At 38.8% G+C, this 72,089-nt stretch overlaps 1 protein-coding gene and 1 pseudogene across 1 annotated transcript; one reads left to right on the top strand and one right to left on the bottom strand.

Annotated features, from left to right (window-relative positions):
- Positions 1–48,414: 48,414 nt before the first annotated feature.
- LOC137814423 (uncharacterized) lies at positions 48,415–50,382 on the bottom strand. The gene is made up of 2 exons (XM_068617163.1): positions 49,660–50,382; positions 48,415–49,377 (listed from the first exon to the last, which is right to left on the bottom strand). Exons 1-2 carry the CDS (start codon positions 50,380–50,382, stop codon positions 48,415–48,417), a joined length of 1,686 nt encoding a protein of 561 aa, XP_068473264.1.
- LOC137819907 (small nucleolar RNA R71) lies at positions 49,895–50,001 on the top strand (annotated as a pseudogene).
- Positions 50,383–72,089: the final 21,707 nt, after the last annotated feature.

Raw genomic sequence — 72,089 nt, 5'->3', positions numbered from 1 at the left:
TTAGATATGCGTGATACATTCTTAGGTAGTCATACTTTTAATATCAGTGATCTAACTCCTTTTTCTGTAGGTCTCCAGAATTCGTGGTCGAATTCTCTCCAACTCGGGGAGTATGATGGAGATCAAGCTCAAGTGGACATGGAGGCCAATCATCAAGAGCAAGAAGAGGTTGAGGCTCAAATGGAGGACACTCATGGAGTTCAAAGCCCACCTCAAAGGCTTACAAGGAGCATGTTCAAAGCTTTAGGAGCTAATGGACGTTTATTTTCTCTTTTTGTAATTTCTTTGTTTGAAGGTGCTTAGAGGGAAACATTAGAAACCTCTTTTGTTAAAGCATCTTTAGGTCTTTAGTTAGGAGTCTTAGGGGGCGGTGCGTTAGTAGAGAGGTGTAGGAGTAATAGGGAGGTGCCAAAGTGAGAGAGGAGGTCACACCTTCCTCGTGCTTGGCGCCACTTTCTTGAATTTGGGGGGAATTTTGAATTTAATTTGCCTTGCATTTCAGCACCTCTAGGCTATAAATTAAGGTGCTGCCTTTGTATTTTTCAGATCTGAATTTTGATTAGAGAAACTATACTCACTTTGTACCCTCCCCCGCCCGACCGAAGGAGACACCAAGAAGGAACGACCGACCGAAGGAGAAGAAGATCGACACGTCAGCAATTATACTACGTCAACCGACCGTGCCTGAGCCCCATCTCTCCACTCGGGTACAAGAAGTATTTCATTTTGATAAAAATAAATTCAGCAGTCCGGAGTTGAACCAGAATTTCAACATAAGAAATTAACCAGGTTTGAAACTCCGAAAGCCATGATAGGGTACCCTAAATTATTAATAGAATTACGGAATCATTTATATATCGTTTATAGATAAAAATACTAAAACTCGTTATTAAGACTAAACAATTTCTTTCAAATTTTATTATCACAAAACAATAATAAAAAGGTATTTAATTTTGATAAAAATAAATTCTGCGTTGGGAGTTGATCCCAAATTTCAACATAAGAAATTAAGTAGTGGTGCTACTGCGGAAGCAATGGTAGTGTACCCTAAATTTGTTAATAGAATTAGGGAATTATTTATATATTGTTTTAGATAAAATAAAAAAACTCGCTATTATGACTAAACAATTTATTTAAAATTTTATTATCACAAAACAATAATAAAAAGTTTTTTTTTTTATAATTCTTTCATTTATTTTGTCCTTTTATAAATATATTACAATAATTAATAGAAAAAAAAGTTTTATATTTCCATTGAATAAATAGAAGTATTTAATTTTTATAAAAATAAATTCCTTTTCGCAGTCGGGATTTGAACCCGAATTACAACAGAAGAAAATAACGAGGTGTGCTACTGCGGAAGCAATGATAGGGTACCCTAAATTATTAATAGAATTACGAAATCATTTATATATCGTTTATAGATAAAATACTAAATTTTCCAGTTGGGAGTTGAACCCAAATTTCAACATAAGAAATTAACCAGGTGTGCTATTGCGGAAGCAATGGTAGTGTATCCTAAATTTGTTAATAGAATTAGGGAATTATTTCTATATTTTTTGTAGATAAAATAAAAAAACTCGTTACTAGGACTAAACAATTTATTTAGAATTTTATTATCACAAAACAATAATAAAAAGTTTTTTTTTTATAATTCTTTCATTTATTTTTGTACTTTTATAAATATATTACAATAATTAATAAAAAAAAGTTTTATATTTCCGTTGAATAAAAAGAAGTATTTCATGTTGATAAAAATAAATTCCGCAGTCGGGAGTTGAACCCGATCTTCGATATAAGAAATTAACGAGATGTACTATTGCGAAAGCCATGATATGGTACCCTAAATTATTAATAGAATTACAGGGTCATTTAGATATCGTTTATAGATAAAATACAAAAACTCGCTATTAAGACTAAACAATTTATTTTAAATTTTATTATCAAAAAACAACAATAATAAAAACGTATTTAATTTTGATAAAAATAAATTCCGTAGTTGGGAGTTGAACCCAAATTTCAACATAAGAAATTAACCAGGTGTGCTACTGCGAAAGCAATGATAGTTTATATATTGTTTAAAGATAAAATAAAAAAAACTCATTATTCTGACTAAACAATTTATTTAAAATTTTATTATCACCAAACAATAAGAAAAGGTTATTTATTTATTTTATAATTCTTTCATTTATTTTGTACTTTTATAAATATATTACAATAATTAATAAAAAAAGGTTTTAAATTTCCACTGAATAAAAAGAAGTATTTAATTTTTATAAAACTAAATTTCACAGTTGGTACTTGAACCCAAATTTCAACATATGAAATTAAGCAGGTGTGCTACTACGGAAGTAATGATAGGGTATCCTAAATTTGTAAATAGAATTACGGAATCATTAATATATCGTTTATAGATAAAATACAAAAACTCACTATTAAGACTAAACAATTATTTCAAATTTTATTATCACAAAACAATAATAAAAAGGTATTTAATTTTGATAAAAATAAATTCCGCAGTCGAGAGATGAACCTGAATTTCAACATAAGAAATTAACCAGGTGTGGTACTCCGAAAGCTATGATAGGGTACCCTAAATTATTAATAGAATTACGGAATCATTTATATATCGTTTATAGATAAAATACGAAAACTCGCTATTAAGACTAAACAATTTATTTCAAAATTTATTATCACAAAACAATAATAAAAAGGGATTTAATTTTGATAAAAGTAATTTCTGCAATTGGGATTTGAACCCAAATTTCAGCATAAGAAATTAACCAGGTGTGCTACTGTGGAAGCAATGGTAGTGTAACCTAAATTTGTTAATAGAATTAGGGAATTATTTATATATTGTTTTAGATAAAATAAAAAAACTCGATATTATGACTAAACAATTTATTTAAAATTTTATTATCACAAAACAATAAGAAAACCTTATTTATGTTTTTTATAATTCTTTCATTTATTTTTTACTTTTATAAATATATTGCAATAATTAATAAAAAAAAGTTTTATATTTCCATTAAATAAATAGAAGTATTTAATTTTTATAAAAATAAATTCTGCAGTCGGGAGTTGAACCCGAATTTCAACATTTGAAATTAACCAGGTGTGCCATTGTAAAAGTAATTAAAGGGTATCCTAAATTTGTAAATAGAATTACAAAATCATATTAAGGCTAAACAATTTATTTCAAATTTTATTATCACAAAACAATAATAAAAAGGTATTTAATTTTGATAAAAATAAATTCCACAGTTGGGAGTTTAACCCAAAGTTCAACATAAGAAATTAACCAGGGGTGCTACTACGGAAGCAATGGTAGTGTACCATAAATTTGTTAATAGAATTACGGCATGATTTATATATTGTTTTAAATAAAATACAAAAAAAATCAATATTAATACTAAACAATGTATTTAAAATTTTATTATCACAAAACAATAAGAAAATTTATTTATTTATTTTATAATTCTTTCAATTATTTTGTACTTTTATAAATATATTACAATAATTAATAGAAAAAGATTTTATATTTCCAATGAATAAAAGAAGAATTTAATTTTTATAAAACTAAATTCCACAGTCGCGAATTGAACCAGAAATTCAACATATGAAATTAACCAGGTGTGCTACTACGGAAGTAATGATAAGGTACCTTAAATTTGTAAATAGAATTACGAAATCATTTATATATCGTTTATAGATAAAAATACAAAAACTCGCTATTAAGACTAAACAATTTATTTCAAATTTTATTATCACAAAACAATAATAAAAAGGTATTTAATTTTGATAAAAATAAATTCCGCAGTCGGGAGATGAACCAGAATTTCAACATAAGAAATTAACCAGGTGTGGTACTCCGAAAGCCATGATAGGGTACCCTAAATTTGGATAATAGAATTAGGGAACTATTTATATATTTTTTTGTAGATAAAATAAAAAAACTCGTTATTAGCACTAAACAATTTATTTAAAATTTTATTATCACAAAACAATAATAAAAAGTTATTTTTTTTTATAATTCTTTCATTTATTTTTGTACTTTTATGAATATATTACAATAATTAATAAAAAAAAATTATATTTCCGTTGAATAAAAAGAAGTATTTCATTTTGATAAAAATAAATTCTGCAGTCGGAAGTTGAACCCGAACTTCAATATAAGAAATTAACCAGGTGTGCTATTGCGAAAGCCAAGAAAGGATACCCTAAATTATTAATAGAATTACGGAGTCATTTGTAAATCGTTTATAGATAAAATACTAAAACTCGCTATTAAGACTAAACAATTTATTTCAAATTTTATTATCACAAAACAATAATAAAAAGGTATTTAATTTTGATAAAAATAAATTCCGCAGTTGGGAGTTAAATCCAAATTTCAACATAAGAAATTAACCAGGTGTGCTACTGCGGAAGCAATGGTAGTGTGTCATAAATTTGTTAATAGAATTAGGGAATTATTTATATATTTTTTGTAGATAAAATAAAAAAACTCGTTATTAGCACTAAACAATTTATTTAGAATTTTATTATCACAAAACAATAATAAAAAGTTGTTTTTTTTTTATAATTCTTTCATTTATTTTTGTACTTTTAAAATATATTACAATAATTAATAAAAAAAAAATTATATGTCCGTTGAATAAAAAGAAGTATTTCATTTTGATAAAAATAAATTCCGCTTCGGGAGTTGAACCCGAACTTCAATATAAGAAATTAACCCGGTGTGCTATAGCAGAAGCCAAGAAAGGATACCCTAAATTATTAATAGAATTACAGAGTCATTTAAAAATCGTTTATAGATAAAATACTAAAACTCGCTATTAAGACTAAACAATTTATTTCTAATTTTATTATCACAAAACAATAATAAAAAGGTATTTAATTTTGATAATAATAAATTCCACAGTTGGGAGTGGAAACCCAAATTTCAACATAAGAAATTAACCAGGTGTGCTACTGCGGAAGCAATGGTAGTGTGTCATAAATTTGTTAATAGAATTAGGGAATTATTTATATATTTTTTGTAGATAAAATAAAAAAACTCGTTATTAGCACTAAACAATTTATTTAAAATTTTATTATCACAAAACAATAATTAATAAAAAAAATTATATTTCCGTTGAATAAAAAGAAGTATTTAATTTTGATAAAAATAAATTCTGCAGTCGGAAGTTGAACCCGAACTTCAATATAAGAAATTAACCAGGTGTGCTATTGCGGAAGCCAAGAAAGGATACCCTAAATTATTAATAGAATTACGGAGTCATTTGTAAATCGTTTATAGATAAAATACTAAAACTCGCTATTAAGCCTAAACAATTTATTTCTAATTTTAAAATAAATTCCGCAGTTGGGAGTTGAACCCAAATTTCAACATAAGAAATTAACCAGTGTGCTACTCCGGAAGCAATGGTAGTGTGTCATAAATTTGTTAATAGAATTAGGGAATTATTTATATATTTTTTGTAGATAAAATAAAAAAACTCGTTATTAGCAATAAACAATTTATTTAGAATTTTATTATCACAAAACAATAATAAAAAGGTATTTATTTTTTTTTATAATTCTTTCATTTATTTTTGTTCTTTTATAAATATTTTACAATAATTAATAAAAAAAATTATATGTCCGTTGAATAAAAAGAAGTATTTCATTTTGATAAAAATAAATTCCGCTTCGGGAGTTGAACCCGAACTTCAATATAAGAAATTAATCAGGTGTGCTATAGCAGAAGCCAAGAAAGCATACCCTAAATTATTAATAGAATTACAGAGTCATTTATAAATCGTTTATAGATAAAATACTAAAACCCGCTATTAAGACTAAACAATTTATTTCTAATTTTATTATCACAAAACAATAATAAAAAGGTATTTAATTTTGATAATAATAAATTCGGCAGTTGGGAGTGAAACCCAAATTTCAACATAAGAAATTAACGAGGTGTGCTACTGCGGAAGCAATGGTATTGTGTCATAAATTTGTTAATAGAATTAGGGAATTATTTATATATTTTTTGTAGATAAAATAAAAAAACTCGTTATTAGCGCTAAACAATTTATTTAGAATTTTATTATCACAAAACAATAATAAAAAGTTTTTTTTTTATAATTCTTTCATTTATTTTTGTACTTTTATAAAAATATTACAATAATTAATAAAAAAAAATTATATTTCCGTTGAATAAAAAGAAGTATTTCATTTTGATCAAAATAAATTCCGCATTCGGGAGTTGAACCCGAATTTCAATACAAGAAATTAACCAGGTGTGCTATTGCGGAAGCCAAGGAAGGATACCCTAAATTATTAATAGAATTACTGAGTCATTTGTAAATCGTTTATAGATAAAATACTAAAACTCTAAGACTAAACAATTTATTTCTAATTTTATTATCACAAAAAAATAATAAAAAGGTATTTAATTTTGATAAAAATAAATTCCGCAGTTGGGAGTTGAACCCAAATTTCAACATAAGAAATTAACCAGGTGTGCTACTGCGGAAGCAATGGTAGTGTGTCATAAATTTGTTAATAGAATTAGGGAATTATTTATATATTTTTTGTAGATAAAATAAAAAAACTCGTTACTAGCACTAAACAATTTATTTAGAATTTTATTATCACAAAATAATAATAAAAAGTTATTTTTTTTATAATTCTTTCATTTATTTTTGTACTTTTATAAATATATTACAATAATTAATAAAAAAAAATTATATGTCCGTTGAATAAAAAGAAGTATTTCATTTTGATAAAAATAAATTCCACAGTCAGGAGTTGAACCCGAACCTCAATATAAGAAATTAACCAGGTGTGCTATTGCGGAAGCCAAGAAAGGAGACCCTAAATTATTGATAGAATTACAGAGTCATTTATAAATCGTTTATAGATAAAATACTAAAACTTGCTATTAAGACTAAACAATTTATTTCTAATTTTATTATCACAAAACAATAATAAAAAAGTATTTAATTTTGATAAAAATAAATTCCACAGTTGGGAGTTGAACCCAAAATTTCAAAATAAGAAATTAACCAGGTGTGCTACCGCGGAAGCAATAATAGTGTGTCTTAAATTTGTTAATAGAATTAGGGAATTATTTATATATTTTTTGTAGATAAAATAAAAAAACTCGTTATTAGTACTAAACAATTTATTTAAAATTTTATTATCACAAATCAATAATAAAAAGTTTTTTATTTTTGTTTATAATTCTTTCATTTATTTTTGTACTTTTATAAATATATTACAGTAATTAATAATTTTTTTTTAGATTTCCTTTGAATAAAAAGAAGTATTTCATTTTGATAAAAATATATTTCGCAATCGGGAGGTGAACCCGAACTTCAATATAAGAAATTAACCAGGTGTGCTATTGCGGAAGCTATGAAAGGATACCCTAAATTATTAATAGAATTACAGAGTCATTTATAAATCGTTTATAGATAAAATACTAAAACTCGCTATTAAGACTAAACAATATATGTTGGGAGTTGAACCCAAATTTCAACATAAGAAATTAACGAGGTGTGCTACTGCGGATACAATGGTAGTGTGTCATAAATTTGTTAATAGAATTACCGGATGATTTATATATTGTTTTAAATAAAATACAAAATATAATATTAATACGAAATAATGTATTTAAAATTTTATTATCACTTAAAAATAACAAATAGTATTTATTTTTTATTATAGTTATTTGATTTATTTTTGTATTTTATGAAATTAATACAACAATTAATAAAATAACCATTCATATTTGCATTCTATTAAAAAAAAGTATTTAATTTTAAGAACAGTAAAATCTACAATCGTGAGTTGAACCCGAATTTCAACATAAATAATTAACCAGATATGCTATTACATAAGCAGTGTACCATATATTTGTTAATAGAATTAGGAAATTATTTATATATTGTTTATAGATAAAATAAAAAAAACTCGCTATTATGACTAAACAATTTATTTAAAATTTTATTATCACAAAACAATAAGAAAAAGTTATTTATTTTTTTATAATTCTTTCATTTATTTTGTACTTTTATAAATATATTACAATAATTAATAAAAAAAGTTTTATATTTTCGTTGAATAAAAAGAAGTATTTAATTTTTATAAAAATGAATTCCACAATCGGGAGTTGAATGATCAAGTATAAGAAGAACGAAGAGTTATCCTTCAAGCTTATATTACACACTTGAAGCAATTCTTAATTTTTAGAGCTAAGGCATTATTTTGCTTGTTTGCATCCATGAGATCCTGATTCTACAAATCCTTCACGTGGAGACAAAGATTCTGCAAAAGAAAACCTGTCAAATCACAAGAGTTGATCCCTTAAAGTATTTGGGACCTTTCATGTTAGACTTATCTTTAGAACCATCAAAATTTCTTGGAATCCATTTAAAGATACTTTTAGGAACAAGAGATTTACGAATTCTACAGAATCTAACAGAATGACCTATCTTCGTACAGTAAAAGCATGTAACAACTGATTGTTTCGTTCTTTTAATCGGTTGATTTTTTAGTACTGTTGAAAAAGGTTTTGAAATTCCATTCTTTTTGCTCTGTGGATAAAATACTAAGTCTGTTTTTCCAAAGACACAATTTTGAGATGCAAGAACATTCTCAAAGTTGGATTTTCCAGTTGTAAGCCTATCCACAGTTTTCACAAGGTAGTGAACCTTCTTTTCAAGAGATTCACAGGTTTCACCAAAACTAGAGTCACACATGCAAGAAGAATTTTTGTAAATCAAATCCAAATTTTTAAAATCAACTTTAGATTTTTTCCAACTCTTCTTCCAGTGTTTTAACTATGTTTTCAAGCCAGTTGTTCAATCCTTTCAACCAGTTGTTCAAGAGAGCCAATCTATTAGCTTCTTCATGTGTTTCATTGAATGCTTCAAGTAGTTAATAGTAGTTTTTACCTTTGACTGATGAAGATGAGCTTACACTGCTTGATGTTGATGCCTTTAAGCATAAATTTGCTTCTTCATCTTCTGAAGAGCTAGAGGATGATACCTCATTGTCATCCTAAGCTATGTATGCTTTCTTGGTTTTTCCTCACCTTTCTCCTTTGAAATCAGCCTTCTCCTTGCTTTCATTGTTAGGGCACTCAGCCTTGATGTGTCCCTGTTCACCACAACTATAACAAGTATATTTGTTAGAATTAAAGTCATTCAGTTTCTTAAAATTGTACCTTTTTGAATATTGATCTAAGTCATGAAGGCCCTAAAACGTTGTTAAACTAAGCAAGCAAGGCAAAATCAGTTAAAAATGAAAAAGGGGCAAGTTAAGAATGAAGTAGATTTCATAAATAAAAGAGTATATATACACAAGTTACTAAAATTGTTAAGTTACAAACAAGGAGAGAGCAACTCTTGGGCGTTAACCAGCTGCCCATCAACAACTCTCTTGGTCAATCCAGTCTAAGATAGGTCCACCCTAGGATGCACGCAGGCAACCTGGGCCATGGCATCCTCAAATCCAGCACCGTAAGCCCCAGTAGAGTCGATGCCAAGCTCCTTCTTCATCTGACTGAAGAGTTCGTCCTTGCGGACTAGCTCTCCCTCCAGTTGGCCAAGTCGCACCTCCTGTTGGGTCGCCTTTCTTCCAACCTAGCCATCTTGGCCTGCGTCTCCTCGGGCTTCTCCTACAGCATGATAACCTCGTTTCGGAGAGGCAGAATCTTCGCATGAGCACTCAGGGCCTCCTGAGACTTCTCAAATAGGAGCCTCTTGGTCTCCTTGTCAGTTTGGCGAAGGTCTGCCAACTCTAGATGCAGTGCGGTTTCACGCTGAGTGAGCTTTTTGATTTAGAGCGCTTCTTGACTTGCTGCCTCCCTCAGCTTCAACATCTCAACCCTCAGCTAGATGCGATGAGGAAGGCCCAAGACCTTTGGCGGCATGCCCTCGCAGGGGGTCTTTGCCTTTGTTCTCCATTTCCCCGTCTTGGAAGGTTTAAAGAACCTCCTGGAGAAAGGCGGACAACTCAGCAGCGGGAGGCACGCCAAAATCACCTCCAGGGGCACTCTCCCCCGCCTTCGTGTACCACCAAGTCACGAGGAGAACAAGCACTTGGGGGGGTTCTCTCGGAAAGAGGAGGCGTAAACATCTGAAGCTGAGTGCGCTGGTACCGCGACGTCATCACCCCTTTTCCTCTTGAAGACGAGGCCAGAGCATGTGTCCTCGTCCTCAGAGGCAGTAGCCTCAACCACCCCCTTTTACAGGAATAGGCGTAGGAGGAGCATCAGCAGGGGCCGCAACCTTGGCATCAGTTGGGCCCGCACTAGGTTTGAGCTTGGAGGTTGCCTCAGCTAGCATCCTCTTCTTCTCCGCGTTTAGCACCACGTCTACACAGGAAACAATAACGCATAAGAAGTAAACTAACATAATATGCAAGTAAACAAGAAAGAGTAGAGTCAAACAAGATACCAATGTAGCCCTTGAGATGCTTGGGGTTGTACTCAAGCTTGATCAGTTCAGTAGTGTTAAACACCATTCCCAAGCATGAAAGGAGTTGGCACACCTCGCGATCGGGCGGGGCCAAGTCATCGAGACTCCTAAGCTTCTTAAGCCCCATTTTCTCCACCCAGTAGAGTGGGAACCCATCCAGCAAGGTCGGATCATGCTTGTTGCAGCATATCTTAAAAAACTTCCGTTTGAAGCCCTTGTAAGACTGCTGGAAAAGGGTTAGAAGGACTCTCCCTGCCACCCATTGAAGCTCATCCACAACTTTTTTCCAGGACTCTTCTCCTCGAAGAAGTAGAGGAAAACATCCACTCATGGCGTATGGCCAAGGTGGTTGCAGAGAAAGGCAAAGGTCCGCACAAAGGCCCAGATGTTGGGGTCCAGCTAGGAAGGGGCCACGTTGATTTCAGTCAAAAGAGTGCGCTCAAACCTTGTGAATGGGAGGCGAAGTTTGAGCCGCTTGAAGACAATTGCATACATAAAGAAGAAAGGTTCCTTAGGGCTTGCGTGGTCATCAACGCACACGAGCTCACCATCCTTGCAAGGCAGAACCTTCACGTATATGTCGAGCTCCCTCCCGAATACGTGGAACTTATCATCAGCCTCACCCTCCTTGTACGTTCTTCTATCCTCAAAGGAGGTGATTTTGGAGGTCTCGGCTAAGAGGCTGTCAGGAGCCCAACGGTACAAGGATTGGTAGGCAATGGAAGGAGGTGGGTTCAGGGTGGTTTCCATTCGAGGCATCTGAAGAGAGGAAGCTAGAAAAGAAAAAGAGAAAAAGAAAAAGATAAAAAAATGAAGGTTTAAAGGAGGAAGATGGTATGCCTCAGAAACCCAGAAAACAGAGAGTCCGCGAAAGCGAAAGAGCAAAGAACATAAAATGCAAAAATATAAACAGTCCCAGAATAGTTATAGCATGTTATGAGCATCGAAATCATAAAGTAGGGGCAATCGGGAGTAAAGATCACACCTTTGAATAAGTTAGGGTTCTAAGGTCGAAAGGTTCGAAGAGGAAGAGAGAGCATTTTGAGAGTAGGAAATGTTTGAGGAATGCTTAAGTGAAGTAATGAAGAAAGGCCATTCTGTCAAGTATTGCAGGTTTCGTAAATCTCTTGTACCTAAAGGCATCTATAAGTGGATTCCAAGATGTATTGTCAATACAAAAGATAAATCTAACACTGAAGGTCCCAAATTTTTCAAGGGATCAAATCTTAAGATTTAACAAAGTTCTATTTTGCAGATTTCTGATTTCTATTGAAAGGTTCAGCAAGGACCGGAGGTTCTGTACTTGTCAACATATCTGAATCTTGTGATGGTTTCCTTGAGCTTCTGTAATTAGAAAATCAGTGATCTAGGGATTAATCTCTTACTCCTTGTTAAGAACTATAAATGTACAAAATTTAATTCAATATACCTCTTTGTATTTCAATGAATGATTTCTACGTGCTCCATCTTCTCTGCATATGTTTTATAGCTTGCAATTATGTGAAAACCTAATAATTACATGGAACATGTGGTTTTGGTTTAAAACAATGTTTTTTTTTTTCATAACAAAAATTTAACCAATTGTTTCCTCGAAACAACCGATTATTTATGTCAGGTAAGCTCTGGATGAATCTGTTTTTTATTTTTAATTTTGGGTTTTGTGATTCTGTTAAACCTAATGACCTGTATGGTCAAACTTGCTTTAATTGATGTTTGAATACAGTTTAACTCTAGTACATTAGCTTTTAATAGATCAGATCTCTACTTATCTTAAAAATCAAATTTGTCTTAAATGCTTGGTCAAATATCACATGTGAATTTGTACTTTTTGATTTTACTGACCATGTCAGCTTTATTGCTCATATTTGATTCGTTTTTGTGTTGAATACGTTCATCTTTGACCAGGGGTTCTCTACTATAAAACCCAATGCATTTAGTTGCAGTTTTCACTCATAAATAACCGGTTAAATTAGAACTGTTATTCTCTCTTCAACAGTTTTTTTTTTTTTTGTAGAAACTTTCTCTAATTCAAGCAATGGCTGGTCAAACTTGCTTTAATTGATGTTTGAATACAGTTTAACTCTAGTACATTAGCTTTTAATAGATCAGATCTCTACTTATCTTAAAAATCAAATTTGTCTTAAATGCTTGGTCAAATATCACATGTGAATTTGTACTTTTTGATTTTACTGACCATGTCAGCTTTATTGCTCATATTTGATTCGTTTTTGTGTTGAATACGTTCATCTTTGACCAGGGGTTCTCTACTATAAAACCCAATGCATTTAGTTGCAGTTTTCACTCATAAATAACCGGTTAAATTAGAACTGTTATTCTCTCTTCAACAGTTTTTTTTTTTTTTTGTAGAAACTTTCTCTAATTCAAGCAATGGCTGGTCAAACTTGCTTTAATTGATGTTTGAATACAGTTTAACTCTAGTACATTAGCTTTTAATAGATCAGATCTCTACTTATCTTAAAAATCAAATTTGTCTTAAATGCTTGGTCAAATATCACATGTGAATTTGTACTTTTTGATTTTACTGACCATGTCAGCTTTATTGCTCAGATTTGATTCGTTTTTGTGTTGAATACGTTCATCTTTGACCAGGGGTTCTCTACTATAAAACCCAATGCATTTAGTTGCAGTTTTCACTCATAAATAACCGGTTAAATTAGAACTGTTATTCTCTCTTCAACAGTTTTTTTTTTTTTTTTTGCAGAAACTTTCTCTAATTCAAGCAATGGCTGGAACTTCTCCATCTGCAAAATGAATGAAGTCCAGGGGTGTCAAAAGTTCTGGAAAGCTTGAAGGTTGGTTTGCAGGGGATACCTGATGTGATTCCACTAGCCACATAGAACAAGATTCTTGACATTCTTAGGAATCACCTTGAGCTGGAAAATATAGAGGCACTTTTCTTAGAGTTGGATCATTGTTCTAAGACAAGAACTCAGCAAAAACTAGTACCAAATCCCAAACTCATTTGGATGAACCAAATATTGTCAAATTGAATCAACAAAGGGAATGAAAGCTGGAATGACCGAACAGAATTAAACAACAAATCATATGAACCAAACAGAATTAAGAACAAAACAGAACATAGTGCTGGAAAATAGAAAAACCGAAACTGAAAAACTCAAGAACACAAAGCAATATGAACAATTGAAGAAGAAGATAGGAAGGAGAAGAGAATGCTCATGAAGATGGAAGGAGGATGGATGATCTCGCCACTAGAAGTGTGGAATGCTCCTAGATGAGAGTGATGCCGCCACTTGAGGACTTCATTGATCCATCAAGATAAGACTAGAGAAGAAGGCTCCAAAAGCTCTCCAAAGGTCACTCAAAATTTGAGTAGAGTTTTCTTAGATTAATTCCAATCTGAATTTTACAAAGGAAGCACCTCTATTTATAGCCTAAGGTGCTGAAAAATAGGTGGGAAATTTCAAATAAACTCATTTGAAATTCCCACCAAAAACAAGTCACATGGGAGGTGTGACCTTTTTCTACTATGACACCTCCCAAAAACTACACCTACACCACTCTCCTAAGTCACATGGACAATGTGACTTTATTTTACATTTTCACACACCTTTATTTAATAACCACACCTCCTAAAACTATACAAGAGTATTTCAAAGCTTGGCCTTGCCCCTCATGGGATGGACTTGGGCTCTTTGGGCTTTGGCCTTCTTGGGCTTGGGCTTGGGCTTTGGGCTTGGGCCTCATCTTTATTTTATGTCTTCTTTTAATTTTGAGAAGACTAGAAGGAAGAACTTCAAATGTGAGGGTGGATGTCCTCTTCCTCCATTAATAAAAGCCTCCTTTATTTGATTCTCATCATACTCCTCGAGTTGGAGAGAATTCGTCCACGAATTCTGAATCCCTGCATATAACAAAGTCAGTTTAGTTTTACAATTAAAAGTGGAAGAAAAATGTAAACATGACTTAGCATTTGTAAATAATGGGATTTCAGAAAAGGAGGTTCTATAAATCGACCAAGTTGGAAAGATTTGTTTGGGAATGATGTGATGTTTTGGAAAAAGACCTCTTAAATGGTAGGAGGTATGAACAAATCATCCGTAACATTTTTTAACCAAGATGGTGGTGAAATAGGAACCTTGGGTAATGAAAAAGGTCAGGAAGGAAAACACCTTGGAGGTGAAAGGATAAGACCCATGTCAACTTGGCCTTCTTTGTCTTTTTCTTGTTTACTTGTGGTAAGTGGGTGAGTTAGGTCTTGTTTTACCTTGTTGATCTTTAAGATTTGCTTTTGTGGACAATGAGAACTATGTGGCCAAAACTTAAACATTTAAAACATTTGGTATTTGAAGTTTTGGTAGGCGACTTAGGAGTAGAAGGTTTTGTAGTAGAAACGTTTTTTGGAAATATGGTTTGTTTGGAAAAATTGGAAGGAGAATTTTGAGTAGACATTTTGTTGGCATCCTTCCTAAAAGAGTTGTAGAAATCATCATCATGAGTATTTTTGAAAGTTGTTTTCAAAAGATATGATTCCACCTTGATGGCTTGGCGAAACACTTTCTTTAAAGAAGAGTACTCATTTAATTCTACAATTTCTCTAATATCTCTTCTCAAACCACGTACAAACCATTTTATCTTTGACTCTTCATTAGCATGCATATTCATTTTAGTCAAAGTTGTTTCAAAATCTTTAAAGTATTCTTCTACCATCCTATGTCCTTGAGGAAGCCTTTGGAACTTCAACAAGTGTTCCTTCCTAGAAGGAGGAACAAACCTCGCGCGCATACACTCTTTCAAAGCATTCCAAGAAACCACGGGAGGTTTCTTGCGATACATAATGTCCATTACAATTTTATGCCACCATTCTTTGGCATAGCCCAAAAAGGATAAAGAAACTAATCTAAGTTTTTGGTCATCTTGGACCTTATACACATGAAAATAATGGTCAACCTTAGTCTCCCATTCTAAATACACATTAGGATCACTATCACCATTAAAACTAGGGACTTTTTTACAAGCAATGTTGAACACTTGGTGATATCTTTGGTCACGGTTATAGCTCTCTTCATGAGAATGATGGTGATGCCACCTTCTTCTATGTTCTTCTTCACCAAGGACTGAAACTTTGCAAGGAGAATGCTGCTTGTAATATGCACCACTTGAATAGCCAGCCATTTTGCAAATAAAAAACAGCAAACACACAAAAACAGCAAACAAGTTAAGAAACAAAATTAGCAAAAACAGTGAGCTTGGCAATGAAACTGCCGAAGTGAAATGAGGCTGAAAAAAGAGATCACTCTCAAAGAAATAATGTTCTTGCACCAATCTGATCTTGAGGCCTTGGAATCCTCAAATGAAATATGTCAAAGCAAGCACACCAATCTCAAGAGCAACCACCACAAAACCAATGAAACAATAAAGACAAACAAGAAAAGGTATAAGCAAGGAAAGGTAATTGCAAAAGGAATACTATATGTAAGACAAACTCAAAGAGTAAGAATAAAAGACAATCAAGAAAATAAAGAACTCAATGAGAAAAGTAGGCACACAAAAGAATACTTAAGGAAAAGCACTAGAGTAGATGAAGAAAACAAAAATTTAGCTACTGGAAATTTTTTTTTTAAAAAGCAAACTGTGCTTGATATTCACTGATTTAACTGGAATGATGTAGAGCGAACTGGATTATGAAAATTAAACCACAAAAACTTCAAGATGTTAACTCAAAATGTTATTTCAAAGCTTGGCCTTGCCCCTCATGGGATGGACTTGGGCTCTTTGGGCTTTGGCCTTCTTGGGCTTGGGCTTGGGCTTTGGGCTTGGGCCTCATCTTTATTTTATGTCTTCTTTTAATTTTGAGAAGACTAGAAGGAAGAACTTCAAATGTGAGGGTGGATGTCCTCTTCCTCCATTAATAAAAGCCTCCTTTATTTGATTCTCATCAATACCAATCTCATGAACAAATACCTACCAGAGACTAGTAGAAAAAATGTGGATACTCCAAAGGTTGTTTCCTTCTCTTGGATGAAACAACAAAAGCTAGATTCTGTAAGGAGTGTCCTCAAAGAAAAAAATTTGAAGAGATTTCTGGAAATCACAGGGAACATTTATCTTAATCTTGTAAAGGTATTCTACACTAACCTTACTTTTGATGGTGACTCAATTGTTTCTCATGTCAAAGGTGATATGGTTATTACAAATGAGGTATGGTCTGCTGTGACCGGGCTGAAGTCTTCTAGTCTAAGAATCAATAGGGGAAACCTTGGAATTGTGGAAGATTTCAACAAAATCCAGTTTTACAAGAGTTGTCTCAAGAATCCCCACTCCAAAGTGAGGAATTTTTCTGTTGGAGGATTGAAGCTTGATGAAAGGCTTGTGGCCTTCATAGTTTCATGGATTCTCACACCTAGGGGGAGCAACCACTCAACTCTCTCTGGAGAAGATCTCCTCATGATCTACTGCATCATGAATAAAGTGAAGATCAATTGGATTCACATTATCAAAGAGCATATGCAAAAAGCCATGAGGTTATGTGATTTTCATTATCCTTATGCTATTTTGATTTCTAAGTTCCTTCACTATTTTGAAGTGGATATAGAAGGAGAGCTAGCAGAAGTTATCAAGCCCTCCAGCGAAATCAATAGTGGATCCCTAAGCAAGATGGGGTTTACTAAGATTTGTGGAAGATGGGTAAGCAAAGATGGTGATTATGCTGGACCAAGTTGAACCAATGAAGGAAATGAAGCTGAAGAGGCAGCAATGCAAGATGATCCTGCTGTTGGACCTCAAGAAGGAATGCATCATGATATCAACATGGAGGAAAGGATGCCAAGCATGTCATCTTTTGAAATGCAAATGTTGAATAAAATGGACACCTTTGCCGATAATAAAAAGGAACCTCTATGAGATCTGCGAATCAAGGTTTACAAACATGGACACAAGGTTCTCCAGTCTGAATGAACAGATTGAAGAAGTCCAGAGGCAGATTCTGGAACTACAATTTCAGAGGGAGGATAGTCCTTCTTTTTAGTTCAAAAGTTTTTCTTTTATGTTGTTTTTTAAATCCTACCTTTTGTCCTTTTGATGAGACAAATAGAGAGAGAAGTATTGGGATTTGTAATGTTCTTAATATTGCTTTATTGCTTTTGAACATTGCTTTATTACTTGCCTTTATAAACTGTTGTATCTGGTTTATTGTTTAGTTGTTATTTCTGTTTTCAGCAGAATTTCAACCAGTTATCTCTGTATTATAACCGATTGTTCTTGCATGGTTCTGCTTGTTTTGAAAACTGATATAAAGTGTATATCTGTGTGGACAAGACTATTCTGTGTTTGTTTAGTGCTTGCAGGATTCAACAGATTCTAAAAAGCTCCCAGGGATTTCTCTCCATCAAATAGGGGGAGATTGCTGAAGATGGGAAGCTTTGATGTGCCAAATCCAAGTGAAGCCTGAAGCTGTGTTTTTTTTTTAGGTTTAGGTTTTGGGTTGGGGTTTAGAATCTTTGTAAGATCAGTTTTGAATCACAAACAAAGCTCATTTCAACCAGTTTTAAAGATTAAAGTGTTTTTACATGAAAAGGAAAAAACAACCGATTAAAATGTCGAGATAATCAGTTATTTGTAACTTAGCTGGCAAAGAAGGTTTAAAAACTGTTTTATAACTGACAAGAGCATTCAACCGGTTAAATCGTGGTTTTAACCGATTAAATGTGTGTGCTTGTAACAGTTTTTAGAAAATATGTTTTTAACTGATTTGCTCCAACGTTAGCATTTCAAGTATTATAAATATGTGTTTGGTTCAAACGTTTAAAAGATGATGAAAGTGATTGAGATTGATGAAACAAAAACCTTTTGATTTTCTGAGTTGAGACTGATTTGAGAGATTACCAAAACTATTTGTGAAAAGGTTTCAACCAAGTTTTTAGCAAGATTGTCTTGTGCTTTGTTGTCCTTGAAAGAATTGATCAATAGGGTGCTGGTGTATTGTGTCTTACTAGGTGTTTTCTAATCCTGTTCAAGTTCTTGTAATTGTTCATGTAACATTTCTATATAACTGTGTAAAATCCTGTAAAGTCAATGGGATTCTGGCTTGAGGTGGTTGTTGTGTGCAAGAAGGGTGAGTAGGCTTTGTGGGATTCAAAGTCACCTTCTTGTGTGTGGTGTTTGTGTAATCTGTGATTGATTGCATAGTGAAAACTCAGTGGTTTGACTGAGGACTGGATGTAGCTCTGTGATTGAGTGAACTAGTATAATCTCTGTGTGTAATTCTCTCTATCTCATCTCTCATTAAACTGTTTGTATTTTCCGTTGTCATAAACAACCGGTTAAATCGCAACTTTAACCGTTTAAATTCCCGATTCCAGTTTCTTTTTGGCTATTGAATTGGTTTTCTGAACTGTTTATGTGTGTTGTTTGTCAAAGCTTCATTCTAAGCAAAGTATTTGCGAAAATAGTTTGAAAAAAATTCACCCCCTCTCTTGTTGTAGCCATCAAACGTAACAGGTACCTTGACGGATACGCTGTTAGGTCAATGCAGTCCAAAAAAGGGAAGTCCTATGCGCCAAATTATGCTAAGATTGTGTAATAGCCCCGCAAGGACATTCTCGCAGGAACCCTAAGCCCACTAAGAGACGTGGGAGCATCACATAAGTAACTCTAGATACAACCTATGAATAGGGTGGTAAAAACCCTAACAAGGTACGCCGTTTCTAAGACTGAAACTGCTTTACACACATTATTGTTTCTTTAGCCCTGATTGACTTGAGCGTCGGAGTGCAAACGGTCGTAAGGGCGCCCTTTGTCTTTGAAGGAAAGTGTTCTTCAACCCAAGGAAGTTCGATTCTCAGGAGGAGACAGGCGGGCCTGAGGCTGTCGTTCGAGTCAACCGACAACCAAGTCAACCGACGAGAACAACAACTATTTCTCCCTCTTCACTAAACCATTGGAGCTTGCAGGTCTATGCATGAGAGATGGTGGATAATCCAAGCTTTTCCACCACTCTTGTACTTGCCACATTGGTGCAACTACCCCCATCTACAATTAATGAACATAATTTTTCATTAATAAGGCACCTTGTATGAAAAATATTTTCCCTTTGACTCTCATCAAAAGGTTTTAGAATGTGTCCAAGCATGCACCTTACTACTAAAAAATCACCTTTAAACGGCAACACATATTCATCCTCACTTTGGCTTCTTGAAGAGGTAGGAGGTAGGGGAACTAGACCTTGAGGTTTAGGAACTATGGTCACTCACAACAACATCCCTTTTACCATCATGGTTCTATTGGATGGACAATTTGCAACTCTGTGTCCAAAACCTAAACATTTACAACATTTTGTGTTTGAGGTCTTGGTGGGTGACTTAGAGGTAGAGGTAGAAGGTTTAAAAACTCTATGGTTAGAAGTGGTTTCTTTTGAAAATTTGGAAGGAAAAGCTTTTGAAGAAATTTTGTTTTTATCGTTCCATGAAGATTTGTAGAAGCCATCACTATCAATATTTTTGAAATTGGTTTTCTTCAAAAGTTGTAATTCTACCTTATTGGCTAGGTGAACCAATTTTAACAAAGAAGAGTACTCATATAATTCTACAATATCTTGGATTTCTCTCCTTAAACCACTCACAAACCTAGCTATCTTTGACTGCTCACCATCATGCATATTAATTTTGGTCAAAGTAGTTTCTAAGTCTTTAATATATTCATCTACACTCCTAGGTCCTTGTTGAAGCCGTTGAAGCTTCAACAAGAGTTCCTTCCTATAATGTGGAGGAACAAACTGCACGTGCATGCAATCCTTTAAATCATCCCAAGTAACCACGGTTGACCTCTTGTTCAAACCAATGTCCATTACATTTTTATGCCACCATTGCATGGCATAATCTACGAATTCCAGGGAAGCTAACTTAATCTTTTGGTCTTCTTGGACCTTATACACATTAAAAATTTGCTCTGCTTTAGCTTCCCATCCAATATACACATTAGGATCTGTACTAGACAGGAGTGCTCAGGACCTCAGTCCAAGCACTTTGGTAGGGTTAGCTCATCTTTTAGACCAACATGCGGCCAAAGGGTGGACCATGAGCTCGGCCCAGGCGTTAGTAAGATAGCTAAAAAAGATAAAAGGAATTTTCTGTTTGTTTATAACAAATGCAAAATAAATATAAAATAATATGTTGAGAATAATGTTGTTAGCACCCGAGAATATGGTGCACGTGTAAAAAAAAATTCTCTTGTTGTTAGTACCCCAAGATAAAAGGTGCACGTGAACTAGTGTTCTTTTCTATTATGATTATATGCTTTCTGTTGAGATTATGTTCTCATTAGTAGTAGTTGTTTAAGGGAAATCTATAAAAGGGGCTTGAGACCCCCGGTAAAGGTACGTTGTTTCTGAATACTTAAGACTGAAACCGATTACTTATTTTGTATGCTCTCACTGAATTGATCGTCAGAGTGTGATCAACAGGTAGAGCCCCCTCTGTCCCAACGGAGCGTTGTTCCAGTGCACCAAAAGGAGACAGACTAGAAAAGGAGTTCTCCATCCAGTCCAACTGAGGTCAACCGGCGAGAACATTTCCTTCACCAGGCTAGCCAATTGGTGACCCAAGGCTATGCATCGTCCAACATTGTGTCCAAATGCTTTGTGGAACTCGCACTAGACATCTCTCCGCAATCCCAAGTTTCGATCCGTCTTCTGGGGAAAATTTAGCTTGTATGTTACCCCTTGCATACTCAAGAGATTTTTTATAGGATCTCAGAACTTGGGTCGTGGTGTTGACTCTTCTTTGGCCTTCATCTCGGGTTCATCTTTCCTGGCTACGTATGGTACATACCTCGTGTATGTTCTATTCTCGACAAAGGTCAGTAATCCAGGAGACATTAAAGTCGCCCAAGACATTTGAAGGAGGACCAATCGAGGTCAGCCACATGGAGGCCTTAAGGATCAACTCAAAAAAGGGGAGAAGGCATTGGTCGATGACTCAGGAAACCCTGAAAGTCCCAAGGATAACCACCTACGAGTTATTAGGTGATGCAAACCTACAAAGACCCAAAAACCAAGTCCACAAGAAGATGACCAAGGATGCCAACTATGAAAGGTCATCTCAACAATCAAAGGAAAACCTCAAATATAGGAGGAATGGACAAGGTCCAGAGCACTTGAAGTTCTTCCTACTAGTCTTTTTAAATATTCAGAAAAATGTTGTAAATAAGTTGGGCTCACATGAGGGGTCCAAATAGTATAAATAAGCTAGAAAAGTGCTTTTAGCATAGTAGGGGTTGTGGGTAGCATTCTAGCTTGCTCCTAGCTCATTTGAAGGCATTTTGACCTAGTGATGTGAATGCAATAACAAGAATACATGATTCTTTGACATTCTTAGGAGCAACTTGAGTTGGTCATGAAATGGCACTTTACTTAGAATTGGATCAATGTTCTAATTCAAGAACTCACCAAGACTTTGCACCGAATCAAAGCTCATATGGAGGTCCATGTATTGTCAAATGGAATCAAGCAACAAGAATTGAAGACAACAATTAAAAACTGAACAGAATTGGAAGATAAACTATTGCACCGAACAGAATTTGAAAACTAAGCTAGAAAACACAAACTTAATCGGTGAAAACGAATGGAGAACACTAAACATTTGGAAACTACCGAATGAAATTGAAAGGAATGAAAGAAAGAACACTTATAGAGTGAAGCTTGCTGGATTTGAGACTTGGAAATGCATTCACGCCACTTGGAGCCTTGTTCCAAGATAAGTGAAAGGTTGCCGCCACTTGAAGCTCACCATTGGCAGACAAGATAAGGCAAAGGAAGAAGAAGACAACAAGACTCACAATTTCTCTCTAAACTTGAGTATAGTTTCTCTACTTCTAATTTCCAAATCTGATTTGTACAAGGGCAACACCTTTATTTATAGCCTATAAGGTGCTGAAATGCAAAGCCAAATGTGCCCCTAATGACACTCAAATTCGGCGCCAACTAGTGCATGAAGGAAGTGTGACTTTCCTTCCTAGTTTGGCACCTCCTAACTCATATCTACACTCCCCCTAGCATCCCTTACTACTTTCACACCTATTTATTACATCCGCACCCCTACTCTATAAAAGAAATAGGAAGAGCCATCTTTTGATACTCTTGTCCCAAAGCTCTTGCCATGCTCCTAGTGATTCGTTGGGCTTGGGCCCCTTGTTGGGCTTGGGCTTCATGGGCTTGAGCATCCTCTACGTGGTTTCCATCACCTAGTTTCTAGAAGGATAAGCCTAGAATACGGGATTGACTTTGTCAAACCCTATGGCTGCCCATTTTTTTTCCCTTTTCCCATTCTACCCTCTTTTCTTCTTTTCCAAGGCTCCTAAATCTATAAATAGGGAGGTCTACCTCATGTATTGACTTGTTGAATGAAGAGTAAAGTTACTATAAACAAATTATGTTAGAATTCTGAGTGACTAAATATCCTCCTAAAATTGGTCTTATCTTGTGAGTGTTGTGAGCTCTCAAGTGGCGGCATCTACACTTATCTTGGATTCAATTCACCATCCAAGTGGCGTGCTTCATTCACAATTCCACATCTCCTATGTTTCCTTTCACTCATCTTGTTTTTGTTTCTTGAATTCAATTTGGTTCATATGTTGCTCATATTGTGTTTGATAAATTGTCGCACCATATTTTGGCATTCATCTTCACCATTAAATGTGTTTTTCCTTTGGCCTTATGGAAATGAACCTTCACATCTACTTAACACTTGTTAAGTTAATGTCCAGTGGGAATTTTCCTTAGTCTTCTCACCTAAATTGTCTTAAAATCTAGTCACGAACCTAAATGAACAATCCTAAAATCAACTCACATCATTAGGGGATGAGTTTCTTGAGGTTTTGTAGGTCGACACCATAATGACTTGGATAACACCTTACAAGCGTTACCTAACTGATGGGCTACTTCTCGCCGAGCCTATGGAGGCCAAGATGGTTAAGAGGAACGTAGGGTGGTATACTTTGATAGAAGAAAATATTTTTCGCCACGATTATACCCACCCAATCGTCACGTGTGTAAGTGGAGATCAGTGCGTCACATAATGACCGAGCTCCATGAAGGCATTTGCGGTAGTCACATAGGAGGACGAGCTCTCTCGTTGAAGGTCATTCAAGTTGGGTATTATTGGTCGACCATGAAGGAGGATTGTGAGAAATATGCACAACATTGTGAGTAATGTCAGAAGCACGCTGATTGGTGTCACGCGCTAGCCGAGGAGTTGCGGTCATTTTATAGCCCATGGTCCTTCCATACCTAGGGAATAGACATTTTAGGTCCTTTCCCTTTGGTGATACGTTAGATGAAATATCTCATTGTGACCATTGAATACTTCACCAAGTGGGTTGAAGCTAAGCTTGTGGCACAAATAATTGCTCACAAGGCAACACTTTGTGTGGAAGAACATTGTGTGCCATTTTTGGGATTCTGAGGCACCTAGTGTCCAACAATGGAACCCAATTTGTTTGTCAACAGTTGGGTAAGCTATGCTTGGAGCTCGGGATAAAGCAGATATTTGCCTCGGTTGAACACCCTTAGACGAATGGTCAGGTTGAATTTGCTAATAGAGTCTTATTGAGAGGGTTGAAGAGGAGGCTAGAAAAGGCAAATGGAACTTGGTTAGAAGAAGTTCCCATAATTTTGTGGGCCTATCACACCACCCCTCAGTCAACAACATAATACTAGTAGAAATACAAGAGAACTCTCCTCGATTCTAGAGCTTCGTTGTTGAGGAATCTAACGAAGGAAGGCAGGTGAACCTAGACCTGTTAGATGAGGTTCGTGAACATACCCGTATTAACTCGAAGGCTTTAAAGAGAAGGGTGGAGCTTAGGCAAAAGACCAAGATGAAACCTCGACGGTTCAAGGTTAGCGACTTGGTGATGCGAAAGTCCCATCCCAACCAGTTAGAAAACCAGTTATGTCCAAAGTGAACTGGCCCGTTTCGCGTAGTCTAGGTGCTCGAGAATGGAGCGTATAGGTTGGAAACCCTAGAGGGGGGGATCCATTCCTTGAATGTGGAACGTGACAAACCTCAAGTTTTACTTCAGTTAAGATATTTTGTTTTAATGCTTTCTTTTTTAACAATTGATGATTAAGGTGATGCTCTTTTTCCCTTAAAGGGGTTTTTTAATGAGGTCATCTAGTGATAAATTTGTTCTTGAAAGATGGTGCATTAGTTTTGTTGATTTATTTGAGTTAGCACATGATAAGTCGACCTAGCTCGGTGTCAATACTGTTAGAATGTATGGCTTTAAACTAGAGGGGGTGAATGGTTTAAAGAGGGTTTTCGCAAACTTTTTAGTCTAGAATGAAATTCCTTTGAGAAAACATGATTCAAAACTCAGTTTGCCAAAAACACAAAGCAAATTAGCACAACACCAGAAAAACAATCGATTGTTTCACAGAAACAATCGGTTGTTTATACCAGTTGTACCGACCCGGTAGTCGGGAGTGACGACGTGGCAGCAAGCAAAAATATAGGCGTGTTGAACGGAACACCTGGCTGACAGAAGGGAAGGACATCGGGAAGTCTGTGTAGTCGCCAATCCTTAAGTTGGCGTGCTTTGATCTCTAGCATATCTAAACTGGCAGTCACCAGGCTTGTGTCGTAGTCGCCGTATACGAGCTTAGACGACCAAGTGGTCAGAGATCGCCGAGAGGGGGACATCGTCGAAAGATCAGGAAAGCTTGTTCAAGGCTTTCAAAGGGCACGAGTACGAAGGATGAAGTTATCAGATGATCATTCCCTAGCCAGAGGTTGAGGCCAGGGAACAACTTACCAGAACATGCACGATGAGCAAGTAATGCAGATCGTGATAGCGGCAGGCGAGACCACAGAGAAGGTGTGCATGGTGACACCCTGTGCTCATCATTAGAAGAGATCGCGCTCCAAGGCAGCTATGCACCGAGTTGCTCCTCACCTGAGTAACTTAGTCGAATAGCCTGAAGAGTGGAAGTGGCGCTCAAGCAGAAGACGTTCCAGATGGTGACACGTGTACAGTTGGATGCGAGCCACGTATCCAGAGGTGTAACCGTCAAGAGAGAGAAAATGCACAGGTATATAAGGAACTCTTAACAGATTATGAGGTACGCGCGTTTAGAACACTTCTTTATGCTTTGAGAACACTTGAGTACGCTGAGAGAGATTTTGCACGGTTCCTTGAGTTTTAGCTTTTCTCTCTTAGAGTTTTGGTGATTCTGTCACTGACTTGAGCGTCGGAGCGTGATCGGCCGCAGTGGCGCCACTCTGTCCTTTTCAGGTTCTTGAGGAGAATCGAGGTGTGAAGGACGGAAGCTAGCGTGGCGCAAAGCCGATCCAGAGGGAGATACCTTTGACGTGGCAAGATTCTTGCGTTTTGGTCAACCGGCAGGATCATCAGGCGCCCACCGTGGGGCCGTGTAAAACCTGTCCCCATCCACAGTGTGAGGTCTTGAAGTTTCTGTAGTTTCTGTGTGGTTGTGTGCTGGTGCAACCATTTTCCACCGTTCGTTCGAGCTTTTGTTCGGTGAATTCGAGTTTCCCGCCGTTCGTTTGGGTTTTAATCGATAGTTTGAAGTTTTCCACCATTCGTTCGAGCTTTCAATCGGTTTCTTGAAGTTTCTTGCTGTTTGCTCGGTTTTCAATCAGTTGATTCGAGGTTTTACCGTTCGTTCGCGTTTCTGATCGGTGAATCGGGAGTTTTGCTGGAGAAGCGGTAGGTTCGTGGTGAGAGTACAGGCTTTGTGAAGGTTTCGATGTCCGAATCTGTCGGCGTGCTGTTGTGGTTGCGTTCTTGGAAGTTCTCGGGAGTTCGAGAATTTCTGACCGATTGATTGCTGGATCGATCGTTTGCTGGTGAAGGTCTTGTTCGCTGAAGTTTGGTCTGCTGAGTTTTCATGAGAAAGATGAGAAGCAACCGTTCAAGTCCCGTTGTGCCAGTTGCTGCAGAAGGCGCCATGACCATGGCGCAGATGATGGAGATCATGCGTGCGCTGCAGGCGAATGTGGAGGCATCGCACATAGAGCAAGCGAAGATGCATGAAGACCTAGTCGCCTCTCAGGCCAGGAATGAAGAGCTCAGCAAAGTAACTGAGGAGTTGCGTCAAGCTCTTCAGGAGCAGAGAGGACGCCCAGTTGTTGAAGAGGTCGTGCCGTCGTCGCCACCGCGCGTTTTCCCAATGCTGTTTGCTCAGGCGATCACAGACACGCCTATCCCTGCGAGCGTGGTACCTGTGAAAGCTTCTTTCACTGGCGTGGAGGACCCTGAGGCACATCTCTCTACGTTCCACACGCAGATGATGCTGTCAGGAGGCTCAGATGCTGTATATTGCAAGATGTTTGTGAGCACGCTCCAGGGAACAGCGCTGGAATGGTTTGTGAGCTTGCCTACAGGTCACATAACCAATTTCCAGCAGTTTTCGAAGCTTTTCGTCGAGCAGTACATTGTTAACAAGGCGCCACCTAGGTTGTCTTATGACCTGTTCGACATAAGGTAGTACCAGGGAGAGTCCCTCAGGGACTATTTGAATCGTTTTGGAGCACAGATGGTCCGCTCGCCTGCTAAAGACGAGGAGATGTTGGTATACGCCTTCAAAAAGGGCGTGCTGCCGGGACCTTTCTGTGAGGCGCTGATCAGGGCTCACCCCGCCACGTTTGCTGAAGTTAGGCGACTTGCGGTGGCCCACATCGCCGACGAGAGTGAGGTCGCCGAGAAGAGAGGGAGCGTGGCCCCTGCTAGGCCACGCGCCCAGACTAGAATCCAGCCGCAGAGGGTGCTTGAGACGATGGCAGCCAAGAAGGATCAAAGGACTCGCCATCCTTATGATCCAAGGAAGAGCAAGGGAAGGGGCCCAGGACGCCCCAGGGAGTATAATCGCCCACCAAAGTACAAGTTTGTCATGGGGTTGGCGAATCTGATCGCCATTCCCAACATAGCAGCCAGGCTTAAGGTGCCTGAAAAGGTGGGCGACAAGGTGTTAGGACCAAAACCAAACGCCTGGTGTGAGTTCCACCAGAGTTTTGGTCACACTGTCGATTCGTGTTTGGCCCTGGGATACCAGCTCGACGACCTAGTCAAGAGCGGCTTCTTGAACGATTACCTGCTGGACAAGAGGACGGGAGGTGCGTCGAGCTCCCAGCCGGCGAGTGGTGAGGCTCAGCAACATGAGATGCCCACTCATGGCGAGATCCACACCATCGCTGGAGGATTCTCGGGTGGTGGATGCACTGCGTCACAGAGGAAGAAATACGCAAGGTCTGTGATGACGGTGGATATGTTCGAGGATCACTCACCAGATGTGGACATCACGTTCACAAAGGAGGATCTTAGGGACGTTGTGCCTCACGACAACGATCCCATAGTCATCTCGCTTGTCACGGCGGGAAGGAAAGTCCACCGGGTACTGGTGGACCAAGGAAGCTCGGCGGATGTAATGTTCTGGCCGACTTTCACGCATTTGCAACTACCCCTTGACCAGCTAAGACCCTATGGAGGGTGCTTGTATGGGTTCGCTGGCGATCAGGTGGAGGTCAGGGGGTACATCGAGCTAAGAACAACGTTCACGAATGAGGTGGCCTCGAGGACGGAGAAAATCAAGTACCTCGTTGTGAATGCCCCCTTAGCATATAACATTCTGTTGGGGAGACCAACCCTCAACAAAATAGGAGCTGTGCCCTCAACTAGGCACATGAAGGTTAAGTTACCATCGATGGAGGGGGTGGTGATCACCATCAGATATGACCAAAAGGAGGCGAAGAAGTGTTATGAGAATAGCCTCAAGAATAAGAGGTCAGTAAGTTACATCACCACGACGCCGCCTCCCGGTGTGAAGCCCAAGCCAGCAGAATGGCGAGTTGTTGATGCGGTGATGGAAGTGGCCGCCGGAGGCGATGTCACCATGATGGATGCTGAGGTTGAGGGAGAGAGCGCTGGACGGGAAGAAGAAGCGAGGAACCGCCCAGAGGAAGCGAGGGAATCGGGAATCGCCAGGGCAGTGATCGCCAGGGAAACCAGACCCAAACCCGTCGAGGAGTGGCTCGAAAGGGAGATCGGGGGAAAGGTCTTCAAGCTGGGAAGATCTTTGGAGGTTGAGCTCCAAGACCAGATCGCCAAGGTGATAGAACGACATCTGGACGCTTTTGCATGGTCTGCTTCAGACATGCCGGGAATTGACCCCGACTTCTTGTGTCACCATTTGGCAATGGACACACAAGTCAGACCAGTGCGGCAGAGAAGAAGGAAGTTCAATGAGGAGAGGAGACAGGCGATTAGGGATGAAACGCAGAGAGCTCCTCGCCGCAGGCCATATCAGGGAGGTCCAGTACCCTGAGTGGTTGGCTAATGTCGTGCTGGTGAAGAAGAGTAACGGGAAGTGGCGCATGTGCGTCGACTTCACTGACCTGAACAAGGCTTGTCCAAAGGATTCGTATCCTTTGCCAAGCATAGACGCCCTGGTCGACAGTGCAGCAGGGTGCAAGTTGCTGAGTTTTCTGGACGCCTTCTCGGGGTATAACCAGATAAAGATGCATCCTATGGATGAAGAGAAAACTGCCTTCATGACCGAGAGGTCGTGCTACTGTTACAAGGTGATGCCCTTTGGGCTGAAGAATGCGGGGGCCACGTACCAAAGATTGATGGATAAGGTACTTGCACCAATGCTGGGAAGGAATGTGCAAGCGTACGTAGATGATATGGTCGTGACCTCGCCAGAAAAGAGCAAGCACGTCTCGGATCTGGAGGAGTTGTTCACCACAATCGCCAAGTTCAGATTAAATCTGAACCCCGAGAAGTGCATTTTCGGCGTGGAGGCAGGGAAATTCTTGGGTTTCCTTTTGACTGAAAGAGGAATAGAGGCAAATCCTGATAAGTGTGTTGCCATATTGGCGATGAGGAGCCCGGCTACCGTGAAGGAGGTGCAGCAACTTACAGGTCGGATGGCCGCCCTGTCTCGTTTCATATCAGCTAGCGGAGAGAAAGGCCATCCGTACTTCCAATGTTTAAGACGAAACAACAAGTTTGTCTGGTCGAAGGAGTGTGAAGAAGCCTTCGTGAAGCTTAAAGAGTACTTGGCGAGCCCGCCGGTTTTGTGCAAACCCTTAGTAGGAACCCCTTTCAGGTTGTATTTTGCTGTGACTGAGAGGGCGGTGAGTGCGGTGCTCGCCCAAGATCAAGACCAGGCTCAGAAGCCTATTTATTTCGTCAGCAAGGTATTGCAAGGCCCGGAGGTGAGGTATCAGGCCTTGGAGAAAGCTGCACTAGCTGTAGTATTTTCGGCAAGGAGGTTGCGCCACTATTTTCACAGTTTTACAGTGCTGGTGATGACCGACTTGCCCATCCAGAAAGTCCTGAAGAAGCCTGATGTAGCTGGGAGAATGGTGAAGTGGGCGGTGGAGCTATCGGAGTTCGACATCAAATATGAACCCCGAGGACCGATCAAAGGGCAGATTTTTGCTGATTTTGTGGTCGAGCTCTCGTCAGAAGCAGCACGAGTTGAAGGGGATGATTTTCGTTGGGTACTCTCGGTGGACGGATCGTCAAACCAGCAGGGTAGTGGTGCTGGAGTCATTCTAGAAGGGCCCAACGGCGTGCTGATAGAACAGTCCCTGAGGTTTGCCTTCAAAGCCAGCAACAATCAAGCAGAGTATGAAGCGTTGATCGCCGGAATCTTGCTGGCCAAGGAGATGGGGGCTAGGGTGTTGATGGCTAAGAGTGACTCGTTATTAGTCACGGGACAAGTAACAGGCGAGTTCCAGGCCAAGGATCCACAAATGGCGGCTTACTTGGAGTATGTGCAGGAGTTGAAGAGTTCCTTTGTCTCATTTGAAGTGGTGCATGTGCCCAGAGAGCAGAATGCCCGAGCGGACTTGCTAGCCAAGCTCGCCAGTTCGGGCAAGGGGGGTAGACAGAGGACAGTGATCCAAGAAACTCTGAAGACGCCTAGAGCATTTGTGGCAGACCACCTGGTTCTTCAGATAAGCAAGTCGACGGAGAAAGCGGCGAGGAGTCACAGGTCCTTGACTTAGGAGACCTTGAGATCGCCGAGAATAAGAGCATGTCGGGGGGAGAGGGTGAACATGACGCAGGTCTGCGCCACGCATGAGCCAGACACATGGATAACCCAGTACCAGCGCTGCCTGGCAGATGGCCTTCTCCCGCTGGATCCGACGGAGGCTAGGAAGATAAAGAAGAACTCCAGCAAGTTCACCATGATAGATGGCGAGCTGTATAGGTTTGGGTTTACACACCCACTCCTAGAATGTGTGCACGGAGAAAAATGCACTAGAATCATGGCCGAGCTCCATGAAGGGATATGTGGAAGTCACGTCGGGGGTCGAGCTCTGGCTGCAAGAACTCTCCGTGCAGGTTGTTACTGGCCAACAATGAGGGAGGACTGCAAGACGTATGCACAGTGTTGCAAGCAATGTCAGCAGCACGCCGATTGGCACAAGGCGCCTCCAGAGGAGTTAAAGTCAATTTACTGCCCTTGGTCGTTTCATACGTGGGGAATTGACATTCTGGGACCTTTCCCATTGGCGATCAGGCAGATGAAGTACTTGGTGGTGGCGATTGAATACTTCACCAAGTGGATCGAAGCAGAACCAGTAGCCCAGATCACCGCACACAAGATCGAGAGTTTTGTATGGAAGAACATCGTGTGCCGGTTTGGTGTGCTTAAGCGCCTGGTGTCAGACAATGGGACTCAGTTTGCAAGTCACCTACTGAAGAAGCTATGCGAAGAGGTGGGAATACAGCAGGTGTTTGCATCCATCGAGCACCCTCAGACAAATGGCCAAGTAGAGTCCACCAATCGGGTGTTGCTAAGAGGCTTGAAGAGAAGGCTAGAGAAAGCCAAGGGATCGTGGGCTGAAGAGGTACCCTGCATAGTTTGGGCGTACCACACCACCGAGCAGTCAGGAACCCACGAGACCCCGTTCAGCTTGGTCTATGGATGTGATGCAATGATTCCAGTGGAAATCCAGGAGAGCTCGCTGAGATTTCAGAATTTCGTGGCAGAAGACTCGAACGAAGAAAGAAGGTTGAATCTGGATTTGCTGGATGAGGTCAGGGAGGAGGCAAGGGTAAAGGCTGAGGCAGTGAAAAGGAGGAGTGAGCGAAGGTATAACTCGAAGGTGATGCCAAGGTAGTTTAGAGAGGGTGACCTGGTGATGAGGAAGGCCCACCAGTACGAGATGGAAAACAAGTTATCGCCTAAGTGGACAGGACCGTTCAGAATAACCGAGGCGCTCGGGAACGACGCCTACCGCTTAGAGACGTTGGAAGGAGGGGCGATTCCTCGCACCTGGAACGCCACACACCTCAAATTATATTACAGTTAAATCTTTGTAAGTAAAAACGAACATGAAGAGATTTGCAAGCTTTCTGTTAAAACCGTTTGAAGGGGGCACTCTTTTTTCCCTAAGGAGGGTTTTTAATGAGGCCACCCAATAAAGAAGAGTTTTCAAAGAGTTTAAAGCTTCTAAGATTGCATGCTTGTTGTGTCGAAAGTTTTAGAAAAAAGACCTTATCACTCGTATGTGATTCAAGGCAAGTTTAAAGTTATGCTGCATGCTTTCTAAGTAAAAGTTTTAAAGTCCCCATCGCTTTTCGGCGATTGGCGGCATCAGTTAAAGTTTTAAAGTCCCCATCGTTTTTCGGCGATTGGCGGCATCAGTTAAAGTTTTAAAGTCCTCATCGTCTTTCGGCGATCGGAGGCACCAGTGATGACTAAAGACCTCAGTGCTCTCGTGCGTTTGGAGGCAAGAAAAGAAAAAGACCTCCTTGCCCTCGAGCGAGTGCAGGCGAGAAAGAGTAAAAGACCTCATCGCCCTCGAGCGAGTGCAGGTGAGAAAGAGAAAAAGTCCTCAGTGCATCCAGGGGGGAGGAGATGTACACCCTGGGCAAGTTGAGGCACCAGAAAAAGACCTTCTCGCCGTTGAGCGAGTTTAGGCAAGAAAAAGACCTTCTCGCCGTTGAGCGAGTTCAGGCAAGAAAAAGTCCTTTTCGCCGTTGAGCGAGTTCAGGCCAGAGAAAGTCCTTCTCGCCGTTGAGCGAGTTCAGGCAAGATAAAGTCCTTCTCGCCGTTGAGCGAGTTCAGGCGAGAAAAAGTCCTCCTTACCTCAGAGTGAGTTCAGGCAAGATGAACTGAAAAGTCAGAGGTGTTCGTGACCTTAAACGACGGGAAGGGAAGGAAAACGCCTCTCCCCCTTTAAGCGAAACATCAATATTGACTTAGTAAGACCAGAGAAAGCTTCCACGCTTGTAGGCGGTGTGGAGACAGATAAAATCCTTCTCGTCTTGAACGAGTTCAGGTATGGCGTGAATGGTGAAAGAAGTTTAAAAGATAGCTAAGGTAAGTTCAAAGAGAACACCTCGCTGTCCAGCTTATTGTTTTGAAACTCAGGGAGGTAGAGAAGGATCCGAAAGGCTCCTCTACTCCCCAGATGAGGGAACAATAGCCAAGTTATGAAGGCAAAGAAAGCTTACATCGCCAGAACTCTATGGCGATCAGAAGAATTCCAAGCGATGACAGGAGTAAAGGCTAACCTTGCCGGGCAAATCAGGTAAACTTTATTGTGATACCAGTTTAAGTTAAAACCTGCTGCCAAGTAAGTGGATTATGTTGAGGTTTATTGCCTTAAGTATGTAAGTTGTATTAAATGTCATCGTTTGAGAGTTAATAGTTGCTCAAATTTTACTTCGAGTTAACAGTTTGATAAATTGTTATAAGATTAACAGTTTGCTCGAGTTCAAAGCAGTGAGTGAACGGTTAAGCCCGAGGAATGGCTAAGTTAATTTGTTTAAGCGAGTTCTACCGGTTATGCTGGTTAATCACACAGCGAGTAAGAGACGTTTGAGGCATGATATTAGGAAACAACATCTTAAGCAGAAGGAGTTATATTAAGCAATGTCAGTTCAAGTACATACGAAGAAGAATTACATATAAAAGTTCTTACAAACAGAAATGAGCACTAAGTTTCAAAGAACAAAATGATGGAGGGAGGCAATTAATCTTCAGAGGGCACGATCTTCCCATCCACCACTTCGTTGCAGATTGACACCATGGAGAGATCGAGCTCGGGATATTGGCACGAGACTTGCTCCAAAGCGGCGTCGAACCCGGCGGAAAGGACTTGGGCGGAGCTTTGCTCGAGCTCTTGAGCTTGTTTCTTCAGCTCGTCGGTTTGCTTTTTCAGCCCTTCAGTTTCTTCACGAGCCCGAGCAAGCTCTTCAGCAGCCTTTTTGTTTTCCTCCCGAACCTGGGCCAGCTCTGCAACAATCTTTGTGTTTTCCTCTTGAGTTTTGGCGAGCTCAGCCTTGGTGTCGTCCCTCTCCTTCTCGACCTTCCCAAGGAGGACCTTCCGATCTACCGACCTCTTTTCAAGGTTTTCCACCTTGGTCGCATCTGCTTTCATTGCAGCCTCCAAGTTGGCCACCTTGAGCCTGTAAGGTACAAGCTTACTCTCCAGCTTGATTTTCTCTTGAGCCTGGAGGTGCAGTTTTTGGCGCAGATCGGAGGCCTCCTTGCGCGCGCCTCTTAGTTCAGCATCCATGGCGTCTTCCAGCCTTGAATGGTCAATTTCCGCCATCATCAGATTGCAAGAAAGCTTCTCCGCCTCCATCCTTATCAGGCGGTTTGACTCCTTGAGCGCCGCATTCTCTTCTTGGAGTTTCTTGCTCGAGTTCTTCACAGCCTTCGTTATAATTGAGGGGAGATCCTCTGCCATCATCTTCAGTTTGGCTGTGAAGGGTCCCCAGATCTCTTCGATGGAGGGGGGGAAGTTTGAAGTTGTTGCTGGTGGAGGTGCTGGAGGAGCTTGGTGCTGACTTTCACCACCACCCTCTTGAGTTTGAAAGGCGAGGGGGGTTTCCTGGCGTGGTGATGAAGTCGGAGACTCAGTTATCAAAATTGGCGAGTTATGGCCACCTTCATCTCCTCCTGGTGCAGCCCCAACGATAGAGGTGGTTGAAGGAGGACCCTCTCCAGCAGATACAAATGGAGTGGAGGCGCTTGGAGGATTCTCAATGAAGTTTGGGTCGCTGCTTTCAACCACGGGGGGTGCGACGGCCAAGGGAGTTGCTTGGACTGGTTGTGTTGGAGCTGGAGGTGAGGGCGGTGTTGGAGTTGGGAGTGCAGGTGGTGAAGAGGGAGCCACCCTTGTTCTTTTGGTGACAAGGCCATCCTCAGTCACCTCGTCATCTTCTTCTTCTTTTTGTACTACTTGAGGAGTTTTCCTCTTTGGCTTCCTCAAGACAAGCTTTTTTCTTTGAGGGGCGGCTAGTGCCTCCGAAGGAGTTGGACCTTGGGGAGGAGTTCTGCCCTGAGCAACGACGATCTCCACCACCGAGTTGGGTACGGTTTGGGAGCCCGTCGCCAGCTTGTGAGATCGGGAGATCGCCCTCAGTTCAGCTAGTTTGCCTTTTCCCAACATGAAGTCTGCACAGGGTAGAAAATAGATGAGTAAGCACAAAAGCAGAAGCAAGATATACAAGTATATGCACGTAGGAATAACGCAAGCAAGTGGCACATGGATTCAAAATCAAGACCAATACCGAACAAGCAAAACGCCAAAGAATGGAATGGTAGAAACGCTAAGTTGCTTCCAGCACAAAACAATAGTCTTGGTGCTGAGGTAGGGGCTGACCTATGTGAGCTTCAAGTTGGCCCTCGGAGAACTCGAAGGAGATGATTGAGGCGGTAGGGAAGGTGATGTTGGCAGCTGCTACGCTCTTCCAGAAAAGGCAGAGATCTTTGTCTAGCTCGCCCATGTTGTCGGGACTCCTTGGCCTCCTGAAGCATTCTTTGGAGTCTTTGTTCCCCTTGTGTACCCAGTACAAGGGGAAACCGTCGAGCAGTGAGGGGTCTTGCTCGTATGGGCGCACCTTGATGAACTTTCCTTTCCAGTCTTTGTAAGATTGCTGGAAGATTGAGAGGATTGACCTCCCAGCAATCCCGTTTAAGCTAATCCAGAGGCGGTCTCCGGGATTCTTAGCCTCGAACAGGAAAAGAAAGACATCTACTGAAGCCGGCAGCCCCAGGTGTGCGCAGATGATTTGGAACGCCCTTACAAACGCCCAGCTGTTGGGATGAAGCTGGGCGAGGGCGATATCGAGCTCGGTTAGCAGCTCTCTCTCGAAGCGAGTAAAGGGAAGTTTGAGCTTCACTTTCTTGAAAAAGGTGGCGTAGAGGAAGCAGAACAACTCGTCGTTGTTCCCTTTGTCGTCCGCACAGATCGGCTCATCCGGGAAGCAGGGCAGCACGACCACCTTGCTATCATGTTCCTTGTGGAAGGAGAGGTCGGACTGGTCTCCTTTCCTTAGTCGGAGCACGCCCAACTCCGTGTTTATTGAAGAAGTCTCTTTTAACAAGAGTGGGGTGGCCCAAGGGTAGAGTTCCTTGTAATCTTTTGGAGGCAGGGAGGCTCCTCCGGCGATCGGTGGAGTTGCCTGAGCGGGATTGGCGTGAGAAGAAGCAGGCCTCTCAGCCTGGTTAGAAGGAGCATCAGAGGCTCGTGGTGGATTGCGCGCTGGTGGAGGATTTGCCCCAGGAGCAACCCTACGCGCTTGGGGTGGAGGGTTTCGCGACGAAGAAGGAGGGTTCGCGGTGGATTTTGTGTGAGCCATCGCAGGAACTGCAAAGGAAAATGAAAGGGATGAAACAAAGCCAACAGAACGACTCGATTGAGAACGAAGAAGACAGAGCGAACGAACAAGAGTTCGCTGGGATGAACGTGACGAAGAACGAAGCCCTAAACTACGAGAGAAGGAGAAAAGGAAAAAACAGCCCACAACGTATGCTTCAGACAGATAATGGATGATGCGAATCGGTTAAAATGCAGCAAATATCAACAGAAGAAGTAAAAGGGGTACCTTTTTGTGATCGGATGAGCGTTGAAGAGAGTTGGAGATTGAGAGAGTTGAGAAGCTTCGTGGGTTCGCAGAGAAAAACCTAGAACGTTTGAGAGTGCAGAAAGATGATGGAACAGTGGAAGTGCAAGGGGTTTAAGGGTTTTTCGAACGTTTTCGGAAGCGCAAACGACAGCTGAAGATGACCGTTGATGAAGCCACGTGTCGAGCGATTAGAAAAAGGGGTTTGGTGGAGCGTCAGGAAAGCAGAGGGTACGGACGTTCGGAATTCCGCGCCAGCGCCACGTAGATCGACGGTGATGTGACCTCTTAGTCTTTTCGCTGGACAAGTCTTCGCTTAAGACTGGGGGGCTTGTGTACCGACCCGGTAGTCGGGAGTGATGACGTGGCAGCAAGCGAAAATATAGGCGTGTTGAACGGAACACCTGGCTGACAGAAGGGAAGGACATCGGGAAGTCTGTGTAGTCGCCAATCCTTAAGTTGGCGTGCTCCGATCTCTAGCATATCTAAACTGGCAGTCACCAGGCTTGTGTCGTAGTCGCCGTATGCGAGCTTAGACGACCAAGTGGTCAGAGATCGCCGAGAGGGGGACATCGCCGAAAGATCAGGAAAGCTTGTTCAAGGCTTTCAAAGGGCACGAGTACGAAGGATGAAGTTATCAGATGATCATTCCCTAGCCAGAGGTTGAGGCCAGGGAACAGCTTACCAGAACATGCACGATGAGCAAGTAATGCAGATCGTGATAGCGGCAGGCGAGACCACAGAGAAGGTGTGCATGGTGACACCCTGTGCTCGTCATTAGAAGAGATCGCGCTCCAAGGCAGCTATGCACCGAGTTGCTCCTCACCTGAGTAACTTAGTCGAACAGCCTGAAGAGTGGAAGTGGCGCTCAAGCATAAGACGTTCCAGATGGTGACACGTGTACAGCTGGATGCGAGCCACGTATCCAGAGGTGTAACCGTCAGGAGAGAGAAAATGCACGGGTATATAACGAACTCTTAACAGATTCTGAGGTATGCGCGTTTAGAACACTTCTTTACGCTTTGAGAACACTTGAGTACGCTGAGAATGATTTTGCACGGTTCCTTGAGTTTTAGCTTTTCTCTCTTAGAGTTTTGGTGATTCTGTCACTGACTTGAGCGTCAGAGCGCGATCGGCCGCAGTGGCGCCACTCTGTCCTTTTCAGGTTCTTGAGGAGAATCGAGGTGTGAAGGACGGAAGCTAGCGTGGCGCAAAGCCGATCCAGAGGGAGATACCTTTGACGTGGCAAGATTCTTGCGTTTTGGTCAACCGGCAGGATCACCAGTTAAAATATATAAACTGAAATTAAAGAGTTTAAGGGAGAGAGAGATTGCACACACAGTTTATACTGGTTGACTCTTAAACCAAGAGCTACAACCAGTCTTCCTAGAAACCACTGGGGAATCCACTAAGTAACCAAACCTAGATTACTTACACACACCACCAAAGAAGTGACCTTGATCCCCTCAAGACACACACTTCCTTTGGCTCAGCACATACACCACCAAGAATGTTGATCTTGACAACCTCAAGAGCACTCAACACTTCTTGGCCTATCACACTAGAGTTTACACAAAGTACAGAAGGATTACACTTGTTACAGAATGATCTGAAATCAATACAAATGAAAATCCTATCCCATTCTCTCTTGATCAAAGCAATCTCAAAGCAATCTTTAACTCTTGAAAAGCAAAATAAGTGAAAAACTCAAATTTGTTTTCTATGATTAAATCTCAGTTCTTGTTTGTTACAAAAGCTGAACAAACTCTTTATAGCTTTCAAAGACTGGTCAAAGCATTTAAAACAGAAGCGCATTCAGTTATAAAATCATTTAAAGCTTAGTCAACACTCAAAACAGTTTTCTGTTATGGTTTGAAAACAAACAATCGGTTGAATGTGCGAATCAATCGGTTGTTTTGGTTTGACAGCAAGTCAACCATCAAAAACTGTTTTCAACCTTTCTCAAAACACCTAAGAGTAAAACAATCAGTTGTTTCGACAAAACAACAGGTTGTTTTTCACTTGGTTTGAAAAACACTTTCAATTCAAAAGGTTTGAGAATACTTAAGCTTTGAATTCAATCAAGAGTGGATTTACACAGATAATCTACCCCAGATCCTATTCTAAAACACCTCAGCAACAACAAGTGCATCCAGCCTTCCATCAAACTCAAAGGATTTGGATTCTTCAAAGCTTGAACACACTTGATTCAACAAATACAACTATCCGAGCATAGGCGCCCTGTGAGACTAGTTTGCCCAATGATTTCCTTGATCTAAGTGATAGATAAGACGACCTAGTTTGGTGTCAATACGACTACCCGAGTATAGGAACCCTGTGTGTAAAATGGTTATCTAGTGCCAGATAAGACGACCTAGCTCGGTGTCAGTACGACTACCCGAGTATATGCGCCCTGTGCATAAAATTGATGTAAAGGAAGTATTTGGCAAGGTAAGACGACCTAACTCGGTGTAAGAACAACTACTCGAATGTAGGCGCTCTGCAGATTGATTTATTATGGCTAAATCGTTTGATCCAGTACAAGGTGAGATGACCTAACTCGACATGAGAGCGACTACCCGAGTATAGGCACTCTGTGATTCGGTTTGTTATTAGTAGAGTCATTCACACCTGGAAAGACATCCTAGACCAGAGTGAGTCAAGTCATCCGTGTGCAGGCACTCTGTAGTGGTGCGTTTGTTAAATTTGGTACATGGTAAGTCGGGCTAACTCGGTGTGTGAACGATCACCCAAATTTAGGTGCTCTTTGAAATGATTAAATGATATTTACTTGAATCCTTCGATCATATATATATGGATAAGGCGGTAGAGCTCGGGGAAAGTACGATTATCCAAGCAGGCGCTTTGCGAAGCAGGGCTAAGAAAAGTCATGATAGGCAGCCTTTGGCCCATTTTTTGGAACAAAGTTGTGCAAGTTGAGATTGAGTATAGGCTCATTTTAACTACGGGTTTATGATTCATCGAAAGGTTAGTTCTCTATTAAGTGGGAATTCTATGATTTTTCATGTTTAGTCATGCCTAAGTTAGATTTTCATTACACTAATTACTTAACGCTCAACATGTGGAGAAGAATTAGCATAAGTGATAAGGTATTCGCATGTGTATTGATAGTAGTTGTTATTTTCGCGCTTAGGTTAATAGCGACTTCCTATATGATTTATCTTAAGAGAGTGAGTTAAGTAGTAAGGCATGCGTTGGCAAAGATCCCAAAAATCACTATGCAAAAGAAAGTGCGAAAGTGTTGATAAATATAAAGGGTTCAAATTGTTAAAGTGTTAAGAGAATTTAACATATTACAGACCATAAAATGTTTAAGTTAATCATCCCTTAGTTGGCCATCGACCACGGTTTTACCCGGGCCGAGTTCTGAGTAGTCCAGATTGGGATGAATTGCTAAATCTTGTTCGATGGCTGCCTCGAATTCTACAAGGTAGGATTGGGAAGCATCTTGCTTAAAAGATTCTCTGACCTTGGTGAGGTCCTCCCTCAGCGGGTTGCCTTATTCTCCAACTCTTCAATTCTGGACAAGAGTTTGTCCTTCTCTTACGCTAAGCTTGAAGCTTCTTGAGCCTTCTCGGTCAGGATTCGCTTAGTTTCTTCATGAAGATCACTAAGGCGTGTGGCTTCAACGCGGGCATGGTTGTTCAAGTGGTTGATCATGACACGTAGGCGCTCTACCTCCTTTTGAAGCTCCACGACCCTTTGATCTTTGGCGGATTTTTGACTTCGTGCTTTAGAAACAGCAAGGAAACCCATGGCAAAGGCCTGCCCAATCCGCTTTATGGTGTCGCGAAACAGGTGGTCTTCATTGAAGGCCATGAGCATGTCCTTGTCATCGCTGGGCAGGAAGGCGTGTTCACCGTAGGTTGCGACGTCAAAGATCAGATCCCACAAGCTCTTCCCCTTGGAGCTTTCCGCTTCGCCTTCCTAGATGAAAATTACATCTCGGTGTGGAGCCTGGCCTTTTGAAGGAACATGTCCTGATGGGGGGCTCAACCATCCGAGTTGCTTTCCTTTGTCTTTTAAAAACAAGCTCCAAGGTGGTTTCCTTGTTCTGCTGAGTCGGGGCTTGAGTAATGGTGACTAAAGCTTTCTTTTTGCGAGTTAAAGAATCCTTAGGCATGTTGGTAGCTACCCTCATCTTTTTAGCCATCTCGGCTAGCCTCGCCTTGCTGATATTAGATAATATCCTCCCTGTAAATAAAATAAGTAAATGGTTAATAAGTGGTGGCAAAGTTATTTTCACCAAGAGTGGGAAATAAGGAGTACCAATATAAGCCTTCAGGGCACCGGCATGGTACTATTTGGATATTAAGTAAGAGTTTTCAAAGACGACCTTCAAGCTTGACAGGAATTGGCAGATCCTTTGATCTTTTGGTGATAGATCTTCCAGGCACCGAGCACTCTGGAATTTGGGCTCAGAGGTCTAGTATAGGGGAAATCCATCCAAAAGGGATGAATCTCCTGTTAAGGCTCTTCCAGGGACACCCACACTTTAGTACTTACGGGTTTAGCTTCAAAGAAGTATAAGAAGACTTCAACAGACGGCGAGATGCCGAACTATGCACGCAGAATAATAAAAGCACCGGTGAATGCCCAACTATTAGGGTGTAGCTGGGCAGGGGGGATGTTCAGCTCGGTCAAAAGCTCTTTCTCGAAGATGGACAAAGGAAGATGTGAGAGGACCTTTTTGAAAAAGGTAGCTCAAAAGCAATAGAACGGACCCTCGAAGTCCGAGGACTCATCACAACATATGGGTTCGCCCTCACTGTACGGTTTTTACATGACTCTCATGCTTCTTACTCATGGTACAACCATTCTCTCTTAAATCTCTAAGACATTGATGGGTGGTATAATAAGAGGTTTCTGTCAAAAGGTTTTTTTTGGCCCAAGGGTACATAACACTGTAATCCATTCAGAGATAACTAGCACACAAGCACAAACACAAAAACTAGATACAAGCAGTTCAGAATAGTGAAAATTAATCCAAAGGAAATCACAGTTCAAACAAAGCAAATGAACCCAAAGGAAATAACAGTTCAGATAGAGAAGGCGATTCGAAAGAAAATCCCAGTTCAGACAATGCAATTGGTAAAGTGAATGAGCATTCAATAATAAAGATTAGTTAAAGGAAAATACCTGGTGTGATAGCTGATTGGAAAGAAGAATTGTGAAGAAAGCTTCTTGGTGCAGGAGAGATTTGAGAGTGCAAAAGTTTCTGGAGTATGAAGGTTACGTAAAGAGTAAGAAAGGAGAAATGGGTTTTTAGTGTTTAAAAAGGGAAATGAAGTGGCAGCGCTTCCTAGCCGTTGATGCAAAAGCCGCAGATTTAGTATGGTGAGACATCTCGTCAGGGAGTGCTTCGGTAACCACGCCTCACCTACCCGTTGGGGAAAACGTCGTGTCATCCGCCAAGTGCTTGTAAGCCTCTTCGCATAGTCAAGCTCAGCTCGAGCTTGGGAGGCTTGTGTATTGGACAAGAGTGCTCGGGACCTCGGTCCAAGCACTTTGGTAGAGTCAGCTCGACTTTTGGGCCAACATGGACCAAAGGGTGGCCATGAGCTTGGCCCAAGCGCTGGTAAGAAAGCTCGAAAATATAGAATGATTTTTCAGTTTGTTTATAACAGATACACAAATTAAATGTAAAATAAAAGTTGTTTTAGAATAATGTTGTTAGCACTTGAGAATAATGGTACACGTGTAAACATAATGTTTTTCTGTTGTTAGTACCCGAAGATAAGAGGTGCACATGAACAGGGGGTTTTTCTATTATGATTATATGCTTTCTGTTGAGATTATGTTCTCATTAGTAGAAGTTGTTAAAGGGAAACCTATAAAAGGGGCTTGAGATCCCCGATAATAGTACGTTGTTTCTGACTACTTAAGACTGAAACTAGTGACTTATTTTGTATGCTCTCACTGACTTGATCGTCAGAGTGTGATCAATAGGTAGAGCCCCTCTGTTCCAGCGGAGCGTTGTTCCAATGCATCAAGAGGAGACAGACCGGAAAAGGAGTTATCCATCCAGTCCAACCGAGGTCAACCAGCGAGAACAAAATCACTTTCCCCACTAAAAATAGGAAATTTAATAAAAGGGAAAAAAGGCTTTGATAGCGGTTGTTGGTGGCGTGATGACTTTTTACGGCAAGTGCACCGCGTTTGTCAAAAGTAATAATTGTCCCTAAGGACGAATATCGATCCCACAAGGAACAGTGAATTATCGAGTACAATAATCGCTAAATATAAAAACAGAACAATTAAAAGAGTTTTGAATTAATTGTGTTGGCACTGATCAATAAGAAAACAGACAAAGAATTAGTTGTTTCAATTGGAAAAATAAGGATTAGTTTCATCTCTCTCACTCTCAAGTATTTTGATTAGCATGTCAATATTAAGTTCTTTGATTGAAATTGATGCCCGTATAAAAATCATTTATATCGATTCCTCGCATATAAAATCCTTAAGAATGTCCCCTAACTATCGATCCCTCGCATAATTATAAGAACAAATTAGAACGAAGCTCAGACGTTTAGTAGCAATTAACATTTCAAGTCTATTCCTAGCACTCAAATATGTTAAGTATTGTTGTTTAGGTCCGAACCCTAAAAATACCTCCCGGTCAAATTTAAGATTCTCAATTTGTCACGGAAAATTAAAAGTAAAACAACAATACCAATAATCAATCAAGAACTGAATATTAATATATAAGATATCACCTCAATACATAAGAGTTTGAGCAGATTACTCCCAATCCCAAAGGGTAGAATTAGCCACGCATACTTCTAGCACCTTCCATTCTCCCAATTGGGTTACAATTCACTCTATGGTGTTTTCCTCTCAATCTGACACCCTAAGGTTGAGCCTCTAGCCCTCTATTTATCCTAGTTTTCTAGGGTTAGGTTGTTTATTGTGTCGCGCTAATGGGCTAAATGATAAAACATAAAAAAAGTCCAATCTTTCTTTGCATCTTTTTCCATTCTGGGACCTTCTATCTTTATCTTTTTAGCTCAAATCATTCATCTTCAATCCAAATCTCCAATCTTCCTTAGAAATCTGCAATTAACACCAAATTTTGGAATAAAATACTCTTATTCAAATAAAGATCATAAAACATGTAAAAAGGTATAAATTCATAAATTAGAGATTATTTTATATGTAAATTAGCAATAAATCCTCATAAGTGCCTATATTTTAATATGAAATATTACTGAAATTAGACACTTATCACTCTCCCCAACTTAGAATCTTGTTTGTCCTCAAGCAAAGTAAATGAATATATTTGAATTTAAATATCAAACAGCTTAATTCACTAAACAACAGATCAAATTAGAAATTTATGATGCTTCCAAATTCCAATATAGAAAATTATAGACACAATCAATTTCCAGGATCAAATCAAAAACAAATAAATGACAATTCAGCAAGGAATATCTTCTCATATGCTCACGGGTAAGTGTTTCTCTCTATTTTCACTGAATCATAAAAAATCACAGTTGCTTTTCATTTCATCTTCAAATCACAAACATATTAGAAACATGAATCTTGAGGTCTTTTCCAGGGTTGTAATGAGGCTGGGCTTCCAAAAAATATTGGTTTTTCTTAGATAACAAAATGCACATCTTAAAGAAGAAGAACATACCTACAATTCAATTATAGAGAACATATATGTTATCTAATTACCACTTTCTTTCGATGTCACCTTTTTCCTCATTTTCTTTCTTTTCATGATTTTCATGAAATTTTTTTCTATCTTTCTTTTTTTTATTTCTTTTTCTTCTTCTGTTTCTCTTTCTTTTTTGTTTTGTTTTCAATAATAGGAAAAGATTCTTCCTATTTTCAACTTTTGGAACTTTCAAAATCGGAACCAACCTTTCCCTTTTCTATATGTATTGCATCTATGTTCTCCTTCCTTAGACATGCTAAAGGGTAGAAAATTATATCAATAAAGGTTAAGGTGCAATATTAACAAAAAATTTCTTCGCCCAAAGGGGATATAAAAAAAATGGAATTCTAATATAAAGGTTGGCTTTTTGGCCCTGGCTCCTAATTAATACAAACAAATGCCTCAATCATCTTCATGCTCTTTTATGATGCAACAAAGATAAAAATTAAGCAACCACAACTGTCAATTCATCAGTAAAACCCTCAAAACTTTAAGGTTCACACACTCACTTGGTTTAAATGGTCTCATTCCTTTTTGTCTTGTCATTATCTATCCTAATCAATCATCCTGTTAAATTTTCATGTATCATATTTGAACTACATTTGAATAGGGATTCAATCATATTTTCTTTTCTAACCTGTGTCTAATTCATCTCACTATTTAATATTTAAACACAAATTCTTTTTTCCACAATTCAAAATTAATATTCTAGTTCTTTTTATTTGAAAAAAAATAAACTAGAAAACAAACAAATTAAAACTGAAATTTAGTCAAGAAAGATAATTCAAGACTTAAAATTACCAAACTAATAAAACAGGAAATTTATTCAAAATAAGCAATAAAAACAAACCAAACAAATAAGCAAATAAACAGAAAACAAAATAACCGAAAAATAAAATAAACAAAATAAGACAAAATTCAAATAATTGAAAAGAAAAGAGAATTAGAAAGATAAAACCATATTTTTGCTCAATCCTCTCTTCTTAAGAAGTCATCCAGCTTTTTGTTAAAATCTTTATCTACAGTTTTGCTTCATTTGCTGGATCTGCCCCCCTAAATAATAGAACCTGTCCCCAGGTCAAAAATACATAACCTGCAAAATGATTAGGAGGCATATAGGATTTTTTTTTTATATTTTTTATTTTTTATTTTTTATTTTAAATAAAATCAACAAAGGTAATAAAACAACATAAAACTAAAATGTGGACTGGGTTGCCTCCCAGTAAGCGCTCTTTTAACGTCATATAGGTTGACGCCTATGTCTTTATGGGTCATCTAAAAGGATTACCATAGTGAGTTTTTCCTGTTCATTACCCAAGTAAGGCTTTACCCTCTAACCATTTACAACCCAACTTCTATGTGATTTTGGTTCTTCTAACTCTATTGCTCCATAAGGCTTTACCTCTTTCACAACATAAGGACCTGACCATTTAGATTTTAACTTTCCAGGAAAAGTTTCAATCTAGAGTTGAATAAAAGCACAGATTACCCAGGGTAAAAATTTCTTTCCACAATCTTCTTGTCATGATATTTCTTTGTGCGCTCCTTATAAAGCTTTGAGGAACTATATACATTTAACCTCATCTCTTCAAGTTCATGGATTTGCAGTTTTCTCTTTTCCCCAGCCGCTTTAGCATCTAAATTTAGTGTTTTTAATGCCCAATATGCTTTATGCTCTAATTCCACCGGAAGATGACAGGCTTTCCCATAAATCAGCTGAAATGGGGAAAGGCCAGTAGGAATTTTAAATGTCGTTCTATACGCCCACAGAGCTTCATCAAGTTTGATTGACCAATCTTTCCTTGATGCAACCACTGTTTTCTCTAATATTTTCTTGATTTCTCTGTTAGAAACTTCTGCTTGCCCGTTTGTCTGTGGGTGGTAGGCTGATGCTACTTTATGACTAACCCCATAATGCTCTAACATTTTCTTCAATTGGATACTAAAAAAATGAGACCCACCGTCACTTATCAATACTCTAGGAGTGCCAAATCTACAAAAAATATTCCTTTTAAGAAATTTGATGACTGTCTTGGAATCTGCATGTTGTGCTGGAATTGCTTCCACCCATCTAGAAACATACTCAACTTCCACTAGTATATATTCATTTGAAAAAGAAGATGGCAAAGGCCCTATAAAATCAATGCCCCAACAATCAAAGACTTCAATTTCTTGAATATTTTGTAATGGCATCTCATGTCTTCTAGAAATGCTTCCTGTCCTTTGACACTTATCACATCTTTGTACTAGTGCATGTGTATCTTTAAACAACGAAGGCCAGAAAAAACCTGATTGAAGAATTTTTGCAGCTGTCTTTTCCCCATTAAAATGTCCTCCATATGCTGAATTATGGCATTGCCATATAATTTTATTGGCTTCATCTGAAGAAACACATCTTCTCAGCAAATTATCTGCACCCATTTTAAACAAATGAGGATCATCCCACACATAATGATTGGCATCCTTAAAAAAGTTTCTTTTTTGATGCCAGTCCAAATTCTCCGGGATTGTTCCAGTAGCTTTAAAATTGGCCATGTCTGCAAACCATGGCCTTTTTTTGATTATCAATAGCTTCTCATCTGGAAATTCAGCAAGAACCTCCGGCTCTAATGTGGTTACCTCATCATTTGCTAGTCTTGATAAATGATCTGCTACATTGTTCTCACATCCTTTCTTATCTTTGATCTCCAAATCAAATTCCTGCAACAAAAGTATCCATCGTATAAGTCTTGGCTTAAAATCTGCTTTATTCAATAAATATTTTATTGCAGCATGATCAGTGAAAACAATGACTTTAGAACCTATCAAATAAGATCGAAATTTCTCAAGTGCATACACTGTAGCTAGTAGTTCTTTTTCTGTTGTGGTGTAATTACTTTGAGTTTCATTCAAAACTTTACTTGCATAGTGTATTACTTGAAAAATTCTTTCTTTCCTTTGTCCTAAAACTACTTCTATTGTATAATCACTAACATCACAGATTATCTCAAAATTAAGTTTCCAATCAGGAACAGTTATGATAGGTGCATAAATGAGGTTTTCTTTCAAGATATTAAAAGCAGTTAAACAATTATCATCAAATTTAAAAGGAGTATCCTTATTGAGAAGGTTGCATAGGGACTTTGAAATCTTGGAGAAATCTTTAATAAATCTTCTGTAAAATCCAGCATGCCCTAGAAAACTTCTGATTCCTTTGATGTTGACTGGTGGAGGCAACTTCTCAATGACTTCAACTTTTGCTTTATCTATCTCCAGCCCTTTATGAGAAATTTTATGGCCTAAGACAATTCCTTCAATGACCATGAAATGACTTTTCTCCCAATTTAGCACAAGATTTGTCTTCACACATCGCTTCAGTACGAGATCAAGATTAGCTAAACAATCATCAAAAGAAGATCCAAACACATAAAAGTCATCCATAAAAACTTCAATGCATTTCTCAATCATATCTGCGAAAATAGCAAACATACACCTTTGGAAAGTTGTTAGCGCATTACATAAACCAAATGGCATTTTTCGATAAGCAAAAATGCCAAATGGGCAAGTAAATGTTGTCTTCTCTTGATCTTCTGGATTAACCATAATTTGATTATATCCTGAATAACCATCCAAAAAATAATAATATTCTTTACCTGCCAATCTTTCTAACATTTGATCCATAAAAGGTAATGGATAATGATCTTTCCGCGTAGCTTGATTCAGTTTCCTATAATCAATGAACATCCTCCATCCTGTAACAGTTCTTGTAGGAATTAATTCATTTTTTTCGTTATAAATAACTGTCATACCTCCTTTCTTAGGTACCACCTGTACCGGACTAACCCACGCACTGTCTGAAATGGGATAAATCATTCCTGCTTCTAAAAGCTTTTGTACCTCCTTTCTAACAACTTCCTTCATGGAAGGATTTAACCGCCTTGGTGGTTGAGCCACAGGTTTGAAATCTTGCTCCATGTGAATTTTATGCATGCAATATGCTGGGCTTATACCTTTCAAGTCAGCAAATGTCCATCCTATAGCTTCTTTATTTGCCATCAACACTTTTATCAACTTTTGTTGTTCCTCTTTGGATAAATGGTTGCTTATGATAATTGGCTTCTCCCCATTTTCTTCAAGAAAAACATATTTCAAATGAGTTGGCAACTGTTTCAACTCTATTTTCTGAGGGGTGTTGGCTTTGTTCAGTTCTAATTCATCAAAAATCCCTTGTTGAACTTCTTTTGTCTTTCCCAGCTCTAACAAACATTCCTTGACTTCCTTCTCCCCCCAGTACTCACAATTTTCATTATCATTTAAGACTGCTTTCATCAATGAATCATCTATAAATATTTCTCTGTGATTTTCCAAATACAGTTCATCCAGTGCATCCATCCTAAAACAATCATTCTAATCAATCAGATGTTTCATTGCTTCAAATACATCAAAGCTAACTTCTTCATCCTGCACTCGAACCTTCAACTTTCCTTCATCCACATCAATCATAATTTTTGCAGTCTTCATAAATGGGCGTCCAAGAATAAGAGGTACTTCAACATCTTCCTCTATGTCCATGATCACAAAATCAACTGGGAAGTAAAATTTGTCTACCTTCACCAAAAGATCCTCTACTATCCCATGTGGATATTTTATTGATCTGTCAGCTAATTGTAGTGTCATCCTTGTAGGCAGAATTTCAACATCCCCGATTTTCTTCAACATAGATAGTGGCATCGGATTTATGCTTGCCCCAAGATCTAGTAATGCTTTGGCCACTGTAAAATTTCCTATTGTGACTTGCAAAGTAAAACTCCCAGGATCTTTAGATTTTTGTGGCAATGATTTTTGAATAATGGCACTACATCCTGCTTCTAGCTCCACAATTCCTTGTTCTTTTAATCTTCTCTTCTTTGTCAACAAATCCTTCATAAATCTGGCATAAGTAGGCATTTGTTCCAAAGCTTCAGTGAACGGAATACTTATCTCTAGTTGTTTTAGAATTTCACAAAATCTGATAAACTGTCCTTCTATATTCTTTCTGAAGGGAGCATGTGGATAAGGTAAATCTACAATTGGAACACTTCTTTTTTCATTCTCTATTTCCTTTTTTCTCTTTTCTTCTTGTACCCTCTCATTTTTTTCTTTCACTTCTCCCTCTTCACTCTTGTTTTTTCCTTCCTCTTCTTTTTTTTCTTCCCTATCAATTTTTCTTTCCTCACTCTCTATGTCTCTTTCCTTACTTTGTAGATTATCACCAATCCCCTTTCCTACAACTACTCTACTTCTTGTAGTGATTGACTTACATTTCTCCCTGAGTTCCCTCAACTCTTGTGTAAGTTGCTTAATTTGTGTCTCAAAATTCTCAACGTTCTTCTACACAACCAACATGGTGTGTGTAAATTTTTTTGTAGAATCTTCCATTTTGCTCATTCTCTCTTGGGAAACATGATCTAATAGTTGGAGTTATTGAAAAGTTCCTTGCTTTCCTTGATCTTCCATGTAAAACGCTTTTTCTTCAAAAGAAATATTTTGGTAAGCACATAGCTCACTGGAATGCTCACCTCCACACAGTTCGCACCTAAATTCTTGATTCTGCCTTTGAATAACATGTAATTGTTGAGGCAATTTCGCCATTTGTGTGGTTAACTGCTCTACCTGTTGTGTCAAAATTTGATTTTGAGCCAATAATGTATCTTCAATCCATCCTTTCTTCCGAGTAGTTCGTCCATCATACTGGTCTTGAGAATCTGTTGATGCCAATCCATTAATAATCCTCGTTGCTTGTTCGACATCAAGAGTCATCATTGTGCCACCAGCTGCGGCATCTAAGAGCATTTTCATATCAAATTTGAGACCATTAATGAATATGCTCATTTGAGCAATGTCTTCAAACGCATGATTTGGACATTTTCTCAATATCATCTTAAATCTTTCCCATGTCTCACAAAAAGACTCCTCTGTTCCTTGTCTGAACATAGAGATTTCAGACTTAGCTTTAATGTAGCGAGAGATTGGAAAAAATCTTTGCAAGAATTTTTCTTCTACATCCTCCCAGCTCGTCAGGCTCTGATATGGAAGTGAGCTAAGCCAATCCTTAGCCTTTCCTGCCAATGAAAAAGGAAACAAGCGCATACAAACATTATCAACATCATCTGATTCAAAGCCCATTACTCCCACCAATTCATAAAATGTATTCAAATGTGAATATGGATCTTCATGCTCCATTGCTGTGAATTGATGGGCACTGATAAGAGTAAGAAAATTGGGATTTATTTCCAAGGCCTTAGCGGTAGCAGGTATTGCGATACTAGAATAATGTCTTGGTCCTTGGTATATGACATAATCTCCAAGTGTCTTCTTGGCTTGTTCTTCTGCCATGTTGCTTTCCTAAAATATTAGTGGGAAAGAAGAAAAAAAGTAGAGTATATTTTTATTTTAATTTTTTTTTTAAATAAAAAAAATAAAAAAAACAGAAATTTAAATTGTTAACTAAAATAAAATCAATAACTGCCTATACTATAAATTAAAACTTAAAATAAAACAAAACAAAACACTAAAATGACATTAAGAAAATAACACAAAAATATTCATAAAAGAAAAAAAATATAAAATAAAAACTAAAAACAGAATAAAAGAAAACAATAAAAATAAGAAATAACGTACTTAAAAATAATAAATAAATGCTAAGAATAAGATAAAAACAAAATAAAATAAAGCTAAAACAAAATAAAACAAAAAATTATAATTATAATCGTAAAAAACTAACCAACTTACTTAAAATAATACCTAACGTAAAAATAAAAACTAAAACTAGTAATGATAAATAAATAAAAACTACCTAAACCTAAATAAAACTACGTAACTAAACCTAAAAAGAACTAAAATAAAATATAATAAAATCAAAAGAAAATCAAAAGAAATATAAAAAAAAATCTGTAAAAAAATAAATAAAATAAATAAAAAATTAAAACAAATCAAAAAAATTAAAATATTCACAATATTTAGGAAATTATACTCAACAAATCAAACCTGATCCCCGGCAACGGCGCCAAAAACTTGATGACTTTTTACGGCAAGTGCACCGCGTTTGTCAAAAGTAATAATTGTCCCTAAGGACGGATATCGATCCCACAAGGAACAGTGAATTATCGAGTATAATAATCGCTAAATATAAAAACAAAACAATTAAAAGAGTTTTGAATTAATTGTGTTGGCACTGATGAATAAGAAAACAGACAAAGAATTAGTTGTTTCAATTGAAAAAATAAGGATTAGTTTCATCTCTCTCACTCTCAAGTATTTTGATTAACATGTCAATATTAAGTTCTTTGATTGAAATTGATGCTTGTATAAAAATCATTTATATTGATTCCTCGCATATAAAATCCTTAAGAATGTCCCCTAACTATCGATCCCTCGCATAATTATAAGAACAACTTAGAACGAAGCTCAGACGTTTAATAGCAATTAACATTTCAAGTCTATTCCTAGCACTCAAATATGTTAAGTATTGTTGTTTAGGTCCGAACACTAAAAATACCTCCCAGTCAGATTTAAGATTCTCAATTTGTCACGGAAAATTAAAAGTAAAACAACAATACCAATAATCAATCAAGAACTGAATATTAATATATAAGATATCACCTCAATACATAAGAGTTTGAGCAGATTACTCCCAATCCCAAAGGGTAGAATTAGCCACGCATACTTCTAGCACCTTCCATTCTCCCAATTGGGTTACAATTCACTCTATGGTGTTTTCCTCTCAATCTGGCACCCTAAGGTTGAGCTCTAGCCCTCTATTTATCCTAGTTTTCTAGGGTTAGGTTGTTTATTGTGTCGCGCTAATGGGCTAAATGATAAAACATAAAAAAAAAATCCCAATCTTTCTTTGCATCTTTTTCCATTCTGGGAGCTTCTATCTTTATCTTTTTAGCTCAAATCATTCATCTTTAATCTAAATCTCCAATCTTCCTTAGAAATCTGCAATTAACACCAAATTTGGGAATAAAATACTCTTATTCAAATAAAGATCATAAAAAATGTAAAAAGGTATAAATTCATAAATTAGGGATTATTTTATATGTAAATTAGCAATAAATCCTCATAAGTGCCTATATTTTAATATGAAATATTACTGAAATTAGACACTTATCATGGCGCCTCTCTCAAAGTTATGCACTCTCTAATCTTGTTTTTCCTCTTGACTCCCATAGTGCGTGTGGCTTCTATAGGCTCTCATTTGTTCCCATCTGCTTCCTCTATGTTTTCTTTCTTGGGTCGCTTCTAGTCTTTGCAACCTCTCCACTAATTTCCCTATCTCATATTCTCTTTGGGCCAAAGTCCTTTTGGTTTCCGCAAGTTCTCCCAAAAGAAAGCCTTTTGAGGAGATTGTGGCTTTGAAGATTCTCCCGAAGACAAATGCCTCTTGATTTGCACCAAAAAGGAAACAAACAATTAGTGAAAAAAAAATACAATTTTATCCACTCCTCACTTGTGTCACTCGGCAAATTTAGTAAAGGAGGGAAGAATTGCAAGGCACTCAAGAAATATTTAAACTCAAAACACAAAGGTCTACACTTGGTAGCACACACTTCAAGTGAAAGATGACAAAGCTCTTACACTTGTCAAAACTTAAGAAAATTTGAAAGACAAGCAAGAAAAGATTAAAAGTTACAAAGCTAAACCAAATTGGAAATAAGATGAAGACAAAACTTTAACGAGACAAGCAAGAAAAGCACGAAAAAGACTCAAAGAAAACTAACTTAAACTTTAATTATGAAGATTTGGAATTCCCTAGAAATTGAGAAAGTAAGAGGGATTAAACTCTACAATTATGAACACAATTTTCCATATACTTAGAATCCTCTTTAGAAATTTGCAAAGTGAAATTTGAAATGTGAATGCTTCTCAAAACTCTTATACTTTTGTTTTTATTTATGGATTCAAAAGTTCCATATCCTTTTTGTATGCATATTTTTTTGTTGTCATCCACTTTTCACTTTTCAAAAAGATGTTAGGTTTGGTGATCGATTTGTGTCTTCTTCTTTGCGGTTTTTTAGTGAATTTGCGGAAGCTCCATGGATTGATGGTGGAACAAGATCCTCCTAAGAGTGATGGTGATCTTGAAGGTGCATGAGAAGTAGGATTTGAGAGTGGTGAGGCCAACTCTTCTTGGAAGGTGATGGTTTAGGAAGATTAAGAGCCTATTCCTAAGAGGTTTTAGGCAAAGGGTGATATTGGCACAATTTTGGCAGCAATTCACTCATGTATTAATCTTGAATTTACATGACCCAAACTCCTCTATATATAGCAAGAGTGGGCTGAAAATGAAAAGAGAATTGGAGGGAAATTCAAATGTTGGCACATGGGAAGGTGGCTCCTAAATTCAGCACATGTGAGGTAGGTTCTAGAATTCTTCCATGTGCCAGGAGTTCTAGAACCTTACGCTCCACTTAGGCTAAATGTGGGCTGGACCTAAGTTTAATTAGGAGTAGGAAACTCAAATTAAACTTAGGTTAGCCTTTTAGATACCACTTTGCATGTTTCAACAAAAATACAAAAGAATTAAACTATGCTACTTTTGACAAAAAATGTAAAAACTATTCTACACTAGAGTTTATGACATGTAGAATGCGTCCTCTTGACCTCTCTTTGACCATAACTCTAGTGGTTGCCTCAATTTGACATTTTGGTGGCCTTTCAATGGATTGGTGTTGGGGCCTCTTCCATCATTTGGAATCAAATCATATGAACACTTGCATTCTAAGTTTGGAATTAAATCAACCACTACTCACACAATTGCCAATTTGTTTTTAAATATTCACAATTAAAATCAAAATAAGTACTAAGAACAAAGGAGAAAGGAGAAGATCAGAGAAAGGAGAAGATTAGGTGCTTTATAGTACTGTGCACGAGAGTGGCCTAAGAGAGCTAGCAGCCAGTCGGTGATTGGTGCTCTCTTAACCCATAACGTGCATGGAGCAAAGCAGGGGTGATCGTTCACACAGTAGGTGACACCTGGTACGTGCGCTAGCTAGGCCACACCTGGTACTCGCGCTGAGGTTGTACGAGACATCCAACGAGAGAAACACGCCAAGTTACTTCGTACACGAATAACTTGGGCGCGCCGCAGGGTATATAAAGGCATTCCACGCTCATTACGAAGGTACGTTTTCATTCTGGCAAGTGACTAGTTTTACACACACAGAGGGAAAGAGAGAATCACAGAGTGCACGAGTCTCACTGAGATTCCTAGTACACAGTTCTTTAGTGGTTTTGCTTGACTGACTTAAGCGTCGGAGCGCAATCGGCCGCTAGAGGCGCCGTTTGTTGTGTTTTGCAGGTTCGCTTGGAGTTCTTTGAGTAAGTGCTTGGAACGTGATCCTGCCTGTTGACCAAAACGCTGGAGCCTTGCCTCGTCAAACTTGGATCGACTTCTGCACCGTGTTAGCCTCCGTCTTTCACCGCGATTCACCTCGAGAACCTGCAAAAGACAGAACGGCGCCGCTGCGGCCGATCACGCTCCGACGCCCAAGTCAGCGACTGAACCACCAATTACTTAAGAGAAAAACTCAAGAACTCTAAGGAACCGTGCAAAGTTCTCTCTCAGCGTACTCTCGTTCTCGCAGTTGTAAAGAAGTAATCTAAACGCGTGCGTACCTCAAAGTTCGTTGGAAACTCTCATATACCTGGGCACTTTCTCTCTCCTGGCAGTTACACATCTGGACACGTGGCTCGTATCCAGCTGTACACGTGCCATCATCTGGAGCATCCTTGACTTGGGCGCCACTTCTTACTCTTCAGGATTTTGGCTAAGTTACTTATGCATGATACAACTCAGTGCATAGTTGCCTTGGAGCGTGATCTCTTCTGGGTGGCGAGTTCGGGTGCCTTCGTACACACCTTCCCTGTGGTCTCGCCGGCCGCCTTCATGATCTACTCTTCTTGCTTCACCGTGTACGTTCAAGGGTGCTATCTCCCGAGCTCATCCTCTGGCCCGCTGGGAAAGACTATCTGACTTCATCTTTGGCGATGTCCCTGCTTCGGCGATCTCTAATCACTTGGTCGCCCGGGTTCACATCTGGCGACTTCATCTTCAACCTGGTGACCGCCGGTTTAGGTATGCTGGAGATCGGAGCACGCCAACTTAATAACTGGCGACTACACGAGCCCCCCGACTTCCTTCCCTTCTGCCAGCCAGGTGTCCCATCCAACACGCCTATACAATAGCTTGATGCCACGTCATCACTTCCGACTACCAGGGCGGTACAGAACGTATTTGCGGAAGGCAGAGTTTGACGTGGCGAATTCTTCGACGATCGAATCACCTGCAAGATCAGTAAGGATTTTTTTTTTTTTAACACAATAAAATTCAAAAGTGGAATTAAAAGTGCTTAATGAACCAAAAATTGCGGAATTGTAGATGACAATAATGTAAAGGCAGAATTTAAATTGCTTGAAGGTAAAAGAAAGAATTTAAATGTGCTAGAAAATAAATTGTCGAACTTAAAGAAAATAAGCACAAATAACCATGCTCTGAATACCACATGATGTGAGTTGATTTTAGGATTGCACATTTTAATTGGTTGATCTTGTTTATGATTTTTGATTTAGCAATTTAAGGTGAGAACCCTAAGAAGATTCTCACTGGACACGAACTTAACCAAGTGGTTAAGTAAGTGTGAAGGTTCACTTCAGAAGGACAAAGAGAAAAAGACAATTAAGATGGTGTGGATGATGCAAGGGCATAAATTAAAGAGCATAAAATGAATTAAGGAATGAAGAAGATGACCGAATGTATAAAGACACAAACAAGAACATAAATGAGAATGTAAATGGGGAAATGGAAAGAAATCGAAAAGATTAGATGAAGAAAGCTTACGGAGATTGGGAAATATGAACACGTCACTTGGAGGGTGGAAAAACTCCAAGATAAGTTAATGAAGAGCCGCCGCTTGAAATGGTCACACACTCAAGATAAGACCCAAAATCATTTAGGAGACAAAGCTCACTAATCACTCAAGAAGAGTTTCTTTACTATATTCAAATCTAGGTGAAAATACATGAGGTAAGGCACCCTATTTATAGGATTGGGTGCCTTGGTGGGCAAGATGGGGGAAGGGTAGAAAAGGTATACGAGAAGGGTGACCTAGGGGTTTGGCCTAGGTCAATGCTACCCCTTAGTCCTAGCTTATAGAAGTTAGGGCTACCTATTAACCCTAATAGACTAGGCACAAGTTAAAATGATAACTACACCCCCTATTATGCTAAATGGACGCTACACTACTCAAATTAAAAACAAATAGACTAGCTGGTGCTCAGCTCCCATGGCTTGGGCTCTACTCCTGGTGATCCTCTGAGGAATGATGGACCCTGAAGCACTGGCTAGTGGTGGGTCCTAACCTAGCCCTAGATCTTGTGTCATGCTCCTGGTCATCCTTCTGGAGGATTGGGCTTGGTCATTGGATTATTTCTAGAACCACATTATAGTTGTAGGAACATACTATCTAATCGTTAAAATTCTTTCTAAGCCAGACCTTGTAGGATGCATGATATGATGGTCAGTAGAGTTGTCAGAGTTTGACATCCGCTACGAGCCAAGGGGAGCAATAAAGTCCCAATGTTTAGCTGACTTCTCAGTCGAATTGACCCCTCAGCAAGACCTTCCGACTGAGTGGGTGGTATACGCTAACGGGTGCTTCAACAAGACAGTATGTAGAGTTGGTATCGTTCTCAAGGGGTAGTGGGACCTCGTCCTCGAACAAGCATTGAAGTTCGAGTTTAAAGCCATCAATAACCAGGCAAAGTACGAAGCCATTATTGTCGATTTACACTTAACATATGATATGGGAGCTCTCGAGGTAACATGAAAAAGCGACTCCTAGTTGGTGATCAGGCAAATCAGGGTAGACTTTGAGGTGAAGGAGCCTTTACTGCAAAGGTAGTACCACACGGTCTCCAATCTCAACGCTCGGTTCAAAAGAGTGACGATAGAGCATATCCACTGAGAGGATAATATGAGGGTTGACGCGTTGTCTTGATTGGCTACGAAAAATAAGAAGAGCCATCATCGATTTGTTCTACAGATTTGCCTACAAAACCCAAGCGTACGAGAGGCCGAGTGTTTGGTCGTGACCGAGGCCAATACATTGATTACCCCGATCGCAAGATACTTAGATCTCGGCATTTACGAGTCAAAGGAGGAGAAAGCAATGACACAGCGATGCGCTAGGTACACACTGATTAGTCAATATCTCTACAGAAGAGGATACTCCAAACCACTGTTGAAGTGTGTCACCGAAGAACAAGTTAAGTACATCCTCCAAGAGATCCGTAAGGGAGTGTCTGGAAGCCATTTTTGATGTGATTCCAATAGCAAAGAAAAGAATGATTCTTGACATTCTTAGGAATCAACTTGAGTAGGAAAAATGTTAGGCACTTTTTCTTAGAATTGGATCAATGTTCTAAGTCAAGAACTCACCAAAACTAGCACCAAATCCAAACTCATATGGAAGTTCCTCATATTGTCAAATTGAACCAACAAAAAGAGGTAAAAATCAAAAGCACCGAATAGAATTGAATAAGAACCAATATGAACCGAACAAAATGAATTTAAAGGCAAAAGAACTGAAAAGGATTGCTGGAAAATAAGAACAGCCGAACCACAAACTCAAGAACACAAGACAGAATTTCAAGGAAACAAGCTTAAACATGAACAATTGAAAGAGTAGAAAGGAAGGAGAAGAGAAGAGCTTATGGAGATGGAAGAGTAGGTGAGTGATCACGCCACTTGGAGGATGACTGCTCCAAGATTAGTGTGCTGCCGCCACTTGAGGACACCATGGATCCATCAAGATAAGACTAGAGAAGAAGGCTCAAAAGCTCTCCAATGCTCACTCAAAAATTGAGTATAGTTTCTTTTCTCTAAAATTCAAATCTGAAATGTACAAGGGAAGCACCTATTTATAGCCTAGAGGTGCTGAAAATCAAACTAAAAGAATTCAAATTCCCTCCTAAAGCTCACTAGAACCGGCGCCTAAAAATCAAGCATGAGGAAGGTGTGATCTCTTCCTTCACTTTAGCACCTCCTTATTTACTCCTACACCTATCTACTAACGTACCCCCCCCCCCTTCTAAAGCTCCTAACTAAAGACTAAAAGATGTTATAACAATAGAGATTTCTAATGTTTCCCTCTAAGCACCTTCAACCAAAGAAATTACAAAAAGAGAAAATAATTGTCCCCTAGCTCCTAAAGCTTTGAACATGCTTCTTGTAAGCCTTTGAGGTGGGCTTTGACCTCCATGGGCGTCCTCTATTTGTGCCTCTACCTCTTCTTGATCTTGTTGATTGGCCTCCATGTCCACTTGAGCTTGATCTCCATCAATTTTGGCGCAATAACTAGGGCCTGATATTTCTAGCAAACCGTCCAGAATGAATGTGCAAAATATGTGAAGAAATGCACCAAATGTGAAGAGCATGGCCCCTTAACTCATCTTAAACCTGAAACACTTCACAACATCGTGTCCCCATGGCCATTCGCCATCTGGAGAATGGATATCATCGACCCCTTCAACCCAGGAAAAGGACAAACCAAGTTCTTCTTAGTTGGAGTATTTTATCTAACTAAGTGGATCGGGGCCGAGCCCCTCCGCCTCCATCTCGGAAGAACGTCCAAAACTTTGTGTGAAGAAGCATAGTATGCCGGTTCGGAGTACCCTGCACAATCATAACCAATAATGATCGACAATTCATTGACCGATTTCTTCAAGCTTTTTATGAAGGACTCGACATCAAATCCATAACAAGGTCAGTTGAACACCCCCAAACCAATGGCAGGCTGAAGCAGCAAACAAGGTCATCCTCAATGAGTTGAAGAAATGACTTGGTACCGCGAAAGAATGGTGGACGGAAGAATTGGTAGAGGTCCTATGGGTGTATCGTTGTACGTCGCAAACCTCAACGAAAGAAATACCATATAGCCTGGCTTATGGGACCGAAGCCATGATTCCATTCGAAGTAGGGGAGCCATCCCTCATAAGACAAATTTTTTACCTATCCCTTAACCAATAGAGTTTGTCGGCCAGACTCTACCTCATAAACGAGTTCAGAGAAAGACGTAAGATTCAAGAAGCTGCATGCAAACTTCGAGCGTCCAGACGGTATAATACGAATGTTCAGTCGAGAAGCTTTCATAAAGGACATCTTGTGTGCCGAACGTGAGGTGAGGCCAAGAAGACCGAGGGCAAGTTCTCATCCAACTAGGAAGGCACCTTTTGAATTCGAGTGTTAGAATGTATGGCTTTAAACTAGAGGGGGGTGAATGGTTTAAAAAGGGTTTTCGCAAACTTTTTAGTCTAGAATGAAATTCCTTTTAGAAAACTTGATTCAGAATTCAGTTTGCCAAAAACACAAAGCAATTTAGCACAGCACCAGAAAAACAATCGGTTGTTTCGCAGAAACAATCGGTTGTTTATACCAATTAAAATATAAACTAAAATTAAAGAGTTCAAGGGATAGAGAGATTGCACACACAATTTATACTGGTTCACTCTTAAACCAAGAGCTACATCCATTCTTCCCAGAAACCACTGGGGAATCCACTAAGCAATCAAACCTAGATTTCTTACACACCACCAAAGAAGTGACCTTGATCCCCTCAAGACACACACTTCCTTTGGCTCAGCACATACACCACCAAGAATGCTGATCTTGACAACCTTAGAGCACACAACACTTCTCGACCTATCACACAAGAGTTTACACAAAGTATAGAAGGATTACACTTGTTACAGAATGATCTGAAATCAATACAAGATGAAGATCCTATTCCACTATATCTTAATCAAAGCAATCACAAAGCATTCTTTAACTCTTCAAAAGCAAAATCAGTGAAAAACTCAATTTTTTTTTCTATGATTAAATCTCAGTTCTCGTTTGTTACATAAACTGAACAAACTCTTTATAGCTTTAAAAGATTGGTCAAAGCATTTAAAACGGGAGCGCATTCAGTTATAAAATCATTTAAAGCTCAATCAAAGCACAAAACAGTTTTATGTTATGGTTTCAAAAAAAACAATCGATTGAATGCTCAAATCAATCGGTTGTTTTGGTTTAACAGCAAGTCACCACCAAAAACAGTTTTCAACCTTTCTCAAAACACCTAAGTATAAAACAATTGGTTGTTTCGACAAAACAACAGGTTGTTTTTCACTTAGTTTGAAAAACACTTTCAATTCAAAAGGTTTGAGAATACTTAAGCTTTGGATTCAATCAAGAGTGGATTAACACAGATAATCTACCCCAGATCCTATTCTAAAACACCTCAACAACAACAAGCACATCCAGCCTTCCATCAAACTCAAAGGATTTGGATTCTTCAAAGCTTAAACACACTTGATTCAACAATCTCCCCCTATTTGATGAAGACAAATCCGTAGTTGCTTGTGTTGGATTTGATTGAATCTGAAGCAGTTCCTGCAAAACAAAGTTTAAGCAAAGCACAATATCTCTGATAGAAGGTTAGAGCAAAAACAGCAGATCAGCAGCAGAAAAAAAAAGGCTTACTTAAACACTCAAACACAACATAGAGTTTGCAGAAAATAAAAGATAGTAAAAGACAACACAGCATAAAATCTGCCCCTATTTGTCTTCACAAATAGACAATAAGAAGAGATAAAAAAAAAGACAATTGTTCCAGATTATACAGAAATTTAAAACAAAAGCTCTTAAACTGATATAGGGCCAAAAACAATCGGTTGTTTCGTGAATTCAATCGGTTGTTTTTCCTTTAATCATCCTTGCCATACTGGAGTTCAAAAATCTGTTTCTGAACAGCTTCGATCTGTTCATCCAAGTTCATAAACCGTGTATCCATGTTGTTGAATCTTTTGTCTATACTTTGGAAGTTGCTCACACACAAATCATGAAGATTCCATTGATTCTCGGCAAAGCCATCAAGCCTATTCACCATGTATCTTTCAAAAGAAGACATGGATGGCATTTCATCTCCTTGATTTCCTGCACTGGTTCCAGCACCAAAATTGGCTTCAGGCTGTTCTTCATGGTGAATATCCATGTCAGCAGCTTGATCTTCTTCATCAAAATTTGCAGCTGCAGCACTAGATGAAGCACCATGATCACCATCTTTGCTCACCCATTTCCCATTTATTTTGGTGAATCCCATCTTGCTTAGAGAGTCATTGTTCATTTCTTGTGTTGACTTAACCAGCTCAGATGACTCATCTTCAGATGAGTGATCTCCATGTCAACTCCCTTCACATGAGAAACAAGATTGTTTCCCTCAAACTTGAGATTGGTGTAGAATACCCGGATCAGATCAGTGTATATGTTTCCCTTCATCTCCAAGAACCTTCTCAGCAGCTGGTCCTTGAGTAGCTTCCTCACATTGTCTAGCTTTTGGCTTTTCAGCCAATCAAAGGAAACAACTTTGGGGTTGTTGATCACCTTTGTGCTAGTTTCAAAACGATACTTTTCAATGAGTTCATTGTCTCCAGAAAACCAGCCCTCTAGTCTCCCTCCAGACCTCACAAATCTGGTTTTAACCCTCTTTGATGTAGGAGGAGTGGATTCCATGATAGCAAAAAAAGAGGCAAAGAAGACTCACACAAGGAGAGCAAGAGATGTTGCAAGAGATGGCTCAATTGATTGTTCTTGTGAGAGAGAACAGTTGCACCAAAATTTAAAGAGAAACAGAACAAATTGCATTCAATTGATGTGAGTGGGTTTCAGTCTTCAAAGAGAAAAGACTTGACCAAGACCTGCACTGAAAACGTCAGAAAAAGCAGAAAATCACATGGTCATCACATGTGATCTTTGACTAGTCATAAAGGCTCTTAAATTTTCAAGATTTTGGAATATATTCCTTTATGACATGTTGTAACTTCCTCTAGAACAAGATCGGGCTTTCAACACAGCTTTATTGACTCATGATTCTTTCATAATTGAGATCTGCAACAGACACAATTTAAAAAGGAATTAAATCCATTCTTTCACAGTGTTGTCAGAGAGAAAACAATCGGTTGTTTCATGGAAACAATTGGTTGTTTTTCTGCAGCAGTAAAACAAATTTTGACTTATTAAGAATGAGCAGATAAGATTCAATGTAGATGTAATTGAACATTTAACAAGAGATATTTAAGCATGAATTTGAATTAAAAACAAATAAGGATATAGATAAGGAAGGTCTTATCCTTTATGAAGTTCCTTCAATGAGTCATTTGTTTGTGATCAAGAAGCCTCTTTTGACTATTAAGAACCTTGGATTGGTACATAACATTGATTCAGCTTCAATGTTAATCTTTTCCTTCCAAGAACATGATCAGATGACTCAGTGCCTCATGTTCTTCTAGATTCCCTACATAGACATGAATTCAAGCAACAAGGTTTGGTCCCCTTACAAATGTGGGTCCATTTGATTTATTTTTATCATTTGAAACCTCACAACCTTTGGGAATCCATTTCATAAAGCCTCTGGGAACAAAATATTTCCTTATTTTGCATAATCTAACAGAATGGCCTTTCTTCATGCAATAAAAGCATGTAACAACCGGTTGTTTCGACTTAACAATCGGTTGTTTTGAAAAATTCTTTGAAAACTTATCTTTCTTGTTTTGTGGATTAAAACCTAATCCAGCTCTTCCAAAAACACAGTTTTGAGATGCCAAGACGTTCTCAAAGTTGGATTTTCCTTTTGAAAGCTTATCCACAGTACTAACAAGATAATGCACTTTCTTTTCAAGATTTTCACAATTTTCACAAATGAGAGTGTCACACTTGCAAAAAGAGTTTTTGCAATGAGTTTCCAGATTTTCAAAATCACTTTTTGATTTTTCCAGCTCTTCTTCAAGTGCCTTAACTCTCTTTCCAAGCCAGTTGTTAAGCTCTTTTAATCGGTTGTTTGAAAGAACCAGTCGATTAGCTTCATCATGTGTTTCTTGAAAAGCTTCAAGCAATTCACTATAATTTTCAGCATTTAGAGAAGCACATGAACTTACATCACTTGAGCTGCATGAATCGTCATCTCCTTCTGCAATCAAGCATATGTTTGCCTTTTCTTCTTCACTTGATGATAAGCTTAATGAGGAGACTTCATTCTCATCCCAAGCTATGTAGGCCCTTTTTGACTTTCCCTTCTTTTCTTTGTAGCTTGACTTCTTCTCCTAGCTTTCTTTATTTGGGCAATCTGCCTTTATGTGTCCTTGCTCACCACAACCAAAACAAGTATAGTTATTGGAATTAAAATCATTGGATTTTTTGTTTCCATACCCTTCTTTGTTGGTGTCTTTGTTGCGGTTCCTTTTCAAGAATTTGCTAAACTTTCTAGATAGCAAACTAAGGTTCTCTTCATCCCTTTCATCACTGGATTCTTGCTTGCTTTTGTGCTTGACAGCTTTTAAGGCAATGTTTTTCACATGCTTGTCTTCACTTTCTTGAACATTGATTCTATTCATCTCTAACTCATGTTCCCTAAGCTTGCCAAACAAAGAAGCCATACTCAATGATGTTAGATCTTTTGATTTAGATATAGCAGTTACCTTAGGTTGCCAAGATCTATCAAGACATTTGAGGATCTTGATGTTTAGCTCTTCTTTTTCAAAGGTTTTCTCAAGGCTCATGAGGTGGTTGATGATGTGAGTGAACCTCTTCTGAACATCAGCAACAGTCTCACCCTTCAGCATTCTGAACATTTCATACTCTTGGATCAGAGTATGCTTTTTGGCTCTTTTCACCGCATTGGTACCTTCATGAGTTACCTCCAAGGTGTCCCACATTTCCTTTGCTAATTTGCATTGAGAGATCCTGAAAAAATCATCTGAATTCAAGGCAGAAGTTATTATGTTTTTAGCAATGCAATCAAATTTGGCCTTCTTGCTTTCAGAATCAGTCCATTGAGACCAAGGATTTTCAATGGAAGATCCATCTTTTTCAAATTTTGGAACAAAGGGGCCATTTTCAATTGCATCCCAAATTCCTTTGTCAAGGGATTCAACAAAGATTTTCATTATGACTTTCCAAAATTGGTAGTTCAAACCACAAAACAGAGGTGGTCTGTTGATTGAAGCACCCTCCCCAAAGGGTAATCTATCAGCCATGTAAAAACAGTTTTAGGATCACACTTGAATAAATTTCAAGAACCAAGCTCTTGATGGCAATTGTTAGAATGTATGGCTTTAAACTAGAGGGGGGTGAATGGTTTAAAGAGGGTTTTCGCAAAAATTTTAGTCTAGAATGAAATTCCTTTGAGAAAACTTGATTCATAATTCAGTTTTCCAAAAACACAAAGCAATTTAGCACAACACCAGAAAAACAATCGGTTGTTTCGCAAAAACAATCGGTTGTTTATACCAGTTAAAATATAAACTGAAATTAAAGAGTTCAAGGGATAAAGAGATTGCACACACAATTTATACTGGTTCACTCTTAAACCAAGAGCTACATCCAGTCTTCCCAGAAACCACTGGGAATCCACTAAGCAATCAAACCTAAATTACTTACACACACCACCAAAGAAGTGACCTTGATCCCCTCAAGACACACACTTCCTTTGGCTCAGCACATACACCACCAAGAATGCTGATCTTGACAACCTCAAGAGCACACAACACTTCTCGGCTTATCACACAAGAGTTTACACAAAGTATAGAAGGATTACACTTGTTACAGAATGATCTGAAATCAATACAAGATGAAGATCTTATTCCACTCTCTCGATCAAAGCAATCACAAAGCATTCTTTAACTCTACAAAAGCAAAATCAGTGAAAAACTCAAATCTGTTTTTCTATGATTAAATCTCAGTTCTCGTTTGTTACATAAACTGAACAAACTCTTTATAGCTTTAAAAGATTGGTCAAAGCATTTAAAACAAGAGCGCATTCAGTTATAAAATCATTTAAAGCTCAGTCAAAGCACAAAACAATTTTCTGTTATGGTTTCAAAACAAACAATCGATTGAATGCTCAAATCAATCGGTTGTTTTGGTTTGACAGCAAGTCAACCACCAAAAACAGTTTTCAACCTTTCTCAAAACACCTAAGTATAAAACAATCGGTTGTTTGACAAAACAACAGGTTGTTTTCACTTAGCTTGAAAAACACTTTCAATTAAAAAGGTTTGAGAATACTTAAGCTTTGGATTCAATCAAGAGTGGATTAACATAGATAATCTACCCCAGATCCTATTCTAAAACACCTCAACAACAGCAAACACATCCAGCCTTTTATCAAACTCAAAGAATTTGGATTCTTCAAATCTTGAACACACTTGATTCAACACCGAGAAGTCGCAGCTTGGGGGCATACTACTTAGAACGCCTATTCGAAAAAATTATACTGAGGACGTGGAATGTCATGCACCTGAATATTTATTACAGTTAAATTAATAAAATTATGCACTCTTTCCTCGCCCGACGATTTTTTCCTTATGGAGGATTTTCGGCCGGGAAGGTTTTAAAGAGGCATTTCTTTTCAATTGTTTACTTAAAATACAAGTTAAATTTACGTGCTCTATCTCAGCACTCGCCTCGACTAAGGATGCTTACCTTAATCGGTAATCCCTCGCAACACCTAAAGACCCGGTTCGACCAAGGATGTTTACCTTAATCGGTAATCCCTCTCGAAACCTAAAGACCCGGTTCAGCCAAGGATGCTTACCTTAATCAATAATTCCTCCCGCACCTAAAGACTCGGCTCGGCCAAGGATGCTTACCTTAATCAGTAATCCCTTCTGAGACCCTAAAAAACTCGTAAGAAAAGTTCATACTTTTAACCAAACGTGGGTATGATGTCCTCGGTAAGCATTAGTTATTATTACTTGTTAAATTTTTTTAAGCAGGAATAAAGGAAAACGACTGATCCATTATATTGAACAAAAAGAAGGAAGTCACACCCCGACCTCGAGGGAACAAAATACATCAAAGACTAAACCTAATGGTTTTCGTCTTCAACATCTTCGAGGCGGTTCTCGGTGTTGAATTCTGAAGAGCCACCAACTCTTCAATGGGTACTAGTTGTCCCTTAAAGACGTCAAAAGTGCCATCCGTATGTGGACCCTTGTAGGGCAGGTGGGCATGTCGGATGACTTGGTTGAAGGTTTCACCCAACATTCTCAAGGTGTCACCTTGCGTTTGTTCAATTTCGGCCTTCACCGAAGCCTTCTCGGTGTCCAGCACCAAGTACTTTGCCTTCAGTTCCTCTAAGGCCTTCTCCAACTCTGCCACCTTATCCTCCCTTTGCTTCTCCCTCTTCTCGAGTTCGCCACATCTCATATTACTCAGCTCGAGATCAACATCAACTTTGGCTATCCATGACTCAAAGGCATGTTGGGTCTATTAGTGCCTAAGTTTAAGAGGGGGGGTGAACTGAGCTTTTAAAAAAAAATTTCCAGTAATCCTGAGAAAAAGAACAGATTGATTTTAAAAAGAACAGATTTATTTTCTGATTACTTTTTCAAATCCAAAACCTTAATCTGATTATCTTGAGATTAAAAGATAGTTTTTCAAGAACAGTGTAGGATCTTTTATTGCAACAAGATTAACACTCAGAAATTAAACTTTGAATCTTTAACAAGTGATCTTGAAGAGAATATGAATCTTAAAAAGAGTTAGTTTAAAGATTTATTACTCTGTTTAAACAGCCAACGGAGAGATTCAGATATTTGCAAGCAATCAATAACTTATTCTGGATCTTTGAAGAACAGTATGAACAAGCCCAAAAAGAACAAATTTAATTTTGACTCAACAGATTTATTTTCTGACAGATTATCAAATTATGCAGAAAACGAGTGCATGGATTGAGAAGAAAGATGAACACACAGTTTATGCTGGTTAACTCATCAAGAGCTACATCCAGTCTCACCTCACACCAAGGTGAAATCCACTAATCAATACAAAACCAACTACAAGACCTTGTGGTTCTTGAACCCTTCAAGAACAAGGCATCAACAATACTGAAAAACTCTATTTCAACAGCAATAACAGTCCAAGAAACCCTATCAAGAAGTGTTTATACAACCACCTTTACACAAGAATGAATAAGGAAAGAAAGCACCTGGAAAGAAGATGCAAGAAACCTAAAACAACAGCATTAATCTGCATTTCAGCAATGACAAAACCTCAACCCTTGACCAAGGCAGACAATGAACAAGCACACTTGAATTCTTTAAGAGAACCTTTCAAGAAAACATTCAAAGCTTTTGTCTCTCAATGAAAACTCTTTGATCTGTGTTCAAAAACGTGATCACTCAGTTGTCTTTTGTGTGAGATGTGCCTCTCTTTATATAGAAACCAATTCATAACAGTTTTTCAAAAAATAATTGAAAGTTGCTATAAACAGAACAGGTTGAAGTTAAAATAAATGGATTGTTTTTCTGAAATACACAAGATGATTTTAAAATCACTTCCAACTCATCTTAACAGAAATAACGGGTTGCAACAAATTGTTTGGTGCCCTAACAGAATTTTGAAAAACATTAACCAGTTCAGAAATAAATCTATTGTTTTACAAATCAACAGATTTATTTTTGTGCAGTAACCTGATTTTGAGAAAACTTGAGGTAGTTGATAAAAGAGATTTGAAAAACTTTTTTTGTTTGATCTTACCACCTTGGTTAAGGATATGAAGTAGGTTACTAAGCAAAAGGCTACCTTAAACTCACTCTAATCTATTATGACCACTAATACCATCCTCACTAAGTTCAAAGCAAACAATACATTTTTCTACATCAAACACACACACTAAGAGTTGCTGAGAAGAAGCTTCATCCATCTTCAACAAGGCCGACACCGCTTCTAGTGACGACTTAAGAGAGTTTGAGGCCTCGGCCAACTCATGCTCCAACCCAGAGATTTCTTCCACTTTCCAATTGTGAATATCGACTGCCAGCCTCGTCAACATGAGCCCCCGGGACTGCATCTCGATACCAACTGAGACCAGTTCCTCCTCGAGGACAGAGGATAGAAGATTCTCATTGGTTGGTGTCAATCCTACCTGGACGCCCCTGTAGAATGAGATATTTCCTCCAAGCAGTGTTAAGGGAGCAGTGGTAGCGACAGTAGGTTTGACCAGCGATGGAGTCTCAAGCCGAATTGGAAAGGGGGGTGAAGGTCGCCTCAGCGTGCCATGTGGTGACCGAGTGGTGAAGACAGTGTCCCTTCTTTTCCTTTTTATACCCCCATCAGTAGGGGAAGATGAGGGACCGGACACCCTGGTGGTAGAAGGGTTTCCACCTGCAACCATCTCCAAGCTACCCTTGGCTTTACCAAGGGTCTTCGCGCGGAAGGTGACTAGAACACCACCCGACTGAGGAGCTTCTTGTGTCATAATTCCTACACCAAAAAAGAGATATGTAAGTCAATGACTTAAACCGACTGAGGCAGAAAACAATATGAACATACCATGAAAATCCGTCAATCGCTGGGACAACTTATACACATTTAACAGTTTCCGTGTGGGGATCCTTCGAGGGAGGCTATCAAACAAAGAATAAACCTCTAGCCCATTGGCACTCGAGGTTGTACGAGGCCACTGCTTGAACCGAGTGGTGGTCTTGGTCCAATATAAAGGAAACTTGGATCGGTCGTTCTCATCAAAGAAAAGCCTCTCACCCTTGCGCTCAATGAAGAATTTAAAAACAACCCCTTAAAGTTCTTGTATGAAGTGGTATAAGGGTCAAAAAGAATGTTACCCGATCAGTTGATGATTGATAGCCAACTAACAGGGTCAGTCGGGTGGGAGGTATAGTGGTGCAGAAAGGTGGAAGGGGTTGGGAAAAGGTGAAACATGTCACAAATAAGGCGGAAGGTTTAGAGAGAAGCCCAAGTGTTTGGGTGAAGTTGGGAGGGAGCAACATTGAGTGCCCGAAGGACACCTATGATGAAGTCGTCAAAAGGAAGTGCATCGTGTAAATCCAATAAAAGACAAGAGTAAACAAAGAAAAAAAGGGTTTTTGAAAGAGACTGACCGATACAGATTGTATCAGCCGGATGACAATAATCGATAACTAGGATACCATCATCGGTATCCGGCTTCAAAATAGTGTGCTTATCTACAAAGAAAGAAATTGAAGATGAATCCCTTAACACAGAGGTGAACCCAACCACCTTGGGATCACCCCAGTTATATCTTGAGCAATGGGATTACCTCCAACGAGGTTCGACTGATCGGCAGCACCTTCCAGATCATCATCAACCCTCACTGAAGTCTCCACGGGGGGCAATGTTTGAATTTCCTTGACCGACAAAGGCGAAGTCATGGAGGAACCGGAGAGAGAGGGGGATGAAGAAAAGGATAAAGAAGAAGACGAAGAGCTAGGGGAAGACATGACTAACCTCTAGGAATGAAGGGAAACACCTCGTCAGAATGATTAGGTTTTGAAAGTCGGAGCGAATAACTAGTGATGCTGAGTGGTGGGGGACCACTATTTATAGCTTCAGAAGAGAGAGAAACGGTGAACGTCTCTCTCATCTCAATCGTTGGATCTTCCTCGATCCAACGACCCACAGTGAATGGCCCCTAGAAACCCTACGGTGAAGGATTGTACAATCATATCCAAGAAGACGTCCAAGTCATCAGAACATAAACTAGAGATTTCGTCAGAAGAACACAAGAAGACTGAGTTTTTGCTAACTAGTAAACATTATTTTTAGGTCAAGCTTTAGCTTAAATAAATTGTATAAAGTTGTTTAGGATTTCATGTCCATGTATTGGGCCTAGTAGCATAAAATATTTGGACTAAATATTTGGGCCAAGTAGCATAGGTTTTTGGGCTTGTATTTTGTCCAATAGTAAAATAAGTCTAGTTAGGGTTAAAAGTGACTAGTTGGGGTAACAATTGGGCTTCTTTGTGCCCAATGTAACCCTAAAATTTCTAGGGTATATTAGAGGACAAAAATTATCTTGGCATGGAGCACATGGATGTTCACATGGTAGCCTAAGAGTGGAGAGGATTTAGCATGGAAGGTGTGAGCTCAACATGGAAAGCATAACTCGACATGGCACCTTCTCATTGGAAATTTTTATTTTAAATTTTCAAATATTGGCTCCAAAATGTTTAGCCCTTTCTCCTATAAATTGAGGTGTTTGGCTCATGAATTACTAAGATCAATATATGATTGAATTGTTGCCAAGTTTGCAAGCTTTCTCACTCCCTTGTTTAAACTCTCTAAGATAGACATCTTGGTCTTCTTCTCCTTCCCCTCTCCAAGTGATATGGCCCAACCATTCACTTTCCCTACCTCTCATGCACCTTCAAGGAAATCATAGCTCCATTGGAGCCATCCTTGTTCCATTCCTTCCATTAGCTTCCGCCAATCATCTCAACAATTCAAGGACTCCAATCGGTCATGAAGGCAACACCATCAAGTATGGTGGAAATTGTGGTGCCTTCTTCATTTTCAAGGGGTGGTGATTGTTTGTGATGATTGGTGGTGGTTGGTGTTCAACATTGGTGGTTACAGTATGTTTATGGGATTTTTTACTAGTGATGATTGTGTTTTTGATTGTTTTTTTTTTTCATTGTTTTGGAAATGAAGAACCCAGGAAAAAAAACCAATGAAATACAAAAATGGAGTACAAATCTAACAAAAAATTATCTTCGCACTGGAGAACGTTGAAAACAATGAATCTTCTTGTCAACTCTCTCACACACGCTCAAATGATGAAATTAATCTCTCACACGTTGTGGACGAAGAAGAATGAAAGTGTTGCGACTTGAACGAAGGTATCCAACTGGAAGATGTGGGGTGCAATTGAGATTATTTGAAAATGTGAAGTTATGTTTCATTTAGGATTATTTAAAAATTTTAAAAGGTTAGATGTAGAAAGTATGAAGGTGGAAGAAGAATTTGATGAAACTGATGGAACCAAAACTAACCGAAACAACTCCTAATGTGACCTTTAAGTTAAAATTAGTTTATAGTTAAGCAAATTTTGAATATTAACTTATAAAAAGATTATTTATTTTTTTATTTATACTTTTTAGAAGTATTTATAGATAAGTTTATATTATTTTTATATTCTAAAAACAATTTTTTAAAATAAAACTCGGGCAATCATATATATTTCGTTCAATTAGTTAATTTCTTTGCATTTTTATCACTCCTTTACTTTCCTCCCAGCGGTGATTTGTTTCTTGAAAAAAGTTCACTTTTCAAAAAATTTTAAATCTCTCAGTCCATTATTTATTAATCCTAAAGATTGAGAGAAATTAGTGTTTGAATGATGTATTCATGATTTAATTTTGCTGCCAAATGTAACTATTCTCGCCTGTTATTGAATTTTAATTTTATTGACTTTGTTGATGAAACAGCTCCTCCCATGTTTTTTTTTTTTGAACAACAATGAATTAATAAAATAAGAGGGGACACTTAAGGGGTGTCCCAACCCTTTTACAGATCTAAACTTAGTATAGATGTTCAGCAACACATCAGAGAAGAAAACAGAGTTGTACTAGTAATTCCCCCAACCCCAAAGCTAAACCTACATGATGGAGAAGCCTTGCTATTGGGCCTCAGACTAACAATGCTAAAGGTCCAAAGAAACAAATAATCAATGAAACACCTGCATAGTTCATGAGTGGGGTACACCATTCCAAAAAAAATGAGGGTAATTAATACAGCTTCACATTCCCCGTAGAAAGAATTGTGCCCAGCAGTGTAACACAACCCAGCCCATTGAGCTTTCCTTCATCCGTTCCAGCCAAGCCTCTTCTTACGTGTTCACCATAGCTAGCTCCACCTACTAGGTGTTTGCACCCTCCTCAGCACACGTGGCAACCACTTAAAGATCTCCAGATTTATTGATCCTTGGCAGTTGCAATACGGTCATAGCGCCTTCAATTTTCATTCTACTTTCTTGTATATTTAGATAGAAACTGTACCTGCAAAACTACAAATAAAGTTAGCCAACACTATTTTTTCTTGCTACTGTTTTGTAGAGTTTTCCTGTTGCTCCATCGGTAACCACAGCTTCAACATGTTTCCCTTTGGCAAGCCATTTTCCCCAACCGCTATACTGTTACCATAGATGAAGAGTAACGTAACCAAATTTTTACCCCCAATACATTAA

Source organism: Phaseolus vulgaris, chromosome 10 (genome assembly GCF_000499845.2).
Source record: "Phaseolus vulgaris cultivar G19833 chromosome 10, P. vulgaris v2.0, whole genome shotgun sequence".
Taxonomy (NCBI): domain Eukaryota; kingdom Viridiplantae; phylum Streptophyta; class Magnoliopsida; order Fabales; family Fabaceae; genus Phaseolus; species Phaseolus vulgaris.
This window is presented reverse-complemented; position numbering and strand designations above follow the sequence as displayed.

Bases quoted from the DNA above. Each gene is read 5' to 3' on its own strand.
- LOC137814423 (XM_068617163.1), bottom strand. From the start codon at position 50,382: ATGGCAGAAGAACAAGCCAAGAAGACACTTGGAGATTATGTCATATAC. The intron at 49,378-49,659 runs GTAGAGCAGTTA...TTGGTTGTGTAG, and splicing joins ATCAAATTTTGACACAACAG to AAGAACGTTGAGAATTTTGA.